Source organism: Centroberyx affinis, unplaced genomic scaffold, assembly GCF_046629955.1.
Source record: "Centroberyx affinis isolate AG114_WGS23_722 - 3 ecotype Tasmania unplaced genomic scaffold, CSIRO-AGI_Caff_v1 ptg003698l_1, whole genome shotgun sequence".
NCBI lineage: Eukaryota > Metazoa > Chordata > Actinopteri > Beryciformes > Berycidae > Centroberyx > Centroberyx affinis.
This window is the reverse complement of record NW_027281590.1, coordinates 10,109-71,056: the sequence shown is the minus strand read 5'-3', so window position 1 is coordinate 71,056 and position 60,948 is coordinate 10,109. Positions and strand designations below refer to the sequence as shown.

The window sequence follows — 60,948 nt, the reverse complement described above, 5'->3', positions numbered from 1 at the left end:
CAATGCAGTAACACCCATAAAGCTTTTGACTTTAAACATCCCAGATCCGGGAAATGTTACCCGGTGAGGGGTTTCATTACATGCAACACTAAGAATGTGATTTATATACTAAGATGCCCCTGTGACAAGGTGTATGTTGGTAAAACCACACATTGTCTAAAACAGAGGATTAGTGAACACAAAAGTTCCATCAGATGCGCTGATCACCAACTACCCTGTTGCCTGTCACTTTATGACTTGCTCTCACACCATTTCTTCCCTTCGTTTCCAGGGCATTGAGCAAGTACAATTGCCAAGAGGAGGGGACATTGACAAAAGGCTCTGTCAAAGGGAACTCTTTTGGATACACACACTAGGCTCCTTATATCCTATGGGTTTAAATGTCGATTTTGACATGAGTGTCATGTTATAATGTGGAGTTTTTGTGAGATTTCATGGGTTTATCTGATAACCTAGGGCGTTAGGAACTGCACTTTATGACAACCTTACTGATGTCTGTGCAGTTCCTTTACCCCTTAAATATATATGTTAAGTATTTTTCTTTTCTTTTCTATTCTGGTTGTTTGTCATTTTTTTGCACACTGTGCTTGTTGAGTGTTCGCACTTGTGATGCGGATTATACATCCTCTTGTGTTCCATCTAGTTATTAATGTATTTTCTTTGTGCATCTAGAGAGGACTACACACTAAGTATCTGCTGAACTATACTTCCTATCTGAGCAAGAGCAATACAGCACAGATGTTATCTATACAGCTGATTGCACTGATGATCATATATGGACCTAGTTCATTGTGAAGGCTGCTTTGCCCTGATGAAGGTCTTGTGGCCGAAAGCTTGGCACTTGATTGATTAAAGAAACATGCATGGATCTAAGTGTGCAGAACCTTCTTCCTTTATACTGTTCTTCAGTCTTCTGGCACCTAGCACATTCAATAGTCGTGAGTGCGGTGATCTTCCACAGGGAGTAAAAAAAAACCCCAACTATTTGTTAAGTTTATTGCTGATGAACAAGATTAGTGGAAGTTTGGTAGGGTTAATGATTTAAACTCAAATGTGGATGTTTTCATAAGGATGGCAGCCTTGTGTAGTGCTCTCATATAATTGCAGTGTCCTGATTATGGGAGAAAAATGTTTTTTTTTAAATGTTGCTATGCACGTTGCCTATATGGATGGAATAAAATGACAGATCCGTAGGAGATTTAAATTTTGATGTGGAGTCATAATTAAACTTAATGTTAACCTTAATGTTGTTATGGCACACTGATTGTGTGTTTTCCATTGTTATTGTTTCCTTATTTTTTCCTTCTGTTGATTAGATCCAGCTGACTTTTTATAGAAGGGTTTAAGACCCCACTTCTTACATGAATTTAAGATTTCTTCTTTTCCTCAACTGAATACAATTTTTTTTGAATGTAGGTTATGTAGTATTTTTTGATATATGGGATTTTGTATGTGATATATGTTATGTTATTATATATCTGATATACATGTATGTTTGATATTTCTGAAGTATGGCTTTTGTACTACTGTTATTTGCTCTATGTATTTGTTTTCTATGTACTTTATTGATTTGTTAAGTATTTTTGGATGTTTATCACCCTGGGTGTTTTGGATGGTTAACCACACCTGCCACCATAGAGCTTGTCAGCCTATGGGAGTGCATGATGTATAAATATGGGTGTGTTTTCCACTTTTCAAACTTTTTTGACCTGACGAAGATCCAAGTAGGATCGAAACGTTGTCACCATTAAACTTTTGTGGCATGGAGCAAGTGTGCAGGCGTTACTCCTTTTTTCATTGACAGTTCTTCTGATAGTGATGTGCGTATAACTACTCCTTCACCACTGATTAACAAGAAAATTTAAAAACGGCACTTCATATCAAAAAGGTTGCCGACCCTTGCTGTAGAGTAATAAGTAAAGTAATGTGATAACTTTTTAAAGTAATACATTACATTTTCCAAGTAACTTGCCCAACACTGGCTACTACTGCTACCACTTCTATCACTACTACTAGTTCAACTGCGACTACTACCACTAGTGCATGTACAAACACCAAGTCAAAGGGACTGTTGCTAGGACAGCAAGCACACTTAAATTTTCTTCAGAAAATTTAGCCTTTTTTAGTTATCATTATTGTTATGCATTAGTTTGGGAAATATAGTAATATACCAAAAATACATTAGATGACGGCATCGCACTGTTTGCCTTAACGACTTTTATTTTGAAATCTCTAATATCTAATACAGGAAGCCCAACTGAACCTCCCGCTGCGAACTTTACAGTTGTTTTCTCGCGTGCGTGTGCACGTGCACGTGTTTGAGTTTGACGGAGACCAGTGGTAAACCTCCGGACCGGACACAGTATGTGAATCACAGCCCACAGTAGAGCCAGTACTGTGTCTAGTCTCTACCGTAGCGTTTAGTTTAACAGGGATTTATAGTTTTACAAAGTTAACCGTCTGCCGGTGGAAATGGTCGAGTAATTTAAGGTCAGTTGCTGATTTTAACGTTGATATGTCGGGAAGTCTTACTCGACTAACTCGTCTTGTCATTCAAATTTTTTCATGTGCTTTGATTATTGACATGGTTTGAAACTCGCTACGACACTGTAACGTTACTCACACTGCGAAATGATCTGAACTGATTGAAGGTAGCTTAACTTACGTTCAACAAGCCAGGTTTTGTTGGCGAACATAAGTAACAGTCAGTGTTTGCTGTCATTTTGAACCTGTATTCATTATTGGCGGACATATTATTATTATTATTATTATTGTGATTATTATTTGTATTATGTATCATTTCTATTGAGTGGTGAACGTGATGTCTTTTGCCATACATTGGATTAGTTTACAGTCTTGTCCCAATGTATTTGGGATTCATTCATGTTGAAACCAAAAATTGTAACTTCATACACTCTAAAACACAGTTTTCCAACCTTGTTACTCACTACTTTTACACCCGCCCGCCAAAAACATCAACTGTCCTGAAAAATGAGAACGAGGCAGCGAGATCACTAGTTGTGTCAGCGTTAATCGAAATCACAGTCTTTGACACATGCTGTGTTGCAAAGTAAGATACAAAAAAACGGCAATAAATGGCACGTTATTTCAAAGACTATCCTCATACAGTTTACTCTCCCATGTCCTACTGCATGCATTCCTTCATTTGGTCTGCTGGTTCAGGTGATGAATGACTTCAGTTTTCTCACAACCAGGGGCTTGAAATTTGCCATTAACCACCAGTCAAAATCTGGTACATGCTGGCTGGTGGCTATTAAAGGGGAATGCCACCCATTTTAAGGATTCACTGTGTATTCCTGCGGCCCAGGACTGTTCAGTCAATACTTGTGAATATGCACCGCTCTTTTCTAAAGCTAGAAACTTGAGGACTGACCCTTGGATTTGTGATGCCACTTGGATGTAAAAGCAGGCTCTGCTCCATAGACAGTGAATGGGCTGCCTTTGTTGACCCTTTGCTATTTTTTGTGAGTTCTTGCACCCAAATGAGGTTTAAAGTTTATATCTATTAGCAATGCTAGAATATGAGCTTCATTTTGGTGTGACAACTCAACTCAACTCAACATCTTATGGCTCCACAAAGTCAGCAGCCCATTCATTGTCTACGGAGCAGCCCCTGATTTTACTTCCCAGTGACATTCTGTTAAATTAAAGGGTTTTCTCTCTGATTTCTATAGGTTTAGGAAAGAGAGGTGCAAGTTCACAGATATTGACTGAACTGTCCTGGGGCACAGGAATAATGTGAATTCTTAAAATGGGTGGCATTCCCTTTTAAGCTTGTTGTTTCTACTAACCACTTTCACTTTGGAATGAACCTTCTTGTAACAGTCTTTTATTCTCAAAACCACCTCCTTGGCAGCAAAGAAATCCAACTATTTGGTAAAATTGTGGACTCACTGGCCACAGTGGTCGGTTGACGAAAACTGTCTCCATACCCTGCAAACAACGACCTCCTCTCTATTGTCGGCGGCATCAAAGTAGCTTCCTCACCGAAAACTATGAGGCCAAACTAGTTTTTTAAAGCTCCTCGACAGCCTGTCTCTCTCTTTGTCACACTGTCCCAGGACAGCACAGAGGCTGCCACCACAAAACTAATATATACGTATATGCAAGTGTGATATATGTATGCAAAAAGATATGCAAGTGTTACTCAAATCAACATTGTTTAATTAAGGTATTTGAATGGATGCTACAGTCAAGATGGCATGCCACTTAACTCTGTTATGTTCATTCCTCTGTTTATGAGTTGTATTTGCTACACAGAGTTGTTTTTCTAGTGAATTCCAGTCTGATTTTTATGCATCATGGGGTAAAAATCATTATAAATGGTGTGGAATAAGGAAATGAGGTGCAAGCGCTGTTCCTTACTGATTCAGAAAGGATCACTTAAGTGTCCGTTTCCACAAGGAGCATTGTCATCATATGGGACATATGTATTCTGGCATTATTTTACTCATTGAAAATTTCTTTGTGGATTATTCTTCGCTCTGTCTCACACACACGTCATGTGCATTCTGTAAAGTGTGTGTGTGTGTGTGTGTGTGTGTGTGTGTGTGTGAGAGAGAGAGCGAGAGAGAGCGAGAGAGAGTGAGACTGTTCTGCCAATCCAAAACAACAACCTATGAAGTTGGACAGTAATGCAGTTTGTAAGGACTACACAAACACACACACACACACACACACACACACACACACACACACACACACAGGGTTTACAGAACGAAGGGGTTTTAGAGAATAAATGAGTTCAGTGTGTGTGTGTGTGTGTGTGTGTGTGTGTGTGTGTGTTTCCATGACACAGCAGGATAGTTTAGTCACAGGCCGGAATGGCCTGAAGACAGTGGGAGAGAGGAAGCAAGTGTGTCAGAGGTGGAGAGACAGATAGTAGGGCAGGACAGGGAAAGAGACGGAGCGAGAGGGACAGAAGAGGGGAGAGACTGGGGGGAAAAGAGAGGAAAAAAGAGACGGAAGAGAGGGAGTATGAGAGAGAAAGGAAGGAGGAGATTTGATAGAGGAGGCATGAAAGAGGAGAAGCATTGAGAAAAAGAGAGAGGAGGAATGAATAGTGAACAGTACCATGCCTTTTGCCTGTAGCTGGAACTAATGGCAGTCAGATGTTGGCTTATTATCTCTGTTTAGATGGATAGATGGGTAGGTGGATGGACAGAGCTAAAGCAGCAGCACTTCTTCATTGGTTCCATATAAAACTGACTTTACAGACATAACTAGGTGAGAACAGAACAAACAACAACAATCAAAATACCGGTGCTGACAACTAGCAGCAACAACATCATCAAAAGACAAGGCTTTGTTTAGTGAATGAGTGAAGGGGAAAAAATAGTAAACAAAAGCAATGTTGTTAAAGTGCATTGGTCTTTAACAGAATGAAGTGCTTCCTCTGTGACTTGCTCACCAAGTGTGGCTTTAGTGTTTTCCTCTTTGTTCACTGTCAGATAGTCACAGTGATTTGGTTTTCCCATCTGTGATTCTGATGCTGATAACAAAACTGTGGTTTACTGCACCAGTGACCAAACCCTGACATCTGCTGCGTGTGTGTGTGTGTGCGTCAGAGTCCTTACGCAGTATCGAAATGTACAAGTTTATAGCAGTGTTTGTGTGTGTGTGTCTGTGGGTGTGCCTATGTATGTACATGAGTCTGGTGGAGTGTGCTTGTGTGTATGTGTGTTTCTGTATGTCTACATGCATCTGGAGGAAGCTGTGAGAAGAGAAGTTTGTGTGTGTGTGTGTGTGTGTGTGTGTGTGTGTTTGTAATGTTGAGAGCCTTTAATGAAACCCATTTGATCAGTTAAAAGGTTGGTGGTGATGGTTGCTAGGTTTTAGCCCTTGTTAGTCCATCTTTTGCAGTCATAACGAAACCATCACTAAACTAAAACTTTTCCCACAAACTGCATATGTTTAGAAGCTCTAGTTTTGGTTCAACTAAGAGTGAAACTAACAGGATCAGCATCTGGTTTGGAAATCTGTGGTGAGGGACAGTAAAAATGTGAAATATTTGACCCACCGCCACACCTCCTTCTGCTGTTGTAGTCAGCCAGAACGCTGTCAGATTTTACCACTGTCTCTCTGAAAATCAAATGATATCTCCTGGTTTACTCTCTATCATCTGATCTAAATACACACTGCGTGTCTGTTCCCGGCAGCGTGTGTGTGTCTGTGTGTGATGGCAGAGCTCCCGTCTGGACTGCTGGAGGCATGTGTAGTGGTGGGAGCCCCCAGTGATAAGCTTCGAGAGATATACCAGGTACACACACACTCACACACACACACACACACACACACACACACACACATTTACATGATCAAACTAGAATTGATGCACCAGGTATGCAAACAAACAGACACACACAGGCTGCCATTACAGCTTGCATGGACATGTTTCTTGTATCAAGATAGAGTCTGGATTAGTTTTGAATTATCCATAATTCATAATACACTCTTGGTATTAAAAATGTGTCTCAGCTATCTGGAATGATCCACAAAATAATTAATGTTCCTCCATATTCAGTATTGACGTTAGTAAGCAGGATAACATCTACATGTGCACATGATTGTTTTATCATAAAAACGAGAAGAATAAGGTCTAGGTACAAAGTCAGACAATACAGCTGAGTCCACAACAACAGAAACTACTGCTATCAGATTACTATCTGTCCTCAATGTGCCTCTTTCACCTGGACTAATCTCTACATACAAGTTGCATGTTAATGCCAGGTATAAAATGAGTCACACAGATAACACATCTTATTCAAACAATTAATGATAATAATAATTATGAAATTATATACCATGAATAAAGTTTGTAAGATATACAATAACAACATCAGGTTCAAGTATTTGACCACTTTTATGAATGTGAAGTGCATAGCTTGGAAATATACAGTTGTGTTGTACATACAATTACAGTAATTATACAACAAGTAGTCTCAGTCAATCAATCTGATTGGCCCAAGCCACATTCAAACTGTTCCGATAACTCCCATAAAACATGCTAGTTGGCTAACTTTCTTGTTTCTCTTAAGGATGTTCTTTACTGTGATTATGGTTTTTCTGCTGACGGCACTCAGCAGCGCTCCGTACTCCATACCATATGTTGCATCACGGTTGTACCCATAATCACAGAGAAGAACATCGTCTTTGGTATTAATGCAGTATTGTGTGATTTACCGTACGTGGGTATTTGTAAACGTAAATGTAACCAAGAACACTTTTTGAACACACTTGTTTCGCAATTCTTCAAAGGCTTATCAAAGGTACAAGGTGCAAAAAACACAGAATTTATCTCCTTTAATGTTCACTATGTTGCTATTGACAGTGCAACCATAGCAACAACAAGACAGGCATCAAATGTACAAAACCAGAGTTTCTTCCACTTAGCATTCATTCCTCACTGCTTAATATTGACCTCATGTACATTTCCTAAAATTGTATTTATTTTAATGTGAGTTGATAGTACGGCTAAGTAAACTATTTATTTATTCTCTGAGATGTTTGAATTGATTTTGTGTAGTGTGTGAATGTGTACAGTCACTGCTACATTGCCAGAACTATAAACCCTATAACTATAACTACTACTATAACTATAAACCTGAATATGTCTCAGCTGCAGCAGCAGAGTAAGTTAAAAGATCTCCCCCTGCTGGAAGCCGAGGTACTGCAGGTCCATGCCCCGCCCTTTGTTTCCAAGGAGACCAACTCCAGCCAGGTGATTGGTCCAGCTTTCAGCCGTGTCCAGAGGAGGAGGAGCTTCATCAAGAAGGTTTAATATTTTTTTCAATTTTGAAACAAGTATGAACATTTGGGGTGCATTTTTTTTTAGGGTTTGACAGATTTTACGAACCTGAACAACCTTGTAAAGCTTCAAAATGAATTATATTTAGCTGTTGTCTGCCGCCTTTAACTTACATTTGGATAATGGAATAGGCATTTCAAAGCATATTTAGCTGGCCTCTGTGTGCAGTCTACTTTAGAAATAAAATAATTAGTTATTTGTGTGCAGAAGAGGCGAGATCGCCCTGTGGAGGCGTCGGCTAATGGAGAACCAGCCAGTCGTGTTGAAACGGCGTCGACCACCGAGGACATCAGTGTTCCAAAGGACCTGGACCTCATCGCCTTGCCACAGCTCTGTTTCCCCGGTAATGTTTGTTTCCCTGGTGACAACAATATTACATTCAGTCATGCAACAACAAGTTGAAATCATAAAAACTGCACATCTGTTTGATAATCACACCTACCTTTACCTTGGTATGGCAACCTCTGTTTGCCCAGTATAATCACTTCTGTGTTCACTTCTGGTAACAAGACTTGGCTTTTCCCCAGTAACCTTACCTCATTTTTCCCTTTTAACCAAATGTCTGTTGTTCTGGTAACAACACCTTTGTTTCCATGGTTTCAACCGCCATTTCCATGGTAACAATAACATCTCTGATGGCCTCTCTGTTTCAAGACCTCTCTCTTTAACAGGGATTTGAAAGAGTTAAATGTTGAGATGTACTTCTGTTATTTCCATGTTTCCAGCACTGCATCCAGCATGATGGTCTCTGAATCTGTCTCTGAATCAGAGACACTGATAAGCAGTGTTTAGATACTGCCATTTTCAGTGGCAGCCATGTTGGCTCCACCATCCTGCTCTATGGCTAATGCTAAATAACTGGTGTTTCTATGTCAGCTGATTTTTACTATGTTTCTAGGGAGGAGAAGCAACATGGTGTCTGTAGTCCAACTTCACCAAACTGTGTTTATGTCTCTGCTCTGTTCAGTGGCACATCTTGAGACTTCTTAATTTTCACTGGCTAGGTGGACTTCAATTAGCCAATGAGCAGAAAGAAGACTGTTATCACTTCCTGGTTTTTACCGACCTGTTTGGAAACCGAACACACGGAGTTGTAGTACAATACCACAGAGCTATACAGGTACACACAGACACACACAGACACACACACACACACACACACACACACACACACAGAATACTGAATACTTGTGGTAGTTTTGCAATATTCCAGTAAATACACACGTTTCTTGTTGTTGTATGCACTGTCTCAACTCTGGTTTCCCATTGGCTGTGTACTCCATTAGTCCTATCACGAAAGCAGTATCCAGAATGGCCATAGGTGGAATTCATCCAAGTCCCGCCTCTACGCACCTTTTGCTGTCTGTGTCATCTCCAAGTTCCCTTATTACAACGCCCTGAGAGACTGCCTGTCATGGTAATAACATTTATTAGATAGACAGAGCTGCCGGATAACCTGGCCTTGGTAAAGTGTTAAACAACTAGAGCTGCAACGATTAATCGATTAATTGATTAGTTGTCAACTATTAAATTAATCGCCAACTATTTTGATAATCGATTAATCGGTTTGAGTAATTTTTTAAGAAAAATAAGTAAAAAATGATCTGATTCCAGCTTCTTAAATTTGAGTATTTTCTGGTTTCTTTACTCCTCTATGACAGTACACTGAATATCTTTGGGTTGTGGACAAAACAAGACATTTGAGGACGTCATCTTGGGCTTTGGGAAACACTGATCAACATTTTTCACCATTTTCTGACATTTTATAGACCAAACAACTAATCGATTAATCGAGAAAATAATCGACAGATTAATCGACAATGAAAATAATCGTTAGTTGCAGCCCTATAAACAACAAAGACAGATTTTACCTCAGTCTCTCTTTCTGTCTCTCTCTCTGTCTCTCTCTGTCTCTCTCTCTCTCTCTCTCTCCCTCCCCTCAGTCTCCTGGTCCAGTTGCGGCCTGGCAGGCAGGCTGACTTTGAGGAGACGGTCAAAGAGTTTTCGGCCAAGCTGTCACTGGTCCCCATACCTCCTCCTGGACAGCTACATGTGGTTAGATGACATCACTATTCTTGTCTTGTCTTGTCTCTCCTCTCTATCTAGCCCTCTCTCTCCGTTTGTAATGTGTGTCTCTCTAGGTATCTTTCTGCTTTCCTCTGTCTATCGCTCTTGTGTATCTGTCTGTCTCTGTCTGTCTGACTGCCTGACCTTCCCTTTTTCTTAGATCCTTACAGTAACGTGTGTGTGTGTGTGTGTGCGTGTATGTGCGTGTGTGCGTGTGTGTGTGTGTGTGTGTTAGTCGTTCAGTCTCCGTCCTCTCCAGGTGGTTCTCCCCTCCAGAGAGGATCAGGACGGACCCATTATCGACATCGACCTGCATCTGCCATTCCTCTGTTTCACACACACAACACTGCTGCAGGTAATGCAGAACACACATCCTGCCAAAGCATGACAAATAGCATAACCTAGCATGACAAAACATGACATAGAATGGAAAGGCATGGTGAGGCAAGAAAAAACAAAAAGTGATGCAATAAATATATTCAATTAGTTTTAGGTTTTGGTGTTTCTTTGTTATAAGTATAATTTAAAAACATTTCAGCTGTTACTGTAGGTAGGCTGTTTGGTTTATGTGTCCATGCATGCTTAAACATTTGAATAAGCTTTGCCACAATGTTGCAATGTTTATCTGTAATGTATTTAATATTATACAATGGGTAGTTTTAGCCAAGTAATTGGTCAAAGATGTGTTCCGACTGTGCCGGTAATTCCCAGTGAAGCTGTTAGCTGCAATATATAGGTTGTGATGTTATGTCATGTGATGTTATGTTATGTGATGTCTTATGATAACCAGAGAGCTACAGTAGTTAGTGAACTTCCTCCTGGTTTTTATTCTTGTGTATGTGTACTACATAAGGGAGAACTTTTCAGATAGTACACATGCGTTGGCAAATATTGCTTAAAAGCCAAAAAGCATTTTGTAATGTGGTTATGGGTATGTTGGTGATGCAAGAGAAACGAGGAGGTGCAGACAAGTCCTAACCATAATTCAAGTCAAGAATGCCCTCTCGGGTACTCACATATTGCACAATTCAGACAAACTGCTTCTTGTGGGAAGTAATTAGGGCTGAACAATTAATCAAAATTTTATCGAAATCGCAATATGGCCTACTGTAATTTTCAAATCGCAGGAGGCGCAATATTTGTTAAAGGCGAAATGTGTGTCAAAATACCATTTTAAATTAAATATTGTCGTGCTGCAGAGATGTCCTGGCCTACACATCATATTCTACAGACTTAAGAAAACATCTTTGTTTGGTACAGATCCCTGCAAAAATCACACCATAATCATTTTAATACGTTTTTCAATGAAAATGAGAATAATGATGCAAAAATTATCATTCCCTCTAATATCGCAAATCATATCGCAATTGCAATATCAGTCACAATAATCGCAATTAGATATTTTTTCAAAATCGTTCAGCCCTAGAAGTAATATAGCTCACAACATACAGTCCATGATGAAATATCAAAATAGAAAAAATGCCAAAATACACTTAACCCTCCTGAGACCATTACATTCCCCCGTCCATCTCCAGGTCCTGTCCTGCCTCCTCCAGGAACAGAGGCTGGTCTTCTTCTCAGCTGACTGGGCCAGACTCACTCTGGTCGCAGAGAGTCTGCTGCTCTACCTGCAGGTCAGTGTAGACGAGTGGTGTTTTCCCAGACATCAGTTAAAGCTCAGTGGAATAGAAACCTTATAGCTGAATGGAGCAAGATATGTTTTAAATAGTTACACAAGTTTTACAACTTCTGTGATTCAGTTTGTACTTCTAAGAAATGGCTAATGGCTCCTATGGCCTTTCTTAATCCATTAAATCCATTTGTCTGTCCAACTATCCATCCATCCATTCACTTCCTGCTATTCCCTCTCTTCCAGCCTCTGTGCTGGCAGCAGCCCTATGTTCCTGTCCTGGCTCGAGGAATGCTGGACTTCCTCATGGCTCCTACTGCCTTCCTGATGGGCTGTCACATCAGCCATTTTGAAGAGGTCGCCGCTGTGAGTACACCCATTCGTTGTCAGCGGGGCATCTGCAAGTTTTGTTTCTCATCAACATGACAGAGTCTTGGCTTTCTAGCTGAGAGAGTCAAGTTGTATTGGCAAATCCAGACTGACCTTACCTGTCCAAGACGATGGGATCAGCGTTACACTTCTGTTAACGGGTGGATTTTGGCTTAAAGGATTCTTAACTGTGGCTAACACAGGCAATTTAAAAACAGATTTTATCCTGTACACCAATGCTTTAAAATGTAAAGTTGGGGAAGCAGATTACTCCACTATATTTACACATCGCCAACCATAGGGACTGTTGGTGACAAAAAGGTTCACTAGTATAATATTAGATTGCTATATCAAAGCTGCTCTGAGACTAGACAACTGCTCCATTATCAGATTGGTACTATGAGTTTTTTTGAGTATTTGCTGGAATAGTTAAGATAGTTTCCGTTGCATGTAATTGTCATGTGGAGATGGTAATGATTGTGTTACAGGTATTAGTCAGAACCCCTGGCATTACTACGAAAATGGATATTAGTGACAAAAATGTTAATTCCTAAAATGCCAAAATCACACACATTATAAAAACCGTTATAAAAAAACTTTTGGGAAAGTGACTACCTCTGTGTCATACATTTAGAATGTAAAATGCTCGACCCCTCATTATTTAACCTTACAACTAATCAATATCCAATAGCAATTATTGGGTCCACAGCCCACCCCACCCTGTCATGTTTTGACCCTTGGCCAGAGAGGACAAGACTCTGAGCCACATCATCACCATAAGATTTACTACAAGTATTGTGTAATGGCTGGTGTGTGATTCAAATGGGCAGTCTTTTATTCACTGTTCTGGCTGAGCTCACATATTTAACAATAACTCTTTATTCTCCACTGCATTCATCTAGATTCAGTAGTAGCAGCAATAGTAGAATTCTTTCATACAGTAGCTCACATTTAACAGTAACTGTCTATTCAAGCTGACTGGACCCTGCTCTATTGGACTGAGTTGTACTGAATTGTATCCATTGTACCTACAACACTGTGTGTGTGTGTGTGTGTGTGTGTGTGTGTGTGTGTAGGAGACAGAAGACCTAATCCTGGTGAATATTGATGATGGCAACATTCAGTCGTCATGGTCTGAAAGCATTGACCTACCAACTATCCCCCTGGCTGCTGCTGACAGCTTCATATCAAGGTAACACGCACACACTTATTCTAGTGGGGTTTTTTTTCTCACTTGGATGAAACTGTTAAATACAAGATGTAAAAAACAGTCAAGAACCACTCAAGGACCGCTCAAAGCTCAAGGACGGGTGCTTGCCGAAAGCGGGGCTTGAACCCAAGTCCTGCCCTACTCGCCACGCCCCCCTGCTGTTCAGAAATTACAGAGTTTACTATGAATCTTTTAAGCACTGCAATCTGCAGTAGAACCACAGCTTGGATCAAAACAGGGACAGATGTGGAACCATAATTAAATGTAACCCCTAAATACCTGCTAAATAGAATTACCAAGGAATCCAAGGTCTTTCTGGGTTAGATGCTCCTTACATACTGTGTGTGTGTGTCTGTGTGTGTGTGTGTGTGTGTGTGTGTGTGTGTGTGTGTGTGTGTCCAGGGCAGAGTGTCTCCAGCTTCACTATGACTTGGAGCTGTGTCACCTTGGAGCAGGAACCGATGCCAATGACCTGCGAGGCCGACGCAGAGACTGGCAGAGACGCCTCAACACACAGATACAAAACATCACCCTGGAACTACTGGTCAATGTCTTCAGGTAGGGCTGTGTGTGTGTGTGTGTGTGTGTGTGTGTGTGTGTCCTGTACACAGCAATCCTTTCCTTACAAGTAGTTGGTGATTCTAGGGAATAAACTGCCTGCTAGGGGAGAGTTTGTCAGACATTGAAATGTATTAGAATTCAGTTTCTGAGTTGGATTTAAGTTTTTTTTTATCTGTCTGTCTGTCTGTCTATCTGTCTCTCTCACTCACTCACTCACTCACTCACTCACTCACTCACTCACTCACTGTCTCTCTTTTTCTCTGTCAGAGGGGTCCAGGACTTCCTAAACTATGAGCACAGAGTTTTTAACAGTGAGGAGTTTCTGCGGACCAGGGAGCCAGCAGACCAGCCCTTTTACAAGACGGTACACACACACACACACACACACACACACACACACACACACTTTACTACCTGTGCTGCATGTTTCTTTTTGTTGCATGACCATGGGTGTGTGTGTCCCCAGGTATTAGACACCCATATCTTCCACTCCTTCCTGCGAGACAGGCTGAGCAGGAAACTGGACACCTTCAGCCGCATGGAGCTCAACACACGCAACCATGCACAAAGGTATGACGTCATCACTGAGGGACAGAAGTAAACGGGTAAGATTGGAGGGGTTAATATTTGAGCTGAAGTAATGGTGGCTCAGTGTTCAGGCCAAGTAGGTCTGTTTTGACATTTAAGTCAGTCAATTCCTGTGTTATACACAATGTGAGACATAATCTGGTTCCTCACACGTCCCTCTGAGGCACACAGACATGTGAACATTTCAACAGAGGTGTGAAAGAGTTGGAACAGCCTCTGGAGCAGGTAGGGGTCTGCTATATTAGTGTTAATTTTCTACAAGGTGAAATATCACTTAACAGCAAACAGTGATCTCTCTCCCTGTCCTTCCTCCTCCTCCAGACAGAGTGAAAATACTCTGCTCAGGCAGCCGCTGAAGGAAAAAAGGTTTAGTTTAGGTGTAGTCCAAGTTAAACCAGAAAGAAAAACTAGCTTTAGTTTAGTCCAATTTCACATGCAAGGGAAAAAAATTAGAGAAAAGTAAAGTTGACTGACACTCATGTAGTCAGTAACTGTATCTGTATTGTGTGTCTCTTTTCCAGCAGAGGTGGTACCTAATGAATAAACAGTTACCTGAAATTAATAATGAATCCATGTTTACTTCATATTCATCTTGGGTTGCCTCCCCACAGCTATAAAATTGTAAATACAATGAAAATACATCATCTGGCTTTATTGTTCAGCTTTGCCCCCCCAAAAATAAAAATTAGAATTACAATATCATGATATTCATATCCACACAACAGCCTTCTTAAACTGCTTAAACCTTCTGAAACGGATCCTGGAATTAACCCAGGAGTGAACCTCAGCATCTACAAAAAACACTAAACAAAGTTTCTCTCACTCTCTCCCCCACCCCCCGTCTCTCCAGGAACCGTGCTATGACAGAGTCTCCTCGGCGTCCTCCCATGTCTGAACTGTCCCGGAGCGGCTACAGCAGCTACACCAGTCCAGAGAACAGGCTGAGCAGGAGGCTGGGAGCCAGCCTGCCCAACCTGGAACAACCTGCCACTGACACACCTGCCATCAACCCCAACAGACCAGCCTCGCTCAGGAAGATGACTCCTGACACCGGTCAGTACTGACGGAGGGACGGAAGGGGGAGGTATGGATGGATAGTGGCTTGATGGAAGGAAAACACTAAAGACAGTTACTAATTTCCTTTGTGTGCATCCAGGTTTGAAGTCCCCGCAGAAAACGGTGACGGTTTTCCGTCTCCCAGAGTTCCCCCCTCCTCTGGCCTACCACTACGTCCAGAACTATTATGCTGACATGGTCGCTTCCCTGGGGAAGGCTATTAACGCTGCGCCACCCGACGACTCTGCTCTACTGGCCAGGTACTGGGAGGAGAGGAGAGGAACAGAAAGCAAAAAGTGTCAGTTGATTGAAAACAAATGCAAAAAACTGCTGAATAATCTTTGAAATGTGTAGCTGAAAGGCCTTTCATTTTTAAATCCAAAGTATTTCATATTAACACGAGTGGATAGATTGATACTCCTGGCACAGTTTGACAGCAGAAGATTATTGATGTTGTGCTGTCTGATAGTGTGTGACTAGTGTGTAATTGTGATAACACTTTTGAAAATGCCTTCCATCATCTCCATGTTTACATGCTGTCAGTGAGTTTTTTCTGAGAGTGCTGCCTATTCTTATCAGATTTCCTACTGAATTGTTATTTTATGAGGATGTTCATGTCTTTTTTGTCTCTTTGTATGTTTTTAGACCACAATGCAAATACGTTTTTGACTCTTTGATATATAATTTTGGGATTCACTTTGAAATTGTCCACCAAACTAAGTTAGACAGCAAAACTAAACTAAACCCATTTTCTGGTGTGGATAGGCCTAAGATGAACTACACCAAAAAAAAATTAAATGAATATGAATTAAGTTCCTCGCATATCTCTTGTCTTTTCTGATGAACTTGCACATCTTAAGTCAGTCAACTATAGGCATTAAACTGACCCTTGTACCTCATCCCACTAACTTCAGTCCCTCTGTCTCTCTCTCTCTCTCTCTCTCGCTCTCTCTCTCTCTCTCTCTCTCCCTCCCTCTCTCTCTCTCTCTCTCTCTCTCTCTCTCTCTGTCTCTCTCTCTCTCTCTCTCTCTCTCTCTCTCTGTCTCTCTCTCTGTCTAGGTACCACTACCTGCGTGGTTTGGTGAACACAGTGTCCAACAGACGTCTCGATGCCTTGGAGGACTTCCAGAGTCTTTATAAGACGGACTCGGATATCTTCCCCTCTCAGATGGTCAAATCCCTGGTCGACTCCCTGCCTGAGGCTGAGCGCGTACAGGTCGGCCGAGTCGAAGATAGATAGCCAGGCTGTGAATGCTGTTACCCAGTAGCAGTTATATCCAGAGCCACAAATATATTATATACCCTATTATATTATCTCTGTTCACAATTACCAATCTCTAACTGGACTCACGACACCTTTTTCAGGTCAACCATAGATAGTCTGACTTTTTTTTTTTTTTTTTTACCATAAATACCATAAATTACCCTAAGTATACTAAGGCAGTACTGTATATTATGGCACCATATTATTTTACATGTTGATGATCGTGCTGTTGATAGTGATAATACTGATAGTGATTATGATGATGAAGGTGTAGATGGCAATAATGATGATGATGATGAAGGGGAAGATGATATCAACAATGCTGATGATTCTGGTAATGATAACCATAATGTTCAGGACTGTGATAATAATTTTAGTAACCTCCTCACAGGCGGACAGGCGCCCAGAACTAAAGCGCCTCATCAGTCGGGTCAAGAGGGACCAGGAGCGGGAGCGTGCGCGTCATGGCAACGAGCAGGAGGAAGGTGCCGTAAAGCGTTTCCAGCTGCCAAAAAAATACATGCAGCTGGACGAGTTTGTGAAATGTGTCCAGGAGTCTGGCATCGTAACAGACCAAGGAACCATTCATAGACTCTTTGATGCTCTGACTGTAGGTAGGTTGTTTACATATATATTTATTTGTGTGTGTGTTTGTGTATGTGTGTGTGTGTTTTACCCATGAGAGGTCTAAGTTTGGTGAGGATTTTAATATTGAATCAAAGTCTATGGGTCATGAAACTGTATAATATACTGTAAAATCCTCATAAGATACACATGTGCATGTGTGTGAGAACTGTTCAAGACCTTTTATCACTTACTTTGAAGGTTTTGTTTTTCACTGCCTCCCACACCTCAGTGCGCACACAGACACAGACACACACACACTCATACACACAAACATTCAACTATACCCCTCCTTCCCGCTTTTTTCCAGTCAAACATTCATTCCTCAGGTTAATCATTACCTCAGTCCCTCTTGAAGAAGGAGACTTTGTCTTGCAGGGCCGTTGTGTTGCCATAGCCAAGTTCGAAGCTATGTTACACATGACCAGGGCATGACAAAAATCTGTTTCATCAACTGTTCACAGTAGCCAGTGCGTTCACCAGGTAAATTACGGTCGTTTCTCTGCGATTTTAGAGACAGGTAATTGAAGACAAGCAACTTTTGGGAACATTTGGTAATTTACTAGCACTTGGCTGGTGGCTAGTGGTAATTCCAAGGCCTACCTATTACTTATGATGAAAATAGCTACCTCCCTATTGATCCCGGCTGTGTATAATCCCCAGTTGGGTTTGGTTTCTTTACAGTAGATTCAACTTTACCCTCTCCTGCACTGCCACACCATACAAAAACATTCTGGTTGTGAGCATCCATTGTTTCAGGTCATTACTCCTTTAATCATCGGCAGTGTTTCATTTACATTTTAGACATTTAGCCGACACTCTTATCCAGAGCAGAACTGAGTGCACCAGTAGAATAAGCTTCAGTTCCTAGATTGACAACATTACAAGCAAGTAAGCAGTGAAAGGAGAGAAGGGCTAGGGAAATAAATAGGAGATGTGAGAAGTAAGGAAAGAGTGGTTGGGCATTTTTTGTTTTTGCTTCAAGATAAGAGCAGTTTGAGCAAGGAGAGGAGGAGGAGATAAGAGAGAGGGGATGTGATTCAGCGCGGAGAGGGCGACTTTTTGAAGTGATGAGTTTTCAGCCGAAAGTGTAAGATGGAAATCTGTCTTTGGCAAGGAAGGTGGGATTTTCTGTTATCGGAGAGAAGCTCTCTTGTCCCGTTTGGGTGTAGCGAAAACACATGCCTTGCTTCCCTCCTGCAGAGTGAGAGGGGGAGACAGCCAAAACAACCAAATAACCAAAACAAGAATTCTCAACTCCAGAAATCCAAATGCAGATTTGTTTTCACAGGAGTAACTTGTGTGTGGAGGATTACATTGTTTTACATTGAGTGGGAAGAGTAAGACTGTCAGAGCTGCATGTGTGTGTGTGTGGTGTGTTGGTGAACAGAGATTTTGTATTGAGTCAATTGTTGTCATACAGTACTTTGAGTCACCATGAAACATCAGTTTGAGAGCATTTTGCCTCTGTAGTCTGATTTCCTATTGATACAGGATGTGAGGCAGGACATAACACAGGGACGGATCATCGAAATGGTAAACAGTGGGATATCAGTTAGGGAGAGAAAGACTCTGTATGAAGTCACTGTTGCAATACAGTAAGACCTGCAGCCCCCAACTGCTCAGCTCACCCCGCTGGCATGCTGGCAGATTAGATTGTGTGGAATGAAGACTGCAGCTGTGCTGTTCAGATCCCAGATGTTTATATGTGTGTGTGAGTGTGAAGCAGGGCGTTGCCGAAAAGTTTGCTCAGTCAGCCTTTTCTGGGTAAATGAAGATTAAAATATAGCTTGGCATAGAAGGCTAACTTTCATTTGGTCCTACTCCCACAGAGCAATGTTGGACCCACATGTTATCATCATTTTAAAAGTGTGTGTGTGCGTGTGTGTCCCAGGACATCAGAAACAAGTCGGTCCAGATCTGTTCAGAGTGTTCTACACCATCTGGAAGGAGACTGAGGCCGAGGCACAGGAGGTCTGTATATACTCTATGGACGTAAATACACTTTTTGATGCCAAACCCCTTTATTACAGTTCAAGTCTCTGCCCAGATTAATCAAGCACACCTCAACAAGACAATTGAAGTTAAACTCAGTCGGCTAGGCATTAGGTAACTGAGGTAAAATCGGTCTTATTCAAGGGCTAAGTATTAGGACTTGTCTTGTGAAGTTGTAATTATTTTAATATAGTTTAACATGGAGGTCAATAAAGACCCATAGTCAAAAGCTGTCTGTTCTTTTACTTGATATTTAATTGATTTTCTTTTATACTAATAATTTTTTTTTTTTTTTTTTTTTTTTTTTTTGAATCTGTGGGCATTTGCCTGTTTGCTTTTATTGTTTTTATTCTATGTCCTTTTGCTTGCTCGCTTTTAATGTTTTTATCATTTGTTTCTTGTGCTTTTGCCTGTGTACTCTGTAAAGCACCTTGGGTTGCCTTTGGGTTGGGTATGAAATGTGCTATATAAATAAATTTGCCTTGCCTTGCCTTGCCTTGATATTGATCTTGTGATTACAGCCAAACACTACAGCAGCTGAGTGTTTTGCTGGAGTGTTTGGTCGGAATGAAACCCTGACTCTCTCTGGCTCAGGATTGGAGATGAATAGATGAAGATGTACATGAATCAACAGCAATAACGCTTTTCCACGGCTGACTGGTATGAATGTGTTTCTCAGGTGTGTCTGCCTGTGTCCGTGTCGGAGCACATCGAACCCAGCGAGTGTGTCTTCAAGCTGTCGTCCTCGGTCAAGACGAGCCGCGGCGTGGGGAAGATCGCCATGACTCAGCGACGGCTCTTCCTGCTGACCAACGGGCGACCGGGTTACGTAGAGGTGGCACAGTACCGAGATATAGAGGTGAGACGGAAGAAATGAAGAATGGAAGAAAGTACTGTTGGCGTACAGAGGATTCTCTTCTCTTCTCTTCTCTTCTCTTCTCTTCATACCAACTTTACAGTCTAGAACAAGCTCTGTTCTCAAGATAATAGTTTGTAAGTAAAATTGCATTGTAGTGTGCTTGTGTGTGTCTCTGCTCTTTATTTTTCATCTTACAAAACAAATAAGCAAACATCCCCTCCTTATAGCTGCATGTCAGTGGCAGGAGGGAGGCATTTCAAATATTTTAATAACTAATAGTATATCTCCTCTAATCTCTCTCTTCTGTCCTCCATCTTTGTTTTTTCTCTCTCTCTCTCTGTGTCTCTGTCCCTGAAGGAGGTGAAGGTTTCCTCGGCTCCCTTCCTGCTGCTGCGGATCCCCAGTCTGAAGCTGCGTGTTCGGGGCAGGAAGGAGGCGTTCGAGGCCAATCTGAAGACAGAGACTGATCTCTGGAACCTGATGGTCAAGGAGATGTGGGCCGGACGCAACATGGCCGACCAGCACAAGGTGAGGCGGTGTTTGTGTGTGTGTGTGTGTGTGTGTGTGTGTGTGTGTGTGTGTGTGTGTTTATGAAGGTATCAGAGTGTGGGGGAGAACAGGGCAGTTAGAAAAGAGAGAGGAGGAAGAGTGTGAGAGAGAAAGACAGAGAGAGATTAGAGGGGAGTTACTGTGCCTGTTTGTCACTGCTACTAATGCCTCTATCCAGGCTCCAGTCACTCTGTGTGTGTGTGTGTGTGTGTGTGTGTGTGTGTGTGTGTGTTTTGTGCCAGATAGTGTGAACTTCAGTAACCTTTGTGGGTGTGGTTGACATTCCATGAAGCATAAATGAACATAAATACACACACACGTGCACACACACACTCTCACACTAACAAAGACAGTGGGTTTCCTCTGTGAAACCAGATGATGTAACTGTACGATCTCTCTGTCTCTCGCTTCTCTTCTTTTATCTCTCCCTGCCCCTCCCCTCTCTCAATCTCGGTGTCTCTCACTTTTTCTCTCTCTCTGTTTTTCCTACGCTCTCTCAGTTCCTCTTATATACATGACTGTATGCCAGTAAGCCAGTATGTTAGGAATGTAAATTTACAGGTCAGCCTGTCTAACCAGCTTGATAAGCAGCAATATTGTCAACTCATCTGGCAGCATGACAACAACGCTGAGAGCAAATAACCAAGGAATAAGCTGTTGAATTAGGTCAATTAACAAACAAGCTCTTTCTCTCTCTCTCTCCTTCTCCTTTCACTCTTTCTGTCTACCTCTGTTTCTCTGCCTGCTCTTATCAATACCTTGTTAGATTTAGAATTGATTCAGAATAATTTAATATATAACATATATTAGGGCTGGGCAATATATCGATATTATAACGATATTGTGATATGAGACTAGATATCGTCTTAGATTTTGGATATCGTAATATCGTGATATGGTATAAGTGTTGTCTTTTCCTGGTTTTAAAGGCTGCATTACAGTAAAGTGATGTCATTTTCTGAACTTACAGACTGTTCTAGCTGTTCTATTATTTGCCTTTACCCACTTAGTCATTATATCCACATTACTATCAAAAATCATTGTGTAAATATTTTGTGAAAGCACCAATAGTCATCCCTATAATATTGTCGCAATATCGATATCGAGGTATTTGGTCAAAAATATTGTGATATTTGATTTTGTCCATATCGCCCAGCCCTAACATATATATACATTTAATAATAATAGACTTGCTTTTATGTAAATGTTTTTGATTTGGCTACTTTTTTAATCTTATGTTGTTTCTCATATTTTTTATTTTTAACCCTTTGAATGTTTCCCAATTTTTATCTCATTTTAGATATATTCTGCTATTCTTTTTTTTTTTAATGCCTTTTTGTGAAACACTTGACTATCAAGTCTGCTTTTATATAAGTGCTGCATATCAAGTATGTTATTATTGTAAATGGATCTTTCTCTGTCTGTCTGTGTAGGACCCCCAGTACATGCAGCAGGCTCTGACCAATGCCTTGTTAATGGATGCAGTGGTAGGCAGCCTGCAGAGCAACAAGGCCATCTACGCTGCTTCTAAACTGGCTCACTTTGACCGCATCAAGATGGAAGGTAGATGAGGGTGGTGGTGGTGGTGGTGGTGATGATGATGATGATGATGATGATGGTTATTATTGTTGTCAGTTTAGATATGAATGTAATTTAGTCTAGTTTGCTTTAGTTTGTCCATCTACACTGCTCTTAAGCTAAGGTAATTAATTTAGTTTGCTTTGGTCTGGTTTGGTTTCTATACCTTTGTTGGAAACACAATTTAAATGGGCCTGTAAAGGGTTAATGAGTTGCTTCTGAGTTGTAGCGTGCCCACTACAGACACACAGTTTAGTTTGGTTTGAAATCATCTGGAAATGGAAATGTTAATGAGCCCTAAGTACAGGGTGAGTCAGAAGTTGTCTGAGAGAGATTTTTTTGTGCTATTTTGGGTTTTTAGTGCAACTTTTTGGCCTGAGTTCATCACCTTGGAGAAGCTAAAGGTTAGTTACATCTCTTAACAATACTTATTGTGTGTGTCTAGTGCCTATGATGGTTCCCAAGACAACCGCAGAGACGCTGAAACACAAAATTAACCCTTCCCTGGAACTCACCGCACCTCAAGCTGTGGACGTACTTCTATACACACCAGGTACACACACACACACACACACATTCATCTACTCACACACACACACACACACACCACTCCTGTGTATGTCCTGTAACCTGGCAACCTCCTCAGCGTTCTTATTATCACTGTGATGACAAATATCAGGTTAGTCTCTCTTGCTGATTGGTCAGTGTCTATGATTTGATTGGCCGTTGGAGCCGCAGGGCAGTTTCACTACACAGGGTTTCAACTGTGACACAGACACACACTCACTGACATCTGCACAGACAGACAACCACAAACATGCTCACACAGAGACAGACACACACACACACACACACTTGACCTTTGTTTTATGTCATCACCTCTCGCCGACTCACTCGTGCTCCTTCAGACAGAGGGAGAGCGTCATAAAGCTGACAACTAATAAAGTTTCTCAACACCACTTCCTCCTCTGTTCTGCCCCCTCCTTTATGGGAAAACACAAATAGAAGTCAGCCAGAATCCCAAAAAATACTGGGAGGGAAGGCTCTCCTCATATAAATACACAATATAGCTTTGACAATGGGAGCTGTGACGTCAAGTGAAAGCACAGGATAAGTGACAGAGTCCCATTTAGAACAATTTGCTGCAATTTTACCTAAGCAGAAGTGAAAGTACTGGTGACAAAATCTAAAAAAGTTAAAAAAAAGTATCTAATTTAAGGGTATGGGTTAACCAACTTTTAAAAAAAATAGTGTGTAAAGAACAAAAGCCAGATGACTCTTTTCTTCTCTGCCGACTCATCATTCCCTGCTAAAGCCATTACACAACCATTGATCAGTTTTTGAAGCGATGCTTAAGGAGAGTCTGCAATGTTTGTTGTCTGTAATGGATACCATTCTAAAATGTAGCAAAGTACAATACTTAAGTCAAAGTGTACTTAAGTTAAAGTAAAATCACTGACTTCAAAAAGTGCTCAAAAAAACTGAAAAAATTGTCTCTTGTCTTGCCAAAAGTGTTGTTAGTACATAAGTAAGCTGTATACCGTTCAGTAGCATTTATGGCGGTTTTATTTTTATTTATGGCAGCATTTATACTTGTTGTTCATATGAGATCTAAACCCTAGTCATGACACATAAAACAAAAGTTACTGTTGTTTGCCTTTGTATGGCAACCCCTCCCCCTCCTCTGATTCTCCATCCCCTGGCTTTATTATGTGGGAAAATGGTTTAGGGCACGAGGAGACTGAAAGGGAACAACTTGTAAAAATGGTACACAGCCGTGGCCTTCAGTGGACAGACCATCTGTGACCACTTAGAAACCCGGCTGGTGGCAGACTGACCCCCGGCACTAGGAGTAGATATACACACAGACAAACACACACACACACACAAATGCATGCCCATGTACACACAGTGACAAACACACACGCATACATATACAGAGTACTGTTCAGTTCTTCTGTAGGAGTCAGCTCTTTGGGATTTCTGTTGGTGAAAAGAACAAATCTTGCTATTCATTTCTCTCTCTCTCTCTCTCTCTCTCTCTCTCTCTCTCTCTCTCTCTCTCTCTCTCTCTCTCTCTCTCTCTCTCTCTCTCTCTCTCTCTCTCTCTCTCTCTCTCTCTCTCTCTCTCTCTCTCTCTCTCTCTCCCTCCCTCTCTCTGGTCTGAATGTAGGTCACTGAATTGAATCCTTGGCACATGGCCAGCTCACTCTCGCTTCTCTCTCTCTCTGTCTCTCACTCTCTCTCTCGCACTCTCTGTCTCTCTCTCCTCCGTCCTCCTTTCCTGTCCTGTCCCCTCTCCCTCATTCCTTCTCCTCTGTCCTCTCCTCCTTCTCTCCTCCCCTCTCTCTCTCTCTCTCGCATTCTTCCCCTTTCTACCTCCAAATGCCCTCCCATGCCTCTCTCCCTCCCTCCTTCCCTCCCTCTCTCCCGCCTTTTCTCCCTGTCTCCACCTATGAAATACAGGATGTTACTTTCAGTTTTTCCCCCAGTGGTGTTTTTAAATAGCGCTGAATACGTTGGAGGAAATGCGACCGTTAAGTAAAGTTAGGGTGGAGCCAGCCTGCAGAAAAATATGAAGGGTTTCCATCCAAACTGCTAGTCACTCCGGGAAAAAGCTCCTAATTAATTACTTATTACTAATATTTCAAAAGCACAGGTTTTCCACTGCTCCATGCTTTTGAATTAGCACAAAGAGTTATGAAATTGATTTGAAATACTCAAAGTCACTTGTAGGTGATACATGCAGTCTCTATCAGAGTTAATAATAATTCACCAACCAGTTAGTTAGCGAGGATATTTACATTTCATCTTGCCCTGTTGAGAGATTAAACTTTGGCAGCTGTACTGTAGGTCACAAGTCTGTGATAAGGTATTGAGAAATAACCGAGAAACACAAATGGTGTGTGTGTGCGTGCGTGTGTGTGTGTGTGTGTGTGTGTGTTCCAGGTCAGTTATGGGTGTCTGTGAGCGGGGGGAAGGTGATGGTGTTTGATGCCTCCAGTTGGTCCCTGACACACACCTGTCTACAAGTTGGGAATGCAAGAGTGGTAAGAACACACACACACACACACACACACACACACCACAAAGACACATTCAAACACACACACACACTGTGAATGCTGCAAATGGTGAGAACACACATAGATACACAGTAGTGGCACACACATGCACTGTGAGTAAACATTATGTAACTATGCACACAAACATATTGGCCTACACAAACAAGTGTAAATCCTTAGTTGTGACACAGATACACGATACATATGCACACACACATACAAATTTATAATATATTGCATGTTTGTCTTTCTTTTTTAATTTCATACTTTCTAATGTCTTAGTGAAGGTGATTTTTTTCATGTGAGCTGACCGTTGATCCCACAGCAGTTCTTTTGTTATATCTGAACACTTGGCCTCATATACAGTTGCTTCAAAACGTAGGATCAGCAGATAAACAACATACAGTATGTATGTAATGTATGTTATGTATGCCATTGACGTCACCTACAGATAAAGCTGTTATTCCCCATCTTCTTCTTCACTTCTGTTGAATGGAAACCTCATACAGCAGTCAACTTGTCTGGAATTAAGAAAAACAGCCCTATTTTCAGAATGAAGGTCGCTTGTTTTAGAAACTGAACAATGTGTTTTGAATAGTTATAATGCACTCTGGGATCACGGCATTTCCTCAGCACATGAATTCCAGTAAACAAAAGAAAACATCAGATTTGAGAGGCTTTAGTATGACAGGAGGGCTCTGAGCCTCCTGAAGTGGAACATTATCGGTAAATGAGGTTAAGGATGAGTGTAAGGGTTTGAGCCACTTCTTAGGACTGTGCTAATTCACTCACCTCCTCTCTAAGCATGCTGGTCACAGTCACATGGAATATGTTAACTTCTCTATCTGTGTGTGTGCGTGTGTGTGTGTGTGTGTGTATGTAGTACAGCAGTGACTTAAACTGCGATGGCTGATAAAAATAGCTACTGAACAGACATAGTGAAACATAGTGAAATTACGGCTACATTCTACATCCTACATTCAAAACTAAACTGCCCTGTACAGCCTAAATCTTTAGTTGGGGGGCATTACTGCTAGCAGCTGTGAACAACAGCAATTTTTCACATTGTTTAGTCATTTATTTAAGTTTACAATTTGGAAAATACACAGACTACCACTTTGTGAAAATCCTATTTTTATTTTTTTGGACTGAAAATGTTGTCTGTAGAGACATAGGAAGGTTGGATGTAATGGTGTTGGAATGGGGCCCTGTGTGCAGATCCTTAACTGTACAGTACAGTAGCCAAGCCGTATTTTATTGGAACAGTGGTACCACCTAGTGGAGAGGTTGGGTACTGCACAGAGCATTTAATTTCCTATTTCACCTGCCCCCCTCCATTCCCCAGGTGGGTCACAGGTGGTTGAACCTGCGACCTTCTGGTTACAGCATGGTTTCTCTAATCGTTTGGCCAACCTGCCATCACATTGGCAGGTGTTGGAAGAAACTAATTAAACACAGCTCCCTTGCTAAGAAATAGTCTGTAAAACGTTATTTTAGCTGTCTGTCATTCCCCTCTGTCAGTTTGTACACATACTCACTGAGCACTCACTTTCCATTCAGTCGGTTCCAACAGTAAGTAGAAACTGCTATTTGACATTGGAAATAAAGTGTTTCATTTAATTGGAATGAAATTTCACCATCTGACTGGACTGAATTGACTCTACTCTTGCTATTATTGTCGTCTGCCCATCTGTCACATGTGGTATCTCTGACACCGCTGATTAGATTTTGAAGAAACTTGTGGAAATGATGCATCTCACTACTCTACTACTCTGTTCAGGCATTTTCAACTACTTAGATTAGAATGTTGAAAATGTGTTGTTCTTGACTTAAAACTCTGTCTCTCTTTCCCGTTCTCTCTCTGTATATCTCTGTCTCTCTCTCTCTTTCTTTCTGTCACTTAGTTTCTGGCCTCTCCTCTCTCTTTCTCTGTTTCTCTCTCTCTCTCTCTGTCTGTTAGTCTCGCTCTCTGTCGCCCCTCTCTCTGCATGCTTGGTGTGAAGATGTACCGTCACCTCCTCAGTCTGTTGTCCATCTCTCTGTTCTTTCAGAACTGCATGCTGGGCGTTGACAAGGACCAGGTCTGGATGGGCTCTGAGGACTCGGTCATCTACATCATCAGCATGGTGGCCATGGTGTGTAACAGACAGCTGACCGAGCACAGAGCTGAGGTCACCGGCCTGGCCCTAGGCACAGACAAATACAGGTAACACACACACACAAATGTGGACAGGTAAAAATGACATAAACATAGTCAGTCAATCAGGAAAGACAGAAGGAGACAGGTTTCGATCTCCGCAGCAACCATGTGTCCCTTCTTTCAGCAAGACACTGACTCTCTACCTGCTCACTCACTCTGATACTCTGAATAAGAGTGTCAGGTAAAGGGCTAAAATGTAAATGAAAATCCCTTTCTGTGTTGTGTTGTTCAGCCAGAAGGTGGCGTACTCCTGCAGCGCAGAGGGAACCGTCATGGTGTGGGACGTCGCCACACTACAGGTCAGTCTCAAATCAACGCTTAGTTTATACCATCCTGAGTTTAAAGACATTTTTATGGCATTTCTGCTTTATGTCAAGCATTAGATAAAACAGTACAGAGTGACTGGAATAAAGATGAGGTGGGACGTTGGAGTGCACCTCACAAATTCAAGTCTGACTCATGACCTTTTGTCACATGTCATCCCAGTATCTACTGTCCAAAAAAGCAGAAATGCCTTAAAAATCATCTCAAAATAATAGTTGTCCGCTTTCTACAGGGATGATCCTAAAATTGATTGAACTTGTGTCACTGCCGTTATTAAAAAAAATAATAACTTTTGCATTTGAGCTACCGTCATGCTTGTCAGATGAACACATTGGTCAGATTAGCTCACTGTCCTGGACTCTCTCCTTCTAGTTTTTGGCCTGTTTCTGCCTGTTTTGTACCCATTTTGGCAGATTTTCTTTAATTTGTGTGTCTTCTGTGTCTGTCTCTCAGGTGAGGAAGCACTTCCGCCTGTCCTGCGATCGTCTGCAGTCCGTCTACAACTATAATGGAACCCTGTGGTGCTGTAAGTTTTTCACACACACACACACACACACACCCACACGCGCACACACACTGACAGATACATACACAAACACACATAAAGTAGTTTGAGTAGTAGTAGTTTGTTACTATGCACCAGTGTCAGCAACACAGTTACCTGTTCATTTCTTGTACTTGATGTGATTCTTTCTGATTTCCTGAGTAGCAGGAGGATCAAAATGGGAAATTGAGGGTTAGGGATAGAAACTGAGGAGAATCTCTCTCTCTCTCTCTCTCTCTCTCTCTCTCTCTCTCTCTCTCTCTCTCTCTCTCTCTCTCTCTCTCTCTCTCTCTCTCTCTGTGTGTCTGTCTCTCTCAATTCAATTCAAAGGGGCTTTATTGACATGGGAAACATACGTTTACATTGCCAAAGCAAGTGTGAAATAAAAACAAAAAATGTACGTACAATTAAAGATATACTAGAATAATTAAATGTGTAAACAGAGCTGTGTAACATTGCAACATTGCAATCAAATATATAAATAGGAGTAGGTCAAATAAACTTAAAAATACAAACAGAAAAATTGTGCTTTTGCAGTTAAAAAAATATAAATACAAATAAGTGTCTAATAAGTCTCTCTCTCCAGGCTCCAGGGACAGTATAATGGAGGTATGGAGGAATGGCTCGTTGAAACATCGTCTGAGTCTCCCTGAGCAACAAAGAGGATCTGCTGCTACATTCAGCGCTATACTGCTGCTACCTGAGGTATTGCACACACACACACACACACACACCCACACACTCTCTCTTCGCTCTTATACTACTACTGTTTGTGTTTTTTTTGCATATGTGGGTCTGCACATCTGACTTGTGTTGTGTGGGACCCTTTCTTTCTGGGTGTTTCTGCTTGTGTGTGTGTGTGTGTGTTTGTGTGTGTGTCAGAGGGAGGAGCTATGGAGTGTGTGTGTAGACTCCGGGGAGGTGTGTATTTGGCATCTAAAGGACACTACCAGACCCTTCCATCGTGTGGCACTACAGGACTGCACTGGGTGTTACTGCATGATTAAAGTTAAAAATCAGGTTAGTATACCCACACACGGACACACACTGACAACACACACACACTCAGACAAACAAAAACAAGAAAAACACAGAAACAAACACCTTTAAAAACACTTACACATGATCATAATTCTGGCAACATTATCTGTCTCTTTTTAAACCCCCCTGTCTCTCCAGGTGTGGGTGGGCGGTGTGGGCCGCAGTTCTACCAAAGGGAAGATTTACATACTGGACACAGAGCGCCACCTGGTGCTGAAAGAGCTGCACGGCCACAACGACAGGGTGACGGCACTCTGCTCTGCCGAGGATAGGTACGTCCTGAGCGGAGCGGCCAAACACGACGGAAAGATCGCCATCTGGAAGGTGGAGTAGAGAGGGGATCGAACTCGCAACACGATTCACTTCGATAAATAGGAAGACGTCTTGGGACAAGATGCACCACTCTTGGGATGGTGGAAAACATTAAACATTAAATTAGTATTTATATTTAAGCAGAAATAGTATTCTCTCATTACTATCGTTCTGTTTAAATTATATGGGACCTCCTGTGGCCTCTTAAAGGACCCCGTGGCGGCCCAAGACCCCACATTGAGAACCCATGGATCTCTATGTACTCAATGGAAAATGAAGGCAAGATCCCCATCTGGAAGGTGGAATATAGGGAGATCGAACTCGCAACCTCAGCCTGCCTCAGCGTTACGATCACAAAGATATGAAGATCATGTGAAGCAACAAGTTACATGAGTGTTTACATTAAGTGGCACCAACTGAGCAGCTTCTCCCAGCTGCTATGAAGTTGTGAGTCGCAGTTAGGAACACTAACAGTACTAACAAATTGTTTTTAGGGAATCTGAGGGACAAATGACAAATGAAGACTGAAATAAGATAAGTCAAGATATATATATATATTTTTTAATCCAAAATTATCTATAAACTATTTTACCTAAAACTCAGACTAGTATTATGTGGCGACCTCGTGGAACTGATACCCTGAAAGTGAAGTCGCTGTGATGCCAGATTTCACTGTCACTGTGGGAAGATGCCTTTTAAGTAGTTTATTTTGATGGAATTTTTGCTTCATTGGACTGTATACAGTGGAGCGTGCCAGGAAAGATGATGGAGAGAAAAGATGACGTGATAAAAAGTTGGGAGCCAGACTCAAACTCGTGACACACCAGTGGCACATGACATACATCAGAGTATGATGCGTTTCAGAGCGCGACAAATGAAACAAGTTTATTTTTGGAAGCTACTGGAATCTGTGGATGATGAACACACACGGCCAAGACGACTGTCAGAATGATTAAATGCTCAGTTTGACATTTTCAATTTCAATTTCTTTACCAGATACTAGTTTCTACATTTGTCCATGGATTTCCCTGTGATAGCATTTTATCATTGTTGCCATGTATCTTAGTTACCAAGGGGAATCATTAGCTCCAAGCTAGCCTCTTGTAGTCCATCTTGGTTTCAACAAGGAAGACTAATTAGTCCTTTAATGGAAACCGATAGACGACTTGACATGTGACTAATAAAGAAAATCTACTAAAAGTCAAGATACCAGGGTATAAAATACCTTTATCCATTTGCTTAGAAATTTAGAGAGATATTTATATTCTGTACATTAGAATAGGATCGCTAACTAGTTATTACATTAGTATTATATTAGATATGCCGCTTTGTATTAATATTTAATATATGCACACTTTTGTTTTATCCCAGTAGGAGTAACTAAACAGGACAGACTTGAGATCAGTGTTGGTCTTCATTCTTCACATGTGAAAAACACTAACTTTTCTCATCTTTTGCATCAGTCAGTAGCTACAGGAAACTGTTAGTCTCTTTTTCCTTTTTTGAATTTGAATTTTGAAAACCTCATCAATAAATCCATACACCTCTGTGTGTTTTGACATTTTACAAGTGGGATAATTTATTCCCAGGGTCATGAGATGTTTTCTACACTTTGGAGACGATGCCAACTGAGCTTCACTCAGAGGTTCAACATGTCTTGTATTACTGTATTTATGAACTGCACATAATTGTTAAAAATCTGTACATAAAATAGCTAAATATATTCTTCTTGTAAACTAAACTGATCGCAATGCAGTATGTACACTCAACCATTGATATGTATTTTATGTTTTGATGAATATTGTTGTTTTTACTGACTTTTATAAGACTTCATTGGAACCTGTATATTGTCACCAAGTCCGTTAACGGTAGTTTCTAACTTCTAACCACCAATAAATACAGTGAATACACTTTTTAAACTAAGTTGTTACTTTTCCTTTATTTTCAACTGGAGAAAGGTTCAATTCACGCAGGAAGTGGATTTCTTCCAAAGCCAAAAAAAAACAAAAAAACAAAACCTTTGGCAAAGGTTATGAATAAAATGACTATGAATAAATGTTGTACCATTAGCAAATTAATTACAGCTTTTATTTACATTTTGTGTTGATGGAACTGAAAGTGAATTGACCCCAGCCCATTGTTGTGCACTTCCCAAAGTCCACCAGAAGAGGGCGTTGTTTGATAAGAAGACCAGTTAGAGTGGAGGCGCGCTTACTGACAAGAGTTGGTCAAGTTTAGTTTTACAGATCAATATGCAAAATACCAATTTCACTGGAGTTGCTGGTTGACACAGGACTTTCAACCCTGAAAACCTGCGCCCCGTTGCTCTCAGCTCTCCCTGTCCTTGAGCAGCAGGGCGACGAAGTAAATAACTTCATCAATAAAATAAGTGGAAGGTCTGGGTTTCAAGAGCATGTCAACACTAAATCACATAGGGCAGGAAAATGCTGGTGCACTGCTCTCCAGGCTTTGAAACTTTCAAGCATGTTGCAATGCTCATTTGACCCCAATCAGTGATGTCAAAGCAGGTGTTTTGCCTTTGACAGATGATGGAAAACACCTGCTGTGACATCACTGATTGGGGCTTACATGCTCGAAAGGTTAAAAATTATACGTGTTCTTGTGCATTCTTGTGTGACACATTTTATGTAAATGTAACTGCCGAAGCACCATTCCAAATCAAAAGAACGACAAGACGGAGGACGGAGAGAAACCCCGGAAGTTTCCTTGCCAACCTCAAAATATCGAGGATGCATCGGATGGTGACTTGACCGACGAGAACGAACTGAAAGCCCCAAGATTCACTGCGACAACGGCGAGCAGCGCTGTAGTCTACAGTACAGAGCCAGTTATCAGCTGGGGAAATGAACAGCTGTGTGTCTTGAGAGGAAACTTCTCTGTGCTTACTTTCATTAGAAGATCGTTCCAACTTGGGACAACTTGGGAAGAACGTTCTCCACAAGGACACAAGTATCGACTTGCCGTTCTTGGTTTTGATAATCAGAGCAGTGCAGCAGCACTTTCCTGCTCTATGTAATTTAGTGTTGATTTGCTCTTTAAAATTCCCCATTGGCAAGCATCCGCTCTGCTGAAGTGTCCTTGTGCAATGCACTGAATTCCTACCAGCTGTAGGGCTGCTGCTCTGTACTCGACCTCGGACCTCTGACCTCCCTGTGGAGCCAGGCAAGGCAAAGGAGAATTTCCCATTTATCATCATTACATTAAAGGCCCATTCAAAAACAAAACATAGTGTGTGTGTGTGTGTGAACATGTTTGGATGAGTGTGTTATTTTGTGTTTTTAATTTTTTTGTTATTATAGTCAAGCATTAGCAAGTGTGTGTGTGTGTGTGTGTGTGTGTGTGTGCATGTTTGAATGAGTTTGTTATTTTGTGTTTTCACGTTTTTGTTATTGTAGTCAAGCACTTGGAGGTGTTTGTTGTATTCATGCAAGCGTGTGTGTGTGTGTGTGTGTGTGTGGACATTGTTTTGCTGTTACATAAAGCCATAAGTACTTGTTAATCTCTCACCATGCAGGTCTGCTCATGCCTCAGCTCCGGTGGAAGTTGAGTTGTTTTCTGTCTCTGCTGCAGCTCTTAACCAGTTTCCTTTAATCCACAAACTTTTGCCACCAGGAAGCGAATGCTGGAAGAAAAACCTGAACAAAGGCACTGCACTCTGAAAGTACAATGAAAAGAACTACAGAGTAAAGGATTTTAGAGTTTATTGTTCTTGTCTGAGAAGTCCTTCATTAGCACTGCAGCCTTTTATATCTCAGTTCTTGCACAGTGGAAATCAATATGCATGCTGAAACACAAAACTTATGCATCGGTGACCTGGTGGCCGGACCGTTCCCTTGCTGCCCGTTCTGGTTGCTGAAAAGAGAACAAAATAAAAAATGTCTGTAGTTCAGAGGAGAGAATGACTTCAATCCCATGTTTTGGTTTTCAGTGGTGGAGCTGCTCTTTTGTTTACCACTGGAATCTCATCCACTCTGCCTCACCTTGAGATGAATAATGTACTGATGGAGGATATTTATCTCTCATTAAGGGCTGGGTTCAGTTCACACTCTGTCTAGTCAGTTCAGTAGGTGGATGTTTCTCCTCAAATTTAAACGATGACAAACCTTTGACATGAGAAGCCTGTCTTAACCTTATTAAGAATTAACTGAATGTCCCTTCATCGGCAAAGTGCAAATTGCAGTTTCCATGTAAATTTGGAGCTTATTGAGCAGTAAGTGGACTGACACAGACTGTCCCAGGCAAGAACAATGTCTCCTACTGAAGTGTCCTTGGGCAACACCCTGCCCCCCAGTAGTCACTGTCCCACACAATATTACACAATAATATTTTTAATGACACTTGCTGTTCCTGCGGGTTTTGACAGGCTGGTAACTTGTTGGGTAGATGGACAATGTTGCCTCCAACAGCGATGGGAAGGAAACTGATACAAAATCAATGTTGATAATACTAGGATTAAATATTACAATATTTGCCCATCTCAGTTGCATCAAAATGTTGCCCATTCTTAATGTGTTAATGCCTGACTTTAGACTGAAGACGCACTCGCTTTCCTGGTTAACACCCTAGCTGTCCAATGTCATCGCCTGTGTGTGTGTGTGTGTGTGTGTGTGTGTGTGCGTGCGTGCGTACGTGTGCGTGTGTCCTCCTCAGAGACAAGTTGTCTCTGTCGATCCAAGACATTTTAATGCACAAAAGGTGTTATTCTTAGCACAGCGGGTCACGCTTCTCTCTTTCACTCTCTTTCTCTCTTCTGTTTCCTTCTCTCTCTCGTCTCTCTACCTCCTCTCAGCAATTCTCCACTTCTCTCTCTCTCTCTCTCTCTCTGTCTCACTCTCTCTGTGTTTCGGTATTCGTTCATCCTCTATTTTCTTAGAACTGAAATAGAACTGGGCTGCAGAACCCATCGCTTTTAATCATTATGGGTGTTCGTACACACACACACACACACACACACACACACACACACACACACACACACACACACACACATAGAGAGAGAGAGAGAGGGAGAGAGAGAGAGAGAGATACAGATACAGACAGATACAAAAACAACAACAACAGACACAGACGGCCCAGCTGACAGCCTGCAGGCCTTGGAAACAGCTCCTGCATGCATATGCACCAAAACGTGAGGCACGCCTACACTGCCTTTCCCCTTTAAAAACTAAACCTCTTCACTTTGTATACCTCGAGGCCCCGCCCCTTTATGCAAATCCCCCCCCCCTCCCTGACGTCGGCGGAAGCCAGCGCTGGGTTTCTCCCTCTCCCGACAGATATTCCTTTAAAGGCGTACTTAAAGCCCCGGCTGCAGCTGCAGGAGCGCCAGAGAAACCTATGCACCAAAACAAAAAAGCTCCCGCACCGCCTGGAAACGTTCACGTCCGCGACAGCGACAAGACCCGCGACAGCTCCCGGCGTCCCAGGGACTGAGATAACCCGGCGAGGTGAGCACGGTGCACGGTGAAATGCCGAGGACGATGCGGCATGAAATTTCGACCTGCAGTTACTCGGCTTCTGGCAGGCGAACACACAGCATCTCAGGTTGCGGCTGCAGAGAGAGAGAGAGAGGGAGAGAGAGAGGGGCAGAGAGAGGGGTAGAGAGAGAGAGAGAGAGGGCATTTACAGTAGTGTGTGCCAGTGTGTGTCATAACATCCAACAGGCTGGAACATCGTCCTTAATGTGGCAAACATGCAGCAAAGATGTGTTTTGTCCTGCATGGGGACTGTCACGGTGAAGTCCGTACATGGAGCAGCGGAGAAGTTAGAAATAGAGACAGACAGAGAGAGAGAGAGGGAGAGAGAGAGAGAGAGAGAGGGAGAGAGAGGGGAGAGAGAGAGGGGAGAGAGGCTGAAGGTGCAGACAGTTTCCCTCTGACACGGCAGGTTGCATAATTAGGTTGCTCTAATTAGAAAGTGTCGCATGAGTTTAAAATTAGGATGTGTGAATGGAGCTTAAATTTAAAGCTGAGGGGTTAAAAACGGAAGCTGCTTCCAGAAGAGGTTCAGGTGAAGTGGGAGGCGAGGCTCTGTTGTTATTGTTGTTTGCATTTTACATAATAAGGCATTTAGCTGACGCTTCTATGCAGACTGGTGCACAGTGAGTGCAACAGTAGAATGAGCTTCAGTTCCTACATCACTAATAATTGCAAGCAACCAGTGGTAGGCCGTGCAAAGGACAAAACCATAGTGAATAACATGTGTGACCTTAGAAAAATCATGTAGGAGAGAAGAGGGGAAAACAAGCTAGCTGTATGCCAACTGTTTTTTAGGACTAGGCAAGGAGAATGAGGAATGTATAAGTTATAAATTATTTATTAATGTATGTTTGTATCATCAGTGGCTGGTGCATGTAAACACAGTAGATGTTAAATGTGAAATCATATAGACTGCAGTGTTTAACTTTGCTGGTTGATGCCTATGGCCTGCACTTTGACTTCAGTATACAATCAGCCAACAACATAATCATAAAAATCAATGCCTGTCAGAAAAACATTAATAAATAGCTCTAATTTTCCTTAATACTGTATGCTGCTATACCATACATCAGTTTGATACTACTAACCTTGACATATACTACGAATTCTCATCTTATAGATTTATGTCAGCTTAAAAATAAACGCAAACATCGCTGGGTCTGTTTTGTCTGTTGGCTGTCTGCAGCGTCCTCTCTGTGAGTCTGGACCCTAAACGGTTATTCAAGCCTCGGGACACTGGGCTATTCTGCTGTTTTTGAGTTGGGGCATGTTGTAGCAGTAAAGGGGAAAAACAGCTGGCGAACCGCGGCAGCTCGTCACTGTCGGGTCCATCTGAAGGAGTTTAGTCTGACATGTTGACAGTGTCAGCAGGGAGGCTGAACAGCGCCTGGGGCAACGCAACACGCTCATAACATTTGCTCCAAAGCGCTTCAGGTTTAAAACTAAACCAGCTTTTGTTGGCAGTAAGACGCCCCACCCACATATATGTACACACACACATTGTTTTGTTGTTATTCTTGTAGCCTTGCTTAGGTGTGCAGTGGAAAGTGGCAAGTATCAATTGAGTGCAGTCAGTATGGGGCTAAAAGGCTATCTGCTCTCTCCAGTCTGCTGTTCCAGGGTCCTTAACTATTCCCAGGAGCCATTTATAGTTTGGACCCATCTCACTCCCACTGTCTCCTCAGTGAGTGTGTGTGTGTTTGTGTGTGTGTGTGTAGCATTAATTTGATATAGGAATACATTGTTAAACGTTAGTTGCCTGCTGGGACTGCTGTGATTAGTGTGTGTAGAGAGAGGGAGAGAATTTGTGTGTGTCCTTGTGTATTGGCAACTACTGATTTATTCTGGTGTGAGCGCGTGCGAGAGAAAGTACATTGTGTACATTGTGTTGGGCACTGTATTGATCTACTGTATAGGCCGATTTACTCTGTGTGTCTGCCTTGGTGTATGTTAATCCAAACCTGTGTGTTCACTCAAATACTGGGAGTTGTGCCAATTTGCTAGATTTTAACGTGTGTGTGTGTGTGTGTGTGTGTGTGTGTGTGTGTGTGTGTGTGTGTGTAGGTACAACTGTAGGACCAGCGTTAGATTGGGACCTGGGCCAGACGACAACATCTCAACAACACATTTATGAAGCTTTCAAGGCCTTTTGGTGAGTTTAACACGCACACGCTCGCACACACACACACACACACACACACACACCAGAGCTGTAGTACTCCGTTCAGTCCTCGCCTCTGCTCCAGTCCCCAGACCGCATTTTAAAAGTCCTGCTTGTGTCTGTTATTTTGACGTTAGGTCTCGTAAATCTGCCCAAAAACAAAACAAATAATCTTAGAGAGCTGTGAATGGCCGACAGATGTGCTCTCCCTATTGTCTTCTAAGCCCACTGTGTTTCTGTTCTGCTGAAAATCACTGCCAGCTAGCATTAGCAGAACAAAACTATTTTGGTTCTGCTCTCAAAAAAGGCCTAGCGTGCTCTGATCTCCGTCTTTACCAGGACTGACCTGACAGGATTTGCACAATAGCTCTAACACACACACACACACACACACACACACACACACACACACACACTCGTCCATTGCATGTTAAGACACCAGCCGGCTGAGTTGAAGTGAAACCAGTAGACTTCCTCTGGATGAAATGTTTGCTGACTATCAACTGATGCTGACTCAGTATGGGGGCCTGAGACACACACACACACACACACACACACACACACACACACACACACACACACACACACTGACACACACTGACACACATGCACACACGGGCAACCACACAAACACAGTCAGACACAATTTGTCATACACAGTCTCGTGTAAAGGGTATATGCACATGCACACACATTGGCGCAGGCGGTATGCAAACAATGCACACACATATACAGTATATGCATAAATTCACATAGAAACAAGTTGATCATCCACACACACACACACACACACACACACACACACACACACACACACACACACACACACACACACACACACACCTTGTACTTGCAAGTGTACTTTACACAGATTTACACACAGATAATGATTTTGATGAGATTACAAGTGACAGTTCACTTCATTTGCAGTTATATTAATTCAACCAGTCAGCCCTAATGTTGTTTTTGAATCAAACCCTTACATTGGTAGACAAGTCACAGCTGATATACTAATTTCAAACAAAGCATATTTTGTTATTTTAACCCAAATGCCTTCTATTAATCTGTTATAAGCCATACATGAACACACACACACACACACACACACACACACACACACACACACACACAAACAAACAGACACTTTCCCTCTCCCTCTCACTCACCATCTCTGTTTCTCTCTGTCAGTCTCACACACACACAGGAGATCAAGCTTTTTATCCTAAACACTGATCCTGTGTGCAGATAACCCACTTCCTATCGGTGTGAAGTTTTTGTACACAATCCTGAAAGCATGTTTTCCTACTTCTAATCAGAGCACAAGTGTGGGGGTGTGTGTGTGTGTGTGTGTGTGTGTGTGTGTGTCGTCTCACTTACAATAAGTAGCTTGCCATCAATAGCCTCCCTTATCGCTACCAGATCACACACACACATACAGCGTTGCAGCCATAACGCCTGTGGTGTTGCAGCCATGGGAAAAACTAAATCGGTCTGTGCGCCTTGTCTGTTTATCTATTTTTACCTTTATTGATCAATCAGGGAGATCAGTAGGAACAAATTGTGATTTACAGGAAATATATGGCAAGGATTTTCACAGATCTAGTCAGTGTTTTTTCTTTCTAGGTGGTAGGGCTGGGCAATATATCGATATTATATCGATATCGTGATATGAGACTAGATATCGTCTTAGATTTTGGATATCGTAATATCGTGATATGGCATAAGTGTTGTCTTTTCCTGGTTTTAAAGGCTGCATTACAGTAAAGTGATGTCATTTTCTGAACTTACCAGACTGTTCTAGCTGTTCTATTATTTTCCCTTTACCCACTTAGTCATTATATCCACATTACTGATGATTATTTATCAAAAATCTCATTGTGTAAATATTTTGTGAAAGCACCAATAATCATCCCTACAATATTGTCGCAATATCGATATCGAGGTATTTGGTCAAAATATTGTGATATTTGATTTTGTCCATATCGCCCAGCCCTACTTACAACTGAACATTTAGCCCACTTCGTAGAAAATACCGAGATATATATTGTGTATCACCATTCGGCCTAAAATACAGAGATGTGATTTTTGGTCCATATCGCCCAGCCCTACTAGGTGGGTAAAAAACACTCTGCATATGAGTTTGTTTGTGCCGAAGTCTTTTGGCTGCAGAGATCATGCAGAAGTCGACATGGCGAGCATCAATGACAGGCTAACAAAAAGACTAAATAGACGTTAGGATTTGGTTCACTGACCGATCTAAAAATACGTTTGGATAGGAATGTGCGCGTCAAAGTGTGTGTGGACCAGGCTGGCATGTTTTTCCTGTTTTATACCCGCCTCTCTGTTTGTGTCAAAGCTGTGTGTGAGAGCATGGCTGGTTGGTTCTCTAGTGGTGGAGGACTATTATCAAAGTCAATATCAGATGGCTGTAATGTATATTTAGTGCTGGGTTTGATCTAGAGGGCAGACACAAACACACACACACACACACACACACACACACACACACACACACACACACACTACAGCAGCAGGAGCTCCTCAATAATACACAACATCTTCTAAGAATAGAGATTTTCCACTTAGGTAGCTTGCTCTTCTCTCTCTGTCTCTCCTCCCTTCTCTCTCTCTCTCTCTCTCTCTCTTTCTTCTCCAATCCCCCCTCCTTCTCTTCTTCCATCTTTATAACAGCTTGAGCTCCACTGTCTCCCCCAGCTGCTTTTTGGCTCTGTGTGAAAATGGTTTGAACTTATTGCTTACAGTCATGTGAAAACTGAGTGTCTACAAAAACGTAAAGTTTCACGATCGAGATAAAACCGACTGATGTTCACATTGTCACCCGTGCATTTTGGAAACTGTAGAGGGGTTTTGACGGACTTTGAAAGGCTCCATGGTCATGGAACTTGCCTAGCCCATAGAAGACCGTTAAAACCTTCAATTCAAATAAAAGAAGAAGAAAAGAATTAGTCTCAAAGCTTGCCATAGTACCTGCAGTCTAGTCGGTTGGATCTCCTAGACCTTGTAGCCTGCTCTAGGCTGGTGTTGTTAGATATAAAGGCCTATATCATGTTTTTTTCCTCTACATGTGATTTTAACCACAAACATGGTGTTGCGTAACCCAGGCTAATGGACAATAATTTGGTTAAGACTTCTCTTATCATGTGGCTTTCGTATCGCATTAAAAAAAACCCAATCAAAATCTTTTAATTACACTGGTTTTAATTTCTTTTTTAATTCTCCAAAACATTCACTGTTAAATTTACTGTTAAAGGTTGCCTGTGCCCACAGAATACTGTTGTGTTGGCATATAAGAAACAATCAGCCTGTATTAGTGGTTTTCAGCCCCTAGTGCCTGTAATCAACGCTGCCAGATCAACACAAATGAGCTGGCATTTGACCCGGTGTTTTTCTTGAGTTTTGGGAGGTGTAAAATCCTATTAATAGATCAGTTTATAATCGCTTATGCAAAAACAATGCTGTTTTCCTTCAAAGTGCAAAGAGCAGGCAGATTGACAAATCCAGCAGCAGCAAGAGCCAAAATCTCAACCTCCGCAAAATGTAATGTGAGTGCGACCACCTATTGAAGGAAGAGTAACTCTGCCAAGTGCCTTGCTCAAGCAGCAGTTGTCGAGGGGCGGATAGATTTCCCCAGCCATTCAGGGATTCAAACCAGTGACTTTCACTATCCTTTGGCTGCTGGTGGATCCTCATGCAACTCATCATTTGACCATCAGTGCAACATGAGTCACAGTTTACAGATGTTTCTGATAAAGCACTTAATCGATTGATTTCAGTAACGCTTATAAATTCTCATCCATGGTGGCGTTTAAGCCTGTAAAATGCACTAAAAGTCCTGGTAAATGTCAGATTTTTCCCGTCGGGGTACAGTAACCCTTGGACTCCGATAGCGTGAAAAGCTTGAACAAATTTGGCCCCGCCGTGCTTTGGAGCTGCGCTGCCTCCGCCGCCTGTGGTTAATTTTAATACGTTTGACATTCTCCTCCTCCTCCAGCGAGCTGTGTTGTTCAGAAATCTCTTTGGGACTGGTTCTTTTTAAGCAGACCAACTACAGCACGTCATAAAATTTTTGACGTCCAAATTAGCTTCGTCCTATAGCGGTGTTGTCGGTGCTCATTCAAATAATATGCTCTTATCCCTATAAGTCCCCCTGGGTGTTTCCTAATCGCTGTTCTCATCTGTATTAATTCACTGCGAGTACAAAACGTTCCAGGACAAGAAGTGATGTCCCGCCCTCCAGTTAAACTAGCAGACAGCCGATTGGATGCCAGAGTTATGACTAAGTCAAATTTGCTATACATACATGGTTGTCTTTACAGCTTAGTTGGCGAAGGCACATGCCAGGTACTTGCAGCGTTGTGGTTGCCCCCCTCCCCCCCCTCTTCCTCTCATCTTTTCTGTCTCTCTCCACTGTTCGGCGTCTGAAGAAGCAGAAACGACATAAAACGACTCTTGAAGTGCATCTTTAAATGCTGCAAGTACATGGCACGCGTTGTGCTTCCACTGAGCCAACAGGACGTCTGCTGTGGCCGAACTGATAGACAGCTGTAACGCTGGATTGATGTTCTGTGGTGGGCGGAGCCTGACACTCCCAGCCGCTGTGTCTGGGAATGTTGTTGTTGTTGTTGTTGTTATTCTTGCTGACATGTGAGCCAAAAAAAGCCAAAACAGGAAAAACTGTTTGCCTGCAAACCCTAACACACACACACACACACACACACACACGCACATATACAGACAGGTATCTAGGGTGACAGAAGAGAGAAGGGAAGAACTGGCTGTGCTCCAGTAATGTCATTAACACTGTTAGCAATACTGCACTCAAACTAATGGATGGACACACACACATACACACTCAACGTGCGTACGGACTCACACACATGCACATACACACACGTACATGCAGGCACAGACAGCTGGTGTGTTGCACGTGTTTACCTGAACAGTAAAATGGATTCCATTGGACAGGGATGCAAATACACACAGAGACACAGAGATAGACACACAGACACACACACACACACGTTGTATAAGCTGTTCACTTTGGAGCTGATTTGCCTGGTAAAGCAGGGGAAATAGGTATCAACATGGTAGCCTCGTGTAGAAAAGTTCTACCCCTGAAGTAGATTTACCGTACAATACTACATACTCAGCGTCATATTTTTCATCAGTTAGGCTAAATGGATATCAGCCCTCTGGCTAAAAAATGATCAACCACAGAAATCAGCAGCACAACAGCTGCCAACACTTCCTCTTTGAATGTTCAGTGCCCAAAGTGAGCTGAGGCTTTGTCTTCTATCTCTCTGTCTTTCTTTCTCACTGTTTGTCTCTCTGTCACTGTGTATCTTTCTCTCTCTCTTTCTCTCTCTCTGTGTTTTAGGTGGTTTGTTTCTGTATTGCTCAGCGGATGGAGTGTGGCACTAACACTGCCAGGGTTAGAGGTTTTATTTCCACAAACTAAAAATGTCACGCACTTGTGGCACTGTAAGGCACTTTGGATAAAAGCTTCCACCAAATGGTTTGATTGATTTGCGTGCGTGTTTGGTCTGATTTATTAGATGTGCATTTGTTATTGTTGCCGTGTTGTTGTTGTTGTTGTTGTTTTGTTCTTTGTAACAGTAAGCGCATGGCAGGATATTTCTTGGGGTTATTTTTCACTCTGGTTCTTGGCAAAGCGCTTGGCATTATAAAGACTTGCCACAGCCTACATGGTCTCAGGTTTCAGAAATGACAATGCCAGATTTGATCATAAAATCAAAAATGTGTGTTTGTGTCATCAGTTTGCGTGTCTGTGATTTTGCGGATGAAAACAGCGTTGGAATAATGTTGCGGAGCTGCTGGAATAACATGGTGTAAAGCCAGCTGGCAGACCCGCCGTCACTTGCAGTGCCATTTGTGTTTGTGTTGTTGTTGTTGACTCACCAAAGCTTTCTTATTCGCAACTAATTAGTTTTTAGCTCATCAGTAGGTTTGATTTCTCCCTGTTGCTAGAAAGGTTTGCTAATAACCATGCAGGACTACAGGGATCAGGATCAAATGGCAGCCACTCTGTTGTTTGTTGTTATGCTTTTGGACAGTGCAGTGACATTTGTGCATTGGTGTTGTAGTAAACACATGGAAGGATTTTCATTTGTAACTATTTTTACCTCATCAACAGTTTTATCAGACCGTTGATAACAGGAAGGCTTTGCTAATAATCCGCCGCATGGTGTACTGGAGTCAGATTTCATGCCCATAGGTTCAAATGACAGGACGACCGCTGGCAGACACCCATTCAGATGTTGCAAATTCTTTCATACAGAGCTTGTTTGTGTACTGTTACACACAATAAGCAGTGTTTTGAAGCACTATTGCTAAACTAGTTTGGTGACCGTTTTGAAAACAGTGTTTATTGTCATAGTTTGGTTTGTATGTAACCCAAAGATAATTTGTTCCATGTGCTGATCCCCATCCCTACTCTGCCATAAAAAACCAAAGAGCAGTAACTTCCAATTTGATCTCTTGTCCCACCAAAAGAATTTGCTGGTACAAAAGTGGATAGCGTATTGTTTTCTAGTAAGTATTTTTTGTTGATATAAAGTCTGAACTGTATAACCTTTTGCCTTTAAAACACACAGAGTAGTTACTGCTGTTTGTTTTTGTAGGGCAATACTGAAGGCAAAGATTATCTCCATTGTCTCAGAAGTTGCCCATGACTCTGGTGACACACTAGGCACCAGGAAACTCAAGCAGACACTGGGATGAAAGTCTATTCAGCTGATCCTGACAACAACACGCTCCTATGTGATGAAAGCAACAATGCTTAGGCAACTCCTTGGGCACTCTTGTCCATCAGAGTTCCTCAAAACGTTGAGCTGCAATAATAATGAACATTTGTTTTATTGCCATTACCTCAGTGCTAAAACACAAGTTTGTTTACAGGTCCTTACAGTTAATTAAAATCTTGGTTCAGTGCCAACATGCTGGTGTGAAATAATGTAATTAGCAAGACAAAACAAATACTGTGCTACTTGAACAGTCAGCTGATATAAACTGGTTCATATGATGCAACATAGCGTGTGTGTGTGTGTGTGTGTGTGTGTGTGTGTTTGTTATGGAGGTTTGAACTGGGTGTGTGCAGGTTCAGAATCATGTTGTTGATTGAACATCTGAGAAAGAGAGAGAGAAAGCTAAAGAGTGTGAAAATAGAGATATAACTGGGTCACACTGATGGTTGGCAAGAAACGTGATTTTTCACACACACACACACACACACACACACACACACACACACACACACACACACACACACACACACACACACACACACACACACACACACACAAACAAACCAGGGGGTTGACCCCAGGCTATACAGGGAGAGGGACACAATCTTTCTCTTCCTCACTCTTTCTGCTGTCTCTCTCTCTCTCTCCTGTTTCTCATACACACTGCTTGTCCCTTGGGGGTAAAGGCCCCAGGGGGAAGAGAGAGGGACACACACACACACACACACACACACACACACACACACACACACCGTTGCTCACCAAAGGGGGCAAGCCCCAGGGGTCAAAGAGACAGGATGCAGGAGAGGGTGGCGGTAATTTGAGGTAGGGTAGGGGGTACCGTTGTCAGGGTAGGAGGGGTGGGTTATAGTTATGTGATGGAGCGAGGTGGAGTGTGTGTGTGTGTGTGTTTGTGTGGAGGTAGGGAATTGTCAGTAACGTGACTCCTGTGTAGAAGTAGGCCAAGGCTGCTGTCAGCGGCTTGTCAAAACCTCACTGCATCCAGCTTCAAACGTTCAGACCTTCTGCTCACGCTCAGGCAAACCACTGGTGTGGTAGTTTAGAGTGGGAGTCTATGAGAAACAGAAGTAGTTTTGAATGAAGGTCTTTGACAATCATACATTACCACGGTGGTTTAGCATGAGCGTCTGAGAAATGGTTGTCTAGAGTCTAGACCAGTGGTTCTCAACGTGGGGTCTGGGGACCACCAGGGGTCCTTGAGGGGGTTCCAGGGGGTCCCCAGCAAATTGATGAATTATTAAACTTCACCATTATTTCATTTACAAGAACACAGTTAGAGAATGTAGAAGAATGACTATTTTGATCATAGTTTCACTGTACCTGCAATACAGATAGTCATGGAATTCTGGACAAAATCATATCTAGCAATAAAAATATTCTCAGATTTGGGTCCGAGAGACAAAATCTAATCGACTGGGGGTCTGTGGCCCTAATGTGGACTAAACTAGGGGTCCTTGATATGAAAAAGGTTGAGAATCACTGTAGACAACCATTCTCTAGGCCTGCTGAGCCTCTGAGCCCGTCTAGACGGGCTCAGAGGCTCAGCAGGCCTAGCGAATTCATATGACAGTGCCTGTGTGTGTGTGTGTGTGTGTGTGTGTGTGTGTGTGTGTGTGGCCTGTTAAGATCAGTTAAGTGCAACATTGTGAACTTACAGTGTGACAGATCCACATACATCTCTTGTATGTTTCTTGGTGTGACTGGTGGTCTGATTTGGCTGCTAGTATGCACGGCACGGCACTCCACTAGAGCCTACACATGTATACAACTGTAGCTCCCCCTCCTTTGTCTGGCTTCATCAACTTCAAATCTACCTCAAACAGAGATACTAGAGGTGCAGCTAGGGGGGACTGCACAATCCCACTCAGAAAAACTGCATTTAGCCAGGCCGTCTTTTCCTTCAGAGCATCACATCAATGGAATTCAGTACCACGATCAATTAGAGATCCCCATCCTATTATTCATTCAAGTGTAACGTTAAGAAATGGCTTATTGAGAACCAACAATGTCAACACTGATGCTGTTTTTATCTACCTTTAACATGTACTCATACTGTACCTGTATCCTCTACTATTGGATTTTGTCTGCTCATGTTGTTTAACTGTATTGTATATGCTTTTTATCACAATCTATTCAATCTATTTATCACAAACTATTGTATGTTATATTATTCTGGGATGCCTAACAACATCAGGCAAAGGGACTGCCGATGAAAACTAGCCTTTGGCTAACTCGGGTACTTTTACATTTGTTTGAATGTTGATTAATGTACATTGTCCCTTTTTAAAAAAAAATTGAAATCAACACTTGAAAATATTGTCCAGTGTTTTCATGAAGCTCTGGCCCAGTCAGCCTCAAACTGTCTGGACAGGGGCTTGTGCTGCCTTGGATTAAACCTGTCTTCACCCACCTTGGAGGTCAGATAGCGAGACACTGAGCCTGGGAGCAAAATAGGCTGATGAAGGATTTACAGCTGAGTCGTGACTTGACAATAAATTGTTAAAAATCAGTCAATGAAAGTGGTGATTTTCCTTTTTGAAGTAAAATGGGTTGGCCAGCTAGTTATTGTGCCGACTGCTCCGGGTGTAAATTGGCTGCTGTGTGTATGTGGGCCAGTCAGAGAGCTAACTAGCTAGCCCGTTAGCCAGGAGGTCTAAAAATAAACGCAAGGATGACTGAGCTATTATTGGCTGCTAAGCTAGCTGACACAACACCACAACACACAGTGGACTCCTCTCCTCTCCTCTCCTCTCCTCTCCTCTCCTCTGTGCTAACTTTTATGCTGACGTTCTCCAGTTATTCTTCTGAAGCTGTGTTGTGTAGGAGCCCAACAGTAGAAGCTACTGGTTGCTTCTGGGGTGCTTGTTTCTCTCCTGAGATCTGGCAACCCTGCCTGACAGCCATAGTGGAGATCCTCAGCTTATTGTGTTTCAAATGTACAACTTGGCCATTTTCTTTTTTACAGTCAGTGCTCCTCGCAAGCTTAAACTCAGAGTGTTTTGGAATAGAAACTTGGACAAAATGTAGACTTTAAACAAAGACTACAGAATTTGGAAACAAGTCTATCTTATTGGACCATTCACTTCTACTCATAACACTACTGAATAGACCTATCTAACCCACACAGCAACAATCTTTTTCAGCTGGCCTGTCTCTCTTTTTCTAGCCTGGTTGTTAAATATTGTGCCATTATTTGCGTACAGCCAATTGTCCTCCATGATGGCGCCAGGTGTAGTTATGCAACCACAAAGCCTCTATAGTTTGAGCTCTCAGGCTGTAGCCAGTCCAAACTGTTGTATCGTGGACGTACTTATTAACTGGTTTCACACCAGCTGTTAAACTTAAATGAACTCTTGGTACTGGACTCAAAAACAACGTTAGTGTGTGTGTGCGGGTGCGTGTCTGTTCACATGTGTGTTTGTAAACAGCAGGTGTATTACGTCATATTCATACCAGCTGGTATAGTGCTATAAACCCTGTGTGTGTTATGAGTAAGAGATTTGTCATTGGTGCTAGTGCACGTTGATATACATGTGGTCCCCCACCCCCCCACCCCCCCACTAGCTGCACTGCAGCAGTACTGCACCATAATGCACACATCCTATCTCTGTTTTCTCCTCTCTGTCTCTCTGTCTCTAATCCTTATCCCTGCCATCTGCCTCCCAAAGATAGGAATGCAGTTATTCTGAATGGGGAATATCGTCAACAGAATGGGTATACTGAGGCGTGTGTGTGCAGGCCTGGTTAATCTCAAGTATACTCGTGTGTTTACATGTTGCTGTGTGGATGTGGATGGCCTAAAGCTGTTGTCTGCTCTCAAAAGCTTGCGTGTGTGTGTGTGTGGGTGTGAGAGAGAGACAAAGAGAGAGACAAAAAGAGAGAGAGAGAGAATGTGTGTTAACTGAAGAGTCTCTGTACTCCAGTCACTCTGTCTCAGTGAAAGTCAGAAGACCCAGAGCGAGACACAGAAGCTAAATGTCTGTTACTGACGTTTAGCTTATTTCACTAACACACACACACAACACACACACACACACACACACACACACACACACACACACACACACACACACACACACACACACACACACACACACACACACATACACACACACAAACAGAAAAACTTGAAAAACCACATCCTGTGCAGGCCAAGAATGGCATCTCTGTGATCTTGACTGTCAAGACCAGGACCAGAGGGCATATTCTTCTGGGACCTCTGGTCCTAAAACAATATTGCCAAAGCATGAAGGTACAGAGTGTGTGTGCGCTGGGTTGACACTCTACCATATGACAACTTTCTCCTCTCTCTCTCTCTCTCTCTCAGATGATTTCTGCGAGTGGATTTTTCTTCAACGCTCAAACACTGAAAAAAACATTTTGACTTGAGAAGATTGTCATATCCAGTCACATCCAGTTATGTCCATATCCCCACAACGTAATGGAGAGTTAACGCTCCACCATTAGTGAATGAATAGCAGCTCTGATCATTGTCAGTGTGCTGTATGAAAGGGTGATGGTGACATCCTATAGCCCCCGGGAGCGGCTTTATATCTGCAGATTACATTATTTCCCCACTTGACTGCTTTTGATGTGTGCCTTACTTTTCTACTGGAAGGGATTTCTTACATTTCATGGGCAATTGAGGCCACAAACTCCCAGATTGAAGCAAATAAAGGCACAGATTGGGTCATTGGGGCGTTTTTTTGTCATGTTTATATGCTAGCAAAAGAAGAGTTGTTGTAGTTGTCTCTTATTTCTCCCTCTCTCTCTCTCTCTCTCTCTCTCTTTCACTCACACATCACACCCATAGGCCCTAGCAGTATGTGAACTTGATCCTGAGGTCTTCTGCCTTGTAATCTATATCCAGCTCTATATGGGTCAGTACTGTGTATGTGTACATGCATGCACACACACACAGTACTGCGCATCGTGCTCACAATGCGTGTGCAACACCAACACTCATGCCCAGACACAGCCTGATTAAATAGCGGTGGGGTTTTTTTGGTCAGGCGACAAGATCTCAAGATGCACACACCCACACACACACACAGATGCATAGATACAGACAGATGCACAAAGCTAGACACACACACACACACACACCCATCCCCTCGGCTCACACTCCTGCTCTCTCTCTCTTTCTGTGTCTCTCTCTCTCCTCTGTGTTCCTCTCTGTTAGGGCAACACACATTTGTCTTACTTTTCAACATCTTTGTTAATAATAACACATAATGACACAACAGATAATGGTTAGTTAATGAAGTGGTAGTACAAAATACAACTTTTTTTTGCTACACACAAGCGATCAAAACCACGGGTGAATTTTGAAGCCAATAAGGAAGTGGCGGCAGACTCCAAACCCGGCCCAACTCCATGCAAGTCAGTGGGACCACAACCAAACGTCTTGCTCAAAATATAAAGTCAGTACATTTTTCCACTAGAGGTTATGGTCTCAGTAGCTAATTTCACTTCTTCTAATGTGTGTCCTTATGGAGATTTTCAAAATTATTGTGTTAATGGGATATAATGGATATAAAACGGGGTTGTTTTCCTAGTGACCGACAGGTTGCCGATTACGAGCCAATAGTAGGCAGTTTTGGCTGCACCGGCACCCAAAAAACACTGATCATAAACCCAATCTTTAGGCTTCAAAACGGCCGTTCAGAAACCTATGGGTGACGTCACACTCACTACATCCATCTTTTTTTACAGTCTATGGCTACACACCATATGCTTTAAGTGTTCAGCTGCCTTGCTCAAGGACACTTCAGCAGAACTCCCGGCTGTCATTGGACACATTGGCCGTTGCAGGGTCCAAATCTGTGACCTTTCGGTTACGGGATGGTCTCTTTACTAGGCCACCCTACTGTCCCACATGTGGGAGTGATGTAATGTTTTTTTGTACCAGTCCTGTAGAAATCATTCCTGAGGCTTATATATAGGCTTGAGGCTACTGGAGGTGTTGCACAAGACCGTCAATAACATGCATGAGTGTTTTCACTTCAAATGCTGCCTCCGCAAATGGGGAACTGTTCACATAATTTGCAGCAGTTACACATTCGCATAACACCTTTCACCATATATGGAACATGGTGTGAACGCACACAGTAATGAACGCATCTTGTGATCAAACTTGACATTTCTGCAGGAAGCGGCAGACATGGGACTGTGTGTGTGTGTGTGTGTGTGTATCCTTGTGTTGTCTACACGTTAGAGAGACAGAGAGAGAGAGAGAGAGAGCAACAGAGGGAGAGAGAGAGAGAGATAGAGAAAGAGGAGAAGAAACAGGATAGAGTGGTAGAGAGAGAAAGATCAACCCTGATTTCAGGTCAGTGTGACAGGTAATCTGGTCTGTGGCGCAAGAATAAACACTCACTAAAATAGACTAGGCCTACGTGTGTGTGTGTGTGTGTGCGTGCACGTGTGTGCATGCGTGTGTGTGTGTGTGTGTGTGTGTGTGTGTGCGTGCACATGCCGATCTGTGAGACACAGGAGATGGCAGACTCTTAATTTGTCCCTGACCTTGAACTTTACAGGCATCTTCTTTCCCTCCGTCCTGCCCTCATTTTCCCTCCCTTTCCCTCTTTCTCAGTCTCTCTCTTCCATTCTCTCTCTCTCTCTTCATCTGAGGACAGACAAATCAAGCGTTCATCTCAGTTTTTTTTCTCTCGTATATATTGAAATGTGCTTGACTTCATTCACTGTCTTTTTCCCTTCATGGGTCCTCCTTCCTTCTGTCTCCTCTTTCCCAGCTTCCTTCTTTCTCTCCCTCTCTACTCTTGCCTCCTTTTTTGTCCACCCCTCACTCCCTCCCCATCCCATCCCATACCTCTCTCTCTCTTTCCCTCTCTCCTTCCCTCTCTCTTCATTCTCACGTGAGCCTACTGTTGTTTATTTTGCCTCCCAGAAAAGCTGAGGTGTAATTCTATATTTGCAATGCTCATGTTACACACACGCGCACACACACACACACACACACACACACACACACACACACACACACACACACACACACAAGAAACAATAGGACATCAACTGACGGATTCTATATGCGTGTAGACCTATAATCAGATAGCATTCACTGTTTTGTGTGCGTTTGTGAGTGTTTATATATGTGTGTGTGTGTGTGTGTGTGTGTGTGTGTGTGTGTGTAGAAATGAGAATGACAGAGATGCAGCCCAGATAGCATTATCAACTGAGAGAAAGGGAGAAATACAGAGTGGAAGATGGCGAGAGATAAAGAAGATGTATGGATAGGTAGCAGCACCATCAGTTGTTTTGTTTTTTCAGCCTTGTTTTTCACTTTGACCCACTATTTCCCTTCTTTACAAATCACACGCACCCACATGCAGCCATACTCACACACACATCCTCTGCACAGACTCACATTATGCACATCTGACACACACACACACACACACACACACACACACACACACACACACACACACACACACACACATATATATTACCCAGACACAACCATATACGTGTACACATACCTGCCACATTTAGAGACACACTTGCAGACAAAAACTAGATATGAACCTGTACTCAAATGTTATGTGTTGTGCTTGGTTTATCACGCCAGACACGTAAACGGCCTCAAACGGCAAGATTTCAGTGTCAGAACAGATGAATCAAGCGCTCCTCATGTTTATGAAAGTATTCAAATGCATTCAGCTCCTGTTTCGGCCTGGTTTGCACCCTGAAAACTCTGTACTGTTTACTGTGTAGTTGGCCTGTTTAGTCCGCCGGCTCACTGTGCCTTCTCTTTCGTGGGCTTTTTCACTGTAGTAGCTTACAGTATTTTCAAGTTTAAGCTCAGAAAATTGAGCCATTTTTGAGAGCACACCATGACACCTTGACTATTTATGTTAATGCTGCTTTACATGGTATATTCAGATGCATTAAGAGGTTTTTTGCATTCCTGCTGCAATCAATTTAGTAGGTAGTATACTGTATGTTTTCCCCCTTTATGTCTTCCCCCTTTATGCTATTTAGAGTGTATTCCTCTTTTATGCTATTTCGTGTGTTCCTTTATGCTGTTTAGTGGGTAGTGTGTGTATCCTCCTTTATGCCATTTACTGTGTATTTTCCTCCTTTATGCTGTTCAGCCAGTAGTGTGTGTGTTCCTCCTTTATGCTGTTCAGCTAGTAGTGTGTGTGTTCCTCCTTTATGCTGTTTAGCAGGTAGTGTGTGTATTCCTCCTTTATGCTGTTTAGCAGGTAGTGTGTGTATTCCTCCTTTATGCTGTTTAGCAGGTAGTGTGTGTGTCTTCCTCCTACATGTTGTTTGGTAAGCTGTGTGTGCACCAACACTCGAAGAGGCGTGGCTAAGCGAGAAAGTCGCTCCACCACAGTCGTTTGTAGACTTCCATTAAACCATGTATTTTGAGATCGCTGGTTAACCAAACCTGAACATGTGTTTTGTGTTTCGTGTATGTTTTTTTGTTGTGATATTCGCTGTGTCTCTGCAGTTTGCATGCTCTCTCTAGGTGCTGGTGTTCTTTCTGTGGTCATCCACTAGTTTGAAATGAATAAGGATAGGTTGGATAACTAGTGTGTGCGCGTGTCTGGGGGTGGGGAGGGGGTTGGCTCTTATGTAATCTGTCACAGCCTATGAGGCCAGGTAACGGGGGGGCACTGTGTGTGTGTGTGTGTGTGTGTGTGTGTTCAAATATGCATGACCATCTTGAGTGCATCATGAATGTTAATGGGGACATGTGAGAGCACAGAGAAAACCAGAAAGTGAGAAAGAGGCAGAGAGACTCTCTGCTCTCATTCTGATCTCTCTCTCTCTCTCTCGCTCTCTCTCTCTCTCCCTCTCTCCCTCTCTCTTTGTTTTCTTTCTCGATCTCTCTAAGAGGCTTGATGAGGGTCTTAGCAGTGTTATGATGTGTGTGTCGTTCACGTGGCAAGCATTAGTGTGTGTGTGTGTGTGTGTGTGTGTGGGTGACGGAACGTGCCGTCTCTATGTGTTATAATCCATTGGTGGGGTCCTGACACAGACACAAGCGTGCAGACACCCACACACACACACACAGAATGTACCATACACTCTTACTGTGAGAAATTCTATTGAGCATGCATGCAGTCTCTCTCAATTCAATTCAGCTCAGTTCAGTTCAATTCAGTAGGCTTTATTGGCATGAAAGTTTAGAACAATATTGCCAAAGCATGAAGGTACAGAGTGTGTGTGTGTGTGCTGGGTTGACACTCCACCATATGATGACTTTCTCCTCCCTTCCTCCTGTCTCTCTCTCTCTGTCTCTCTCTGTCTCTCTCTCTCTGTGTTACTGAGTGAGGGTAGAACAGTAGCCCAGTTTGAAGCTATTTCAGCTATTCAGACACACTGTTTGATTTCAGCCGGTCCAGTTTAAAAGACTGTCCAAGTGTCTGGGAGGATGAATCATGCGCTCCTCACACAGCTCTAAACAATAAAGCATCTTGAAAACATTTTCCAGGTCAATCCAAAATGTACTATTTTCCAAGGAACTGTGTGTCCTAATGCCTTAATATGCTTGTGGTTATTAACCAACACTTGTGGAGTCGGCATGTTGTTGTCCCGAACAACACACACAGAAGAATTCAAACGCACGTCAAGGCACAAGAGCAAAAAACAAAATCCCATGGCCGTGACACCAAGAGATTGATTTCTACAAAATGCCACAGCAATGCTGCCAGCCTTTCTTAATTTAATGATTAATTGTTTGATGGGCGGTGTTCAGCAGTTACGCCCATGTATGGTTCTGTGGATGCTCCCATGATGCTTGACACGCCAATAATTCTACAAAATTGATGCTGTTTTTTCAGATGTAGCAACATATTAAAGCTCATATTTTAGTGCCATTTCTAACTCTGTGTCTTTTCTCTTTTTGCTCTCTCCCTTTCTTCTCTGCCCCGGGACTCCAACAACCGACCGACCAACCAACGGAAACGCTCGTCTCTCCACCTGACCGATGGGACACCTGCTTTCTGCTGTCGGTGTTTTCCTTCAGATTGATCAGCCAATCCATGGGGATTTTCAGAGGAGCTCCGCCCACCTACACCACCTGCCCTCCTCCTCCCCCCTCCCCCCGCAGCCTCCTCCTCCCCGCCCGCTCCGTCATCCAGCCCTCCATCCAGCCCTCCATCCAGCCCTCAATACATAAATTCAATATGACTCTGGAACTTACCGAGTGGTCTTCTATATGGATTTTCACTGCTTGCAATAGACAGTAAAAAGAAAAAAACCAGGGGGAGAAACCTCGATGACTAATAAGCCATAAACACACACACCACACACCACACACCACACACACACACACACATATGCACACACACAAACACACACATACAAATCAACAGACAAACATTGTACCAAATAAAACTGCTGGACATATCTATTTTGTTTTTCAGGCAGGATCACACACACCCAACACACTTATAGACACACTCCAAACACACACACACACACACACCCTGGGAATGTACCGTACACTCTTCCTGTGAGAAAAATTCAACTGCTTCCTTCATTTTGGGATTTTCTACAAGTCCTTGGAAAGCTGATTTAAGCTGTTTTGTCTTCTCTGGAAAAAAAACAAAACAGAGAGGTTGAATTTGCAACTGCCGTTTTTTTTGGAGGACAACTTGTTTTGTTTTTTGGACGACTTGTTTGCAGAACAACTTGCTGATTTTCTTTTTTCTGACACGGATGTATAGATAATCAGTTTTTATGTGTCTAGACCTTTTTATTTTTAGCAAGATCCAGTTCTAGATCAATTTCATTACCTCGCAAGGCAGGAGACTATCTGTTACTATTCTCTTTTGTTTTTTTTATTCCAGTGGTATTAGCACACAATATTATTACTATCATTGTTCATAATACACCTTTGACTGGTTATTGCTGTTTTGTTCTTTTAGTTTACCTATCAAAGGTAACTACTATATAACCACCAAGTATAACCACAAGTAGCTAGGTTACTACTTGTAGCTAGTATTGATTGCAATTAAGTTACATCTAGAAACTTGATAACTATTAGTTATTAAGTAACTGCTAGTAACTTAGTATCTTGTGGGACAGGGTGCTTTTGTTTATTTTTCACTGTGTTGAATCCAGTTTTCCAGAGGAAGTGCTGGTAGTATTACTTTTCCTCTGGTAGCTACAGGTAATTGTTCTCAGATTTGATGTTGTGATAGAGAGGCGTGCTTGTTTTTCGTTGCGTGCATGCCCTCCGCCATGCCTCCCCAGAACACAGAGGCTGACGCGATGCAGGTCGGATCTCTGGTGGGTGGGGTTAACACCAAAAACCCCACGGGAACGGGCTCAGAGGAGGAGGGAGGAGGAGGAGCAGGAGGAGGAGGGAAAGAGACGGATGGATCAGGAGGAGGAGGACGGGGACGAGGAGGAGGAGGGGAGGAGTCAGTGAGCGAGGGGTCGATCGAAGGCATTCCTCTGAAGAGATGGGTGATGCACGGGGCGGTGATGTTCGGCCGAGAGTTCTGCTACGCCATGGAGACAGCCCTGGTGACGCCCGTACTGCTGCAGATAGGTGAGGAAAGAGTACACACAAACACATCTACAGTATACCGTATATATACAGACAGACAGATGGACACAAACTTATACACACACACATAGGCCTATACTGTATATACCAACAACAAAACACAGACTTGGACAGTATGTGCTGTACAGTGTTCTCCTACATAAACATGGAGAGCCACTGAAAAGCATCCAAGGTGACAAACACACTGCTACAGATGGGTATGATGAGATATAGTAAAAAACTAGGAAACTAGGAGCCAAAAACTAGGAAAAATACGGCCCAGGTTGAAAATAACCAGAGTTATCCTTTAGTTGGAATAGGAGTTATTTGGAATACAGTGTGTATGTAGACGTACGTAGTTTGTGAGGTAGCGGAGTGTCTTTGCGTACTTCCTGACACTGTACTGGCATTTAGGAAGACATCTTGGCAGCTAGATGTCCGTGCAGACATTCAGCCTCCCACTCACCTTGTTCAGATGGCCTTCCGCTGGATCTGCCTGGGGATTAGCAAGCTCGCACTCTGACTCACACAACACACACACAGGCACACACACTTAGGGAAGATGGAGAGGGTGTGAAAAGTGAAGGGGAAAGAAGGAGGGGCAGAGGAAGGAGAGGATAGAGAGAAGAAGGAGGGAGGGAGGAGCAGAGAGAGGGAGATAAAACGCTGACGCAGCTATAACCTTGTTTACCTCTCAGACAAAGTCACTTCTCCCGCAATCCCCCTCTCTCTTGCCATCCCTGCGTCTCTTCGCATTTCTCTCCAACTCTCTCCCTCGGTGACGTAGTGTGATCTCCTGGCTTACATAACCGAGGCGACGTGATTGGCAGGTGGCTCGGTGGTCACTGTGACTCCTGGCTGGCTCACTGAGGCTGAGCGCCCACGGGGAACCGGGCTTCAAAACACTGGCTTCTATTTCTTCTCATTTCAAAAGGAAAGGACGCTCTGCTGCGCGTTCCTGACAGTCCTGAGATCTGCGGGGCCGCTGGAAGTTAAAAACATTTCAACTTAATTGAAAGAGCGTAGTCCTGGAAATGCTTTTTCTAATGCGTCATGACCAGCTGCTTGTCCAATCGGCTCAGCACTGCTGGTTCAAAATGACGTGTTCAGTGGAAACAGGCCTTACTCACCATCTTTACCACCCACACTATCATTGTCGTTATCGCTCATTAACTTCGCCATGATGATCATGATAATAATAATTCAGTTAAAAGGTGCTTTAGTCAACAAATAATTCAAATAACAGTAACCATACTTGACCACATGACTTTAATAATAAACAATGAATGTACAATAGATGTCATTAAACACAATGAATGTACAATAGATGTCATTAAACACATAAATCAATTATCAGTCTACTAATTTATCTAAATTAGTGGATGAATCTCGCATTGTCCTTATCATCGTCTTTGTCACCATCACTATCATCATCGTCATCACTACCATCATCATCCACACCACTATGATCCCCTTCATCACCATCAGTATCATCATAATCATCATTAGACTTGCCTGTATCACCTGTAGCTCTGTTTCCTATGTGGTATTAAAGCCGCATCAGGCCGCAGAGCCGCTGTGTGTTATTTGCTCTAATTTTAGCCCTGATTTTTTTCTAGATCAGGATGTGTCTGAGCCCCTCTTAGTAGATTTTGGAGCTGTGGGAGGTACGGTCGGTACAGATTAGGCTGCAGTCCATTGAAATAGATAAAAACAAGGCGGGTAGTGCAGTGACTTTGTTACGTAGCTGATATTCATCACAGATTTGGGGACTTTACCCTGTCATGTCAGACTCTTTTATGTCAGGCTCATTAACTCCCATTCATTCTGACCTTGATTCCGGTCTGAAGTTGAGGATTGCCTTCCAGCCGTAGACATTATGAATAATTTTTGGTTAACAGCTGTTGACCTCTCTATAAGGTTACTGCTTCAAGGCCAGAGACTGACTGTAGGTATTGGACTAAGCTGCATAGCAAGTAAGCTGGCTTGTTGGCTCGTTGGCTCGCCCACACCATTGTGTTTGTAACAGAATGAGATGTTGCCCCACAACACTGGGGTCAGAGAGTGTGTGTGTGTGTGTGTGTGTGTGTGTGAAGGAGCCCATATTTACACAACCCAAAGAAAAGAATAGAAAACGATTCCCTTTACCTTATAAGGTGTTCTGTTCATGCAGACTCTTTCTGTCCTGCATCTGAACTCCTTTGTTACTTTAGTTGCTGCAGTGCTGTCAGGCAGCTGCCAGTCAAACTGGGGTTCAGGCTGATTCCCATAAGCTGCCACTCTGGCAGCACAGTGGCATTTTGGAAAGATTGCGCTTCCTGTGCAGTGGCTGTGAGTCATTCTGTCTGTCTGCCAGACTTACTTTAGTGATGCCCTTACTGGCAGTCACCCTGGGTAAGAGCATCAGCTAAATCACTTAATGTAGCTGAAATTGAGATGAGAGAGTGGGAGAGATCAAGCCAATGGTGGGGAGAGGGATTAAGAGACACGGGGACAGGTGAGAGGAAGAGAGAGAGAGAGAGGGATGACAAGGAGAACTTTTGGAAAGGAGTGGTGCACGAGGAGAGGAGGTGATGAGCACAGGCGGTGTGTTGTGACGTAATTGGTTGTCTTTGGTCAGGAGCATGTTGCCTTACGTAACTTGTCAAGCTTTCTGAGAACTGATCCAAAAGTGACGCACAGAGAGGAAAGCATTAGGATGTTCATCTTGGCGATAAATCAGAAAGAACAAATGTCATCTAACAGACAAAAACTTGAAATAATCCCACTGTCTCTGCCCTTGACATCTACTGTAGCTAGCGTCTGAAGGCGAGTTTAGTAATGAGACATGACAATTGAATTTCCGACCCCAGTTTGCCACTAGTTTCCTAAGACACTTGTCAATTGAAACATTTACTGCTCCTCTCAGACTAGGGATAAATACATGCAGACAGTGGTTCCCCTAAAGCAGGTAGTGTTTCAGAAACTATTTATATTGCACCTATCTAAAAGGTTTAAAAGGTCAGGATTGCAGCACTTCATATTGAAGGTAGGCAGCCTCTATAGAAGAATACCCCAGCCTTCACCTAAAAAAGCAAAAGTTCTGTTATTTCCATTGAAACCAAAGCTGTTGAACAGTATCTAACTGCGACATCTGCTGGCCAAATGTGACACAGTGCGAGCAATAAGGAACATATTTTGGAAGCATCACCTCATGGTGAGAAAAGCAATGTTAGATTTTAGCTAACATTAACACCATAATATCATCATACTCTGTCCTAAATGTTGGTAGTTAGCTATTTAGCAAATAAGATAAATACCTCAAAGTATTTCCAAAGAGCAAACCGTGACTTTTGCACTGCCTTTTTCTCTGCATTTACTGGCAGCTTTTGTTGGCTGGTTAAAGTTGGACTTTTCAAACACAATATAAAGTAACTGAATAAAGAGTTTATTTGCCTTGCATTGAGACACAGCAGATAAAAAACAGTTGAGCCCAAAGTAATGGGCTTTTTCCAGAGCCAGACTGAGGCTCTGCAGCCCTCCACACCGGCTCCGACCCCAGACTTTGTCTCTGCCTCAAGGTTTCTCAGCACAGGGAGCCTCTCGGCCTGCAGTACCTGCAAACACAGTTATGTACAGGTGTGTTTTGACTGGGGTTGATTTATGATGATTTGCTGTTTGCTGTAAGTAACGACACCAAACCAAAATTATACTTGGGCACCTTTTTTAATGAAGTCACCCACTACCACCTTGACAAACAAACTGAAACTGTGACAGTGCTTTACAAAGAAGCATAAATACAAGGAATGGTAAAATATTTTAAAAGGTGATAGAAATCATGAAACAGACAACTGTTGTTTGTTTACTTGGAGTATTATAGACCCATAAAACAAGCATGCAGCAATAGACTTGGCCTACTTCTGCAGCCAAATGTACCCAGAGGAGAAGGAGTCAGTGATTGATTCTAGTGGGATACAGGAGGTAGGCTAATGTTGCCATGAGTTAAGCTTAAATTGTCAGTATACAGCTATTAGAAACCACAACCGTGATGGGAAAGACACTGTGAACACTGTGAGAAATGAAAGTAACATACACTTTTTTAAAAATAATTATCAGCTTGTTTATTTTGTTTACTGGCTGCTGTGCACACAACAGTAGCTGTGCCACCAGTGCGGTACCCAAAAAGGTCCAAGGTTGGCAGGTCTGCAACATCATTATCCTTCTTTGGAGGCCCTTGGCTTTGCCAAAGCAGATTACTGCAATCCACCGGGAAACGTCCTTCCTATTCATTCAGGTTCTGTGGCTTATGGCCTTGGCTCACCTTATTAGTGTCTCTCTCTCTCCCTCATTCTCCTTCATATGGCTTGTTTCCTTGGCTAACCTTCCTACTTTCTCTGGCACTGTGTCACCTGGCAGTAACACTAGCATGCCAGCTAACATATGACATCCTATTGTAGCATTCTGTTAGCATGCCAGCTTATCAAACATGCTGCTAGCACATCCCATTAGCATTCATGCTAAGTTTATCCATCATAATGTCATAGTTTCTTTTAACTCTTTTATGCACATGACCTAAACTGAATGATCTAAAGGGAGCCAGGTGCTGTTGAACCCACCAGAAACCACCAGATCTGTGACCCATTTTAGGTCCTAGCCCATAATTTAACAAACCAGTGCGATAGTGTTACAACTTGACTTGGTGCTAACCTGAACTGCTCTGGTATGTATGTTGGCACGATGCTAGCTAACCTGAACTTCTCTGGTTTCACAAGTATCATGGTTGCTAAATATACTGTACAGTAGACCAGCGGCGCCCTGCTGACAAGACTGTTATGCTAACTTGTCAAACTAGCGAGTGAGTGTAATTCAGTGGCATTGTACAAGCTTATTTAGCATAATGTCGTTTGGTCTGATAATGTATAGCATTCTGCCAGCATTATGCTAGCTACTATATTGTCTTTTAGCATCATACTAGCCTAATTGAACCTAGTCTAATGGCAAACTGGAATTGCCAGTAACTTTGATAACAGTCATCCAAATCTGTTTCAACTCTACTGCGCTGCCATGCTAATCTAATCTGACTCCACTGTATTTTCTGCTAGCATGCTACTTAGCCTATATCAGCTTGATCTCGCATTGATTGTGCTAGCTAGCTAGCCTAATCCATTGTGATCCTATCTTGCTGGATAGTCTAATCTAGCAGCTGACCTTGTAGACAGTGTAATACAGGGTTACATAAACCAACGGCTTCATGTCACACAGTGACTAATCACCCTAATCTGACCCCGTCATTCAAACCATGGGATGGAT

At 42.5% G+C, this 60,948-nt stretch overlaps 2 protein-coding genes across 2 annotated transcripts; both read left to right on the top strand.

Annotated features, from left to right (window-relative positions):
• Window positions 1-2,367: 2,367 nt before the first annotated feature.
• dennd3a (DENN/MADD domain containing 3a) lies at window positions 2,368-31,563 on the top strand. The gene is made up of 30 exons (XM_071540613.1): window positions 2,368-2,490; window positions 6,180-6,280; window positions 7,640-7,795; window positions 8,036-8,171; window positions 8,833-8,948; window positions 9,115-9,245; window positions 9,772-9,883; window positions 10,131-10,250; window positions 11,431-11,529; window positions 11,772-11,891; window positions 12,971-13,086; window positions 13,507-13,662; window positions 13,933-14,029; window positions 14,132-14,235; window positions 15,104-15,306; window positions 15,410-15,569; window positions 16,369-16,525; window positions 16,965-17,187; window positions 19,092-19,171; window positions 19,872-20,051; window positions 20,409-20,579; window positions 22,034-22,163; window positions 22,624-22,731; window positions 25,128-25,228; window positions 27,295-27,449; window positions 27,676-27,742; window positions 28,221-28,293; window positions 28,898-29,016; window positions 29,194-29,331; window positions 29,491-31,563. Exons 2-30 carry the CDS (start codon window positions 6,200-6,202, stop codon window positions 29,683-29,685), a joined length of 3,804 nt encoding a protein of 1,267 aa, XP_071396714.1. The 5' UTR covers window positions 2,368-2,490; window positions 6,180-6,199; the 3' UTR covers window positions 29,686-31,563.
• Window positions 31,564-35,010: 3,447 nt separating this feature from the next.
• Window positions 35,011-56,579, top strand: LOC139662035 (solute carrier family 45 member 4-like). Its single transcript, XM_071540625.1, has 4 exons — window positions 35,011-35,129; window positions 37,224-37,311; window positions 54,130-55,662; window positions 56,447-56,579. The coding sequence occupies exons 3-4, from the start codon at window positions 55,338-55,340 to the stop codon at window positions 56,449-56,451; spliced, it is 330 nt and encodes a 109-aa protein (XP_071396726.1). The 5' UTR covers window positions 35,011-35,129; window positions 37,224-37,311; window positions 54,130-55,337; the 3' UTR covers window positions 56,452-56,579.
• The last annotated feature ends 4,369 nt before the right edge of the window (window positions 56,580-60,948 follow it).

Coding starts and splice junctions, on each gene's coding strand:
- dennd3a (XM_071540613.1), top strand. CDS start 6,200: ATGGCAGAGCTCCCGTCTGGACTGCTGGAGGCATGTGTAGTGGTGGGA. Junction 20,580..22,033: donor ACATGGCCGACCAGCACAAG/GTGAGGCGGTGT, acceptor CTGTCTGTGTAG/GACCCCCAGTACATGCAGCA. Junction 29,017..29,193: donor CTATACTGCTGCTACCTGAG/GTATTGCACACA, acceptor TGTGTGTGTCAG/AGGGAGGAGCTATGGAGTGT.
- LOC139662035 (XM_071540625.1), top strand. CDS start 55,338: ATGCCCTCCGCCATGCCTCCCCAGAACACAGAGGCTGACGCGATGCAG.